Source organism: Lynx rufus, unplaced genomic scaffold (genome assembly GCF_022079265.1).
Source record: "Lynx rufus isolate CCGP_SWC_20201006 ecotype Redwood Valley unplaced genomic scaffold, mLynRuf1.p SCAF_6, whole genome shotgun sequence".
NCBI lineage: Eukaryota > Metazoa > Chordata > Mammalia > Carnivora > Felidae > Lynx > Lynx rufus.
In genome coordinates this window covers 88,772,552-88,844,640 of record NW_025814878.1, presented here as the reverse complement: position 1 = coordinate 88,844,640, position 72,089 = coordinate 88,772,552, and the positions used below count along the sequence as shown (strand labels likewise).

Genomic DNA, 72,089 nt, shown 5'->3' with positions numbered 1-72,089 from the left:
CCATTTCTGCTGTCCTATGATAGTCAACACCATCATTTCCCCCCATTCAACAAGATAGGAAACCTCAAGTCTTTGACCACATGACACTAATTCCACTCTAGGACTCCCTCCAATCCACACTCCACAGAATAAGAAAAATTATGTTCTTAAAACATATATTTCCTGTTCTACAGCTGTTGCTCATTGTCCTTAAAATAAAAATCCAAATTCTTACCAAGGCTGGCATGATTTGGTCTCTGCCAGATCTCCAGGCCGACACCTGTCTTTCTTCCCTTATTGTGCTGAAGTTCCTCAGGTCTTTCATCTTTTTGAGCACCACCAACCTTTTCCCACCTCAGTTATTTGTTTTGTCATTTTTCTCCACCAAGAATATCTCTCCTCCTCTCCCTCTTACCGTGACTCATTCTTGTCATTTAGGTCTGGGTCTCCTGGGAGATACCGCCCCTGACTTCCCTGCCTAAAGTAAGTCACCCCACCAGCTATTCTGCTTACCTCCTTCGCAACACATATTACAACTTATACTTCTATTCTTTGCTTAGTTGCTTGCTATTTTCTCTTTCCTCATCTGTATATAAGTTATATTGGAGGCAAAAACAACATTTACATTGTTCTTCATAAGAGAGCAGAGTGCCGGAAGTGTTGAGGAGGGAGGGAAGATCAAGAACCAAAGCTATGGTAGGTGAAAACCCCAGGGAGCATACAGAATGGGGCCTAGAGACCGAAGGACAAAACGCCAGCAAACACCATTGTTAAAGGCGCCTGCAAAGAAAATTTAGGACTGAGAAAACTAGGACTGGGATGCCCCAAAAGGATTTTAAGTGAAAAAGTAACCTGATCATATCCAAAAAAATATTAGTTGAGTGTCTACTATGTATATTAATATGTGTGAGGATTCAAGGGCTATATAATATGACAACTGTCCTTAAATAGAAAAAAATCTCAAAATGCTACTATACCAATTTTCCTCCTTTTTTAAAATTGAAGTACAGTTGACACACAATGTTACATTAGTTTCAGGTGCACAACAAAATTATTATACAACTCTATACATTATGCTGTGCTCACCAAACACTGCTATCACAATACCACTGACTATATTACCTATGCTTTAGCTTTTGTTCCCTTGACTTATTAATTCCATAACTGGAAGCCTATAACTCCCATTCCTCGATACCTATTTTGCCCACCCCCCAAGACCCCCTCCCCTCTGGCAACCACTAGTTTGTTCTTTGTATTTATGGGTCTGCTTCTGCTTTTGTTTGTTCATTTGTTTTTTAGATTCCACATATAAGTGAAATTATATGATGCTCATTCTTCTCTGCTGGCTTATTTTACTTATTTCACTCGTACTCAGTATCTTACAATGAGAAATGCACGAAGATAGCAATGTTTGTTCAAAATGCCTGGTTATTAAAAAAAAAAAATTGTGTTAGAGTAGGAAAAAAAAAGTATGGCTACTGTAGCTTTTAGTTAAATAAAGGTTATTATGTTTGTCAGAAACTGTTCAAGAACATTTCTCCTTATGTAAGGCTTACCCCAGTAATGCTGCTTAGGTCAGTGTCTGTCTGGATTATCTGCAGCCTAAATGCCAACTCTGTAAATTAAACCTGTCAAGTGACAGCTTTGCCATAGCATGCATAACCAACATTTAAAATTTATTTATACTCCATTCCCTTTCTCTGTCCAGATTAAATTCTCCTTTCCTAAGCAATTTTTTACTCACTCCAGACTGTGGCATAATTCAATATGTTCTAAACCGTTCTATGGAAAGTATGGCCCTCCTGATTTCCAATTCCCAAGGGATTTTCATTCAGACTTTAGAACAGCAAAAGAAATTTTTCAAAGTTCACTAAATAAGAAGAGTTTTCTCAAGCTAAATTCTTCCAGGTAACAGTATGTGAATCAGTCATAATAATGGCATGCTATGAAAATGCTATGAATTATTATAGGTCCATAATAAGTCCTTTATTCACTGTCTCAAGGAAGCAGTTCTTTCCAACATGCAAATGTAAATATTATTTTGACTAATCTGTCCATCACATTGTAATATGCATGCTGAACCTCCACAGAAGTAAATACTATATTAAGTGGCAAGATCTCTAAGGTGAAAACACATTTTCATCTGATTTGAATTTACCTAAGCAATTTCCAGGTTTGTATTTAAGTTGATTAAAATTAGTTATGAAAAGTAGAGGGATGGGGCTTCTGGGTGGCTCAGTCTGTTAACCATCCAACTCTTGATTTTGGCTCAGGTCATGATCTCAAGGTTCATGAGATTGAGCCCCACTTTGGGTTCTGAACTGGCAGCACAGAGCCTGCTTGGGATTCTCTCTCAGTCTCTCTCTCTGCCCCTCCTCCTCCTCCTCTCTCTTAATCTCTCAATTTCTCTCTCAAATAAATAATTCTTTTTTTTAAAAAGGTACAGACGATGGACAAAATAGAGATTAACTGAAGAGAATTATTTCTTAAAGTGGACAATTTTCTTTAAGTTGTTTGAAAATTCCTTAATTTTACTGAGAAAATATTACTTCTAATGATTGGGTTTGATGACTTAATAAAATGTTTATTTTTGATCCAGCAGGACTTACTTACCTAAAGATATTTACATCTTTAGCATCCACCTAGGTCTCTGACAGTTTCTATGTCTGACATATACAAAACACAATAGCCCAAGTACAGTGATTAGCCAATGGACTTTGACCTTGAAAGGTTTGTTGTGACAAGCTTAAGTGCTTGTTTGGAGATTTCTGTGTCTAAAATTCCCACAGAAATGATGTGGTACTATTGTTTGGTTTTATTATTCATCAAACTTATTAAAAAGACTTGATACCCTCATCACAAAAAAAAAAAAATTGTAACTATGCATGGCCATGGATGCTAGCTAGACTTACTGTGGGGATTATTTCACAATATATATATAAATATTGAGTCATTAGATTGGACACCTAAAACTAATATGATATTGTATGTCAATTATATCTCAGTAAAATAAATACACAAAAATACATACAAATACATAAAAAAAAGACTTGATAAAACTTTAAATCAGTGTCTTAAGGAAAGAAAACTTTTTAACATAGAGCATGCTTCAGTTTTAAACATTCATGCTGACAATTACATGTTCACAGAAATTTAAGTGTACTCTACATTTTTTAACATTTTTTTTACAATCACATAGGAAGATTAATTTTAGATATAAAGTATAATAGGCTTTTCTATAACAGCAAAAGGAAACAAAACTTTTACAGTGGTGTAATTACGGTTGTGTCCCTAAATTTTTAGGACACTTCTTAAGTATGGGAATATACTTAAGATTGACCTCTGTACTGGTATCCAGACACCCACTGTAGTATTTGCCTCTACTAAGTATACTCAGCACATTATTATATATTGAAGTCTAGTGTTTGTTTCTGGGTTGGTATTGTCACATTTGACCTTTCTATCATTGCGATGGTAATAAACATACCATATTAAATGTGAAAGTTTTTTGTTTTGTTTTTTGTTTTTAATTTTTTTTAATGTTTATTCAGTTTTGAGAGACAGAGAGCAAGCAGGGGTGGGGCAGAGAGAGAGAGGGAGACACAGAATCTGAAGCAGGCTCCAGGCTCTGAGCCGTCAGCACAGAGCCTGATATGGGGCTCGAACCCACGAACCGTGAGATCATGACCTGAGCTGAAGTCAGACACCCAACTGACTGAGCCACCCAGGCGCCCCTGTTTTGTTTTTAAAGTAGGCTCCACCCAATGTGGGGCTTGAACTCATGACCCTGAAATTGAGAGTCAAGTGCTCTACTTCCTGAGCCAGCCAGGTGCCCCTATTAAATGTTTTTAATCAGACTTCCTCACAGCCCCAAATCACCATTCTATTGTCTCAACTGACCTAAGGAGATTGAAAGGGATGAAATCCTCCATTCCTTTTATATGTCTGGTATAACTGAAATCATCCCATGTTTACTATGAGATCTGCCACACTTGTAAGGATTTCTCTGTTCGTCAACATCGGGATTTGCTGATTTGTTGTCTTCTGCGGTATTTCCTCTTCCATAAGGATCTTCCTCATAATGGTCTTAGAGACATTTTTATCTCCCAACTGTCGGATTTTGCATTTTGAATATGTTGATAAAAAGTCCTACCTACCTTGATGAGCTCAAGGACATGTTTTGCTGAGTAAAGTAACTTATAGCTGGGCATCTTGTTTAGTGGCAGAAGAAGTCTTTCATTTCAGGGCTTCTTCTGGAGCTTAGCAAAAGCACTGGCTTTCAGCATTGGGTTTTCTTACCTGTAGATGTCTGGACCACTATTTGCAAGCACGTTGGCTCAGTCTGGAGACCTTTTGCTAATAAGTGCAGGTGCTGATGCTCCAAATGCAAATCAATAGAGGTTAGTGAGTCTTCAGACCACAGGAGTCTCTGACCGATGCGGGGATGGACTACTGCTCTGTGAGAGTCAACACCTTTAAACTATTGGGCTGACTAGAGCAGACACCCTCAGCACAGCAGTGAACCACAATGGCACAGGACACTTGTAAACATGACAGCTGCCAGAGTGACAGGCCCATGACTACCCTGAGCAAGACCATATTTATATCTCGTTTAAAGTGTGTCCTTTCTCTCAACAGCAAAAGCTTTCTCTAGTTTTTCATCCTTGACCTATGTCCTTTTCAAAATAGAAGAAGGTGGTACCTCATCTGAGAGGCTAAGACGTCTGGAAGCTGATTAATCCACTTGTGAGTTTGGGCCCGGCTTTTAGAGGTTGATGAACGTAACTGACTGGATATTTCATGTCAGTACTACTTTCGGCAATTACAAGATGTGTGCCTTACGAGGCTCACAACTTGTATCACAAGTTTTGCAAGAAAACTGGCTAAGGCTGATTTGTCTCTGCTTACTATTTGTTGAATTTATATCTTGTCCAGCACATTCATTTTTTGAAAAGTCATTACATGAAAAACTTTCCACCATTCCAATTAGCATCACTGTGTTGACCACCTTTGGAGTGAGAATAGCTGATTGTTTTTCAACTACACTATTGTACATGTTGGTCAAGTTTTGCATTTATTATGAAGTTAATTCTGCCCATGACATGTTAATATTTTCTCGTAGTGTGCATTAATATTTAAACTTTATTAAAAGTTTTTGCCATATAGAAGTTTTTAATTTTTATATAATGAAAATCCTTTTCTGTGTGACTGAGTTCCCTGACCTACTTAGGAAGGTCCCTCACACCCCAAGATTTTTTTTAATACTCCTTTTTTTTTAAAATAACACTTTAAAATATTTACTTCTGTTACAGTGTATTTGTAAAAGGACATTATATATTTCTCAGCTCTGTAGTTTTCCTTGATTTAGATGGATTCAAAGTTTCCTAGGAGAGGAATTTCTTTAAAATGATTTTATTTTTGCTTCAGTAAGAGCCTGGTCCAATTCCTTTTTTCAAAAGTGCTTACTTACTTTGTTTACAGAGTATATGTTTATAAGAATGTTGAATAACTACGCAAGCACCGTCTCTGAATAGAAGTACTAATAAATCCTAAAATGGTGCACTACACTGACCAAGAACACAGTTTGATCCCTAAAGCCGTTTTCAATCTACTGCTCTGTGAAAACAGCAAACAAAAGGCCTCAGTGTTAGTAGAAAACCGAGTTCTTCAAAGCAGGTAAAAGTCCTGTTTAGTCCCTCCATAAAGTAGAGGAGAAAGGGTTTCCAGATTGTGACAAAGTTGCCCTTGTGTAACACAGAACAATTATAAAGCTTTACTTCTTAAGGGCCTAAATTATGAAAACAGTGGAACAACAGAACTGAAAATGAACAAAACAAGAAAGAAAGAAAGAAAGAAAGAAAGAAAGAAAGAAAGCAAGCAAGCTTTAGCTTTGACGCAAAGAATTACAGCAGTCCTTGACATAACCAAAGATTCTTAATTTTTAAAACGCTTCCTTCTAGCAGTGACTAACCTTTCATTATCTGTGACAACACATCAAGTGAGCAGCAGTACAAAGGATGCATGTGATTTCGAAATGCCACAACTGAGCCAACTGCAGTCGCCCGCGTGTGTAGTATGGAGGCGTGACCAAAAAAGACTATAGGAAGCATGGGGCTTTATCTGCCTCACAAGGTACTCTCCCAGTCTCCCCTAGCAGAAGTTTGCGAAGTTTCTCCCCGCTTGAAAGTGCCCCCGGCGACAAGTATCCACCTTGTCCGAGCCTAGGGCCGTGGCATTCAAGGTGTTGAGTCACCGGGTACAGCGGCCGTGCGACATAAATATTATTTGATGACGGAGATCGTAGTGGCGCAGGTGCCAAAGTAAACCGCTGACAAAGATGACTGTGGTTTGACTTATGGCAGAAGAAAGTAGGGTCGGGGCTAAGGCACGGTTCCAGCCCTAAAGGGATTGCATTTTAAGTTTGAGGCAACTTCAAAGCTCCCCCTGTGACATCTGCGCACTCCTCGGCGGTTTTAACTATGACAACCAGGGCTTCCGGCGTGATTCCTTACAGTCGATCGAAATCTTCTCCCGCTCCCATTCCTTCCCCACCCCAGACTTCGTCCACCCCTGAGTCCCTCCACTGCCCCTTCCCTCCCCCGCCCTAGAGATGCTACGACTCCAGCGCTTCGCCATTCATCAACCGGTTCACACCGGCAGCGGCCGCCGCGCGGTGACGTCCGCAAGGGGCGGGTCTCCGCCCCCGCTCGTCGGCGCTCGGCCTGGGGCCCCCGGCGGTGATTGGTGGCCGGGAGTTCACACGTCGTGCCGGCTATAAAACAGAGGGTTTGTGACGCAAGGGCGCCTCGGCGCGCGTATTGGCTCCCTGTACTGCGGGCCGGCTGGGCTACGCGCTCTCCTCGGAGCCGCTCACTGCATGGTAGAGTCTGGTGCCCCCGCCGCCGCCTGCAAAGCCGCCGCCGCCCCGCGAAGACCACCGCTACCCCCTGCCCTGCAGCCGCCGCCACCGCCTGTGTCGCCGCCGCCTCGGGACCGGCTGTATGATTAGGCCACAATCTTCAATGAGTAAACATATTCCTGTGAGTATCCGTCGCACAGCCGCCTCTGGGGCCGGGGATCCACGGCCGGCCCCCCCATCCCCACCGTCGCCTTTGTTCGGAGCCCGGCGTCCGCTCCCCACCGCCCCAGCACGCAGTTCCGGTGGGTCCCTGGCAGGAGGGGTCCGGACTACGGGCCTGTGACCGGCCGGTGGGGCTGGCTGCGGGGAGGCGAACGCTGGGGTCCACGGGGCTGCGGAGTGGCGGTTGGCTGCCAGAGGCACCGGCTTCCTCATCCCCGCCGAGCCGGGGACGGTGGGGGCGGTGCGGCCGGGCCTGCGCGGCGGGCGGGGGCGGTTTCGGCCACCGCAGCAGGCCGGGCGGGGCGGCACAAAAGCCGCTTTGTGACCGCCGCCTCCGCCCTTGGCCCTCGGGTCTGGCGCGCCTGGCCGGGGCCCGGCGGGCTCCGCGGCGTCCCGAGTCCCCTTTGTTTGGCCGAAAGAGAGCGGCCCGCCTGGGAAGCGGGAGACGTGGCCCGGGGTGGGGCAAGGGCTGCGCGTGTCACTGCGGAGCCGGATACGGGGAGGGCGCGGCGGCGGGGTCGCCACCAGACCCGGGCCGGCGTGGAGTAGGCGGGGCAGCGGGCGAGGCTGATAACGGTCTCGACCGGGAGGTCTCCGGGCTCGCGGCCCGGAGCGGGACAGGAGCCTGGTGCCGCCACCCCTGTGCTCCGCGGCCCGACCGGCGCCTCAGACAAAATGGCCTCGGCGTCCGCGCCTGACTGAAGGCGCGGCGCGAACCCGTGATTGCGGCGCGGAGAGGGAGCGCCGCGGGCGGGCCCCGGCGCGCACGGCCGCGTGTGCTGAGCTGCGGCCATCGGGGGCTTTCCCCGAGCTGCAGCCTTACGGGGGCCAGTACGAGGCTCTGCTAGGTGAGGACACCCACTCCCTGCCCCGCCCTGCTCCCTCAGTCTCCACCTGGTAATTCGAGCTGTTCCGGATTTAACGCCCCACTTCGGGCTCTGGATAATGGGAACAAGTCGAGTCTTGTCCTTTCTCTGGGACAAGTCGGTGGAGAAATGGTCTGGGTCTGAGCGCCTTGGAAACTGCCAGGACTACTGTTGCACTGAAGCGAAGGAGTCCACGGCCGGGCACCAGTATGCACTTTCCCTGCCAATCTTTGGGGCCCTGGATGGCGCCTTTTAATAGGGGACTATTTAGAACTGTTCCTGAAATCCTTGGTGTAATGTGTTGTTGCCTGCTTTTGGCTTGTGGCAACGGCAGGCAACCAGAGCCAGAATTCTGAGGTTTATCTTCTGTCGGTGGAAGCCTTCTGCCATTCCAAGAGTATTAAGTTGTTATTTGCACTGTAGTTGGAACCGTCGACCTGCTTGGGATCCAGATTCTGAGGCAATGCTTCCTGTTATTCTTTTTATACGAATTTTGTTTGATGGCAGTAAATCGGTTGAAAACCAAAAAGCTAGATCATTCCCATGCATTTCACATATGCTCTGTACCAGGTGCGTTACCTAAGATACAAGTAGATCTGAAACAAACTTTCCAACGAACTACTGGACAAAGTGGTCCTGCAGATTAATTGCGTTGACTGCAGTCTGACAGACCAACTTAAGCTTCTGCACAGAAACTGCTTTCTTCCCTCTGTGTATATTATTGTGATTATATGCACTGCTAGGTGGAAGGGGAGAGACATTCCTTGGTATTTCTGAGCAGCCTATTGTGGATAGTTTCTCCTGTGGAAAGGAAATTGGTAATGAGGAAATGTCTTAGGCAGTAAGGAAAGGTGTTAGGTAGCTGTGGTGCCTGCTATTTTGGTGGAAGTTCCCCCCCAGCCACTGGATGGCTCCACTAAGTGAATTATTTCTGTTGCTTTCTTTGCTCCCTGATGAAAGTTGCTTATATGAAGAGATGTGTCCAGACTCAGCTGTGACGAGAATTTTAGCTGTTAAATGTGGAAATCGTGATGTGAAATACTGTCTTACATATTTGCTTTCAGTTGACAAAAGAGTATCTGGAAATCAGAATACCGAACTACACGGGTCATTGCACTTAACACTTTACAAAGATTCTTAAATTCCTTGTATGTCATGGAAAAGCTGCCAGAATCACTTTTTTTTTTTCAATTCTAAGGAAATAATATTTAGGATTTGAGGAAAACATATAATTGAAATTATTTTCCAGATTACTGCAGTCTGTGTTTGCTGTAGTAGAGCAAAGTCCTTAATGGTAGTCACTAATGTTTTAACCCAGCTAGCAAATAGGTGAAGGAATAACCTCTGAGGGCTCATTTAAACAAATTTGGAATAATGAAAGTCCTCTTTCTTCTGGGACAGTCTTGTAAGAAATGACTCCTGAGGCTAGTTCCTTTGTTTTGACAGAAAAAATGAACTGGGTTTTTGACTTGATGTTTCAATGATTTGCCATATGTGAATTCTTCAAAATGTAGCAAAGTTATTCTGGAGCCTATAACTGGCATGGTGCAAAATGCTATTTAAAGTTGCAAAATGAAAATAGCAGATAGATTGAATTTAACTTTAAGCCTTTTAAATGTTTAAATTTAGGGGAATCTTTTATTCTTAAAAGAATACATTTTATTGGGTAATTTGCCTTTGGAAATACATATAAAGTGTTTGAGGCAGTGCCTGGTACTTGGTGCTTTTATTAACCTATGAATTTTTCTTATTCCTGGCTTTACTCCTAAGCACACATGCAAACACAAGTCTTTTTTTTTTAATAAATGTATATCCTTATGATACTTCATATAATAAGTTGATTGACTTTCAAAGACTCAGATAAGGAAAATCTGTTGAAAGGGAATTATTAGGTTGCTAAGAATCAAATGAGATAGTGTATCTGGAAGAATTTGAAAACTAGTTTCTGTTTTTCCTCTTAAGAACATATTGGTTGAGGGGAGCCGGGCTGGCTATGTCAGTTGAACATGTGACTCTTGATCCTTAGGATTGTAAGTTTGAGCCCCATGTTGGTTGCAGAGAGTACTTTAAAAATAAAGGTTAAAAAAAAAAAAAAAATATATATATATATATATACACACACACATAGGTTGAGTCTTTAGAGGAGTAAGTAAACTATGCAAGAACTAACAGCTTCCAAACTTTTCATGAAGTTTACAATATGTAAAAATATTTTATTAGTTGGAAAACTCTACATAGAAAGCTGTTCGTAGGTAGAGCTTATAACAATGTAAAGCCAATAACTATTTAAAATGAATAATTAATTGAAAAATACATGTAAGTGATACTGACCAAAGGTAACAATGGTATTTGAGGGTTTTCTGTTTGAGGGCAGTAATTTCAATTTAAAGTAATCTACTTGTGAATGCTTGTTTTATGGTTATTGCTTTAATCTGTAATCACTCTTATATTTTTGTATATTCAGTAAAAGTTGAAGAGGTGGGTTGGGCCCATATTTGAAGATAGTTGTGCACTTAAATACTACAAAAGTGTAACATATTCCTTTGAATTAGAAAACAATTTTTTTCCCTCTCTCTTTTTTTCTTTTAAACAGCAGTTCTGTGGTGTTCTTGGTCACACATTTATGGAGTTTCTGAAGGGCAGTGGAGATTACTGCCAGGCACAGCACGACCTCTATGCAGACAAGTGAACTGTAGAAATTCATTACTACTCCACCAAGAAGCCCCCATAAGAGTGGTTAACCTGGACACAGAGTGTTGAATTGAAATCCACAGAGCATTTTACAAGAGTTCTGACCTGGATGGGGTAAACCTCAGTGCACTTCCTTTCTATTGCCTCAGTATTACTGGATTGAAGAATTGCTGCTTCTTGTTAGGAGGTTCATTTCATTTCCCATTACTCCCAACTTCATACTCAAAGCACTGAGAATTTCAAGTGGAGTATATCGAAGTAGACTCAGTTTCTTTGCATCATTTCTGTTTCAATTTTTAAAATTCTTTCATAACCTTATTGAGTGTTTTTAACAAAATTAACATGGCTCGAATGAACCGCCCAGCTCCTGTGGAAGTCACATACAAGAACATGAGATTTCTCATTACACACAACCCAACCAATGCGACCTTAAACAAATTTATAGAGGTAAGGTTTGATACTCTTATTGATTACAGTTTGGTGGTGGGGCTTTTTATCTAACAAAATATTAGTTTAGAAAATTTTTGTTTGAAGCGGGGCGCCTGGGTGACTCAATCGGTTAAGTGTCCGACTTCCACTTAGGTCATGATCTCACAATTTGTGAGTTCGAGGCCCCTGTCAGGCTCTGTGCTGACAGCTCAGAGCCTGGAACCTACTTCGGATTCTGTGCCTCCCTCTCTCTGTGCCCCTCCCCCACTTGCACTCTGTCTCTCTCTCTCTCTCTCTCTCTCTCTCTCTCTCTCTCTCTCTCTCTTAAAAATAAATAAATGTTAAAAAGAAAGAAAATTTGTGTTGGTATAACTGCAGTTCAATTCCCAGAAATGAAATACCAGGTTTTTCCCTTTAGGTTATTTTTTACATCTAAAGAAGGACATGTACTTGAATTAGTTTGGATTTATAATAAGATAATTTAGTTGTTCATGCCTCACAGTTTGCTTATTTAAATTTCTGTGAGGGCGGTATAACAGTATGGTTTTCACAAGAAATTTATAGGAGGAAGGCTACCACGTAGACATTTTTCATGTATCTGCTTAGCCTAATGACTAATATCATAACCAAAGTTAGCTTATGTTTTGGACCCTATTTGATGCTTAGAAGCCAATTTTTAGCTACCAATTATAATTAGTAATAATGGATTATGAGTCTTATACCCTGTAGTTTTAAATGATGTTGGTTTTTTTACACTGTAGTTTTGGGATTTTAGAGTCTTTGAATTTACTTCTAAGGTTCTAAATTACAGTATGTACTGCAAATGAGCAAAAGTTTAAGGAACTAATGTAATCATGTCAGGTCAGATTACTTATAGTCATGAGTGATTCCTTTGGGTTCTATTTTATTTATCTTTGTCCCTGAATTGCTTCTAATCCTCTTTTGGTAGTACTTGATCTCCATCCAGCTTGTGTTACCATGACTATAAACAACTTCCATGTATGAAGGGCCATGGGATTTTTTTTAACGTCTCATTTGTTAAAAATATGTGATGTTTAGTATTTCCCCTTTTTTATGCTGCTCTGGTATTGTCACTTAAAACAAGATTTCACTTCCCTATTAAACATACCTAGGTTATATCAGTGATTCCATGAATGAATTTCTGTTAACTAGCAATACCTGTTGGACAGTTGGTGAGCAATAGTAACATTGTTGTAAAGACTTATTAAGTGTGTTTTATGTATGTTTTATCCAGGAACTTAAGAAGTATGGTGTTACCACAATAGTAAGAGTATGTGAAGCAACTTATGACACTACTCTTGTAGAGAAAGAAGGCATCCATGTTCTCGTAAGTATATAATAGTTTCTATGTGTTTATGATACTGTGCTACAAAAAAAATGACCAACTTCAAAATGCCTAATTTTTTTAAGTTATTACAAGAGAATGCATTATCTTAATTTCTAAGTAAAGGTGAAAGTTAAGTAAAGCTTTGAAGTAATGAGATCTTTATAAAGATTCAGCATTTATTTGCATTTCATTGACAGTAGGGTTTCATAAAACACATGTTTAGACATATTAAAATGCTTCTGAAGACATTGGAGTGTTAGAAACTTAGAATTACTAGTTTGGTATTTTATTAAAAAATTAAACTGTTTAAATATTCTTTTGACTTAGGATTGGCCTTTTGATGATGGTGCACCACCATCCAACCAGATTGTTGATGACTGGTTAAGTCTTGTAAAAATTAAGTTTCGTGAAGAACCTGGTTGTTGTATTGCTGTTCATTGTGTTGCAGGTCTTGGGAGGTAAGAGAATTTCTTAAATCTGTTTGATGGTATTGGTCTTAATTCTAGTAAAAACTTGATTTTGATTCCAGTAAAGACTCCGTTATCATTTTTTGAGTCATTTTGCTTTGTTACGTTACATATTAAAACTAAAAAGTAGGTGGGGGTGTCTGGGTGACTCAGTTGGTTAACCACCCAACGTCAGCTCAAGTTTGTGGGTTCAAGTCCCGCATTGGGCTCTGTACTGACAGCTCGGAGCCTAGAGCCTGCTTCGGATTCTGTGTCTCCCTCTTTTCTCTGCCCCTCCCCTGCTCATGCTCTGTCTCTCTCTGTCTTAAATAAATAAACATTTTTTTAAAAATTTTTTAAAAAAGATAAATGAATGTAACTATAATGTATTCCAGTACATTATTCCAGTCTGGAACTAACAGACACTATAGTTGTAATTTACACTTGTCTCTGTGGGCACAATTATTTACAGAGTTAATCGTGTGTGCTAGGTTATATCAATGGTATTAGAGTCATGGTCCAAACTCATTGCGAAAAAGAACTATGAATCATTTCTAAGGTAATTTGCATTGCATATGGTGTGCTTTTGATAGAGTGCTTGATCCTGAATTCTGATTCAATGAGAACTCCTTACTCAGTAATACCAAAATATTCATGTCCAGATTTGTGCATCACTACCACTGCCCTCCATGCCCTCCACCAAAAAAAAAGTTCTATTCTAGTGGAGGGAAGTAAAATGAACACTGATGGCCCAGTGATTGGGGGGCAGGGGGGTTAAAGCAAACATTTGCAGAAGGTCTTTAGGAGAGGAGTTCGTGACCTTTAAAAACAATTTTTTTTTTTATAATGGAATATACTTTTCACTGCTTGGAATTCAGGAAAAAAATTGTCTGCATTTATCAAGATTTACCCTCCTAAATTTTTTCAAAATTGCCCTCCAATAATACAAATCTTAATTTCTAGACTTATTTGCAACAGTTCAAGGCATATTTCCTTTTTGGTTCCAGGTAAAAATCTGGGTTTGGTAGGAAAATGCTGATACTTTATTAATTTTTTAACATGAAGTCAAGATTTATTATAAGGTATTACATAGGAAGGGTAGTAAATTATAGTACTTTTGGATTGGGGAATGTTTGGAGTATTGAATTTCCTAGGATTTTTTTTTTTTTTTAAGTGATTTACCAAAATTCTTACCTTACCAGAGCTCCAGTGCTTGTTGCCCTAGCATTAATTGAAGGTGGAATGAAATATGAAGATGCAGTACAGTTCATAAGACAGTAAGTGTGTAATGAATTTTTTTTCATCATTGTTAGTGAGTTTAATTATATTACAATTTTTCCCCCACGGTCCACCTAACCATTAAGTTCATTTTTAAGACAGTATTAAAGCCAGGAAATAAAGATCTTACCTTTTTTGAATTTCATGTAATTCTAATCCAATAAATTTGTCTTTTCTTACACCTCATGTAAATGGATATATAAATTTTGACTATTGTAACTAAACACCCAAGATTTTGAACTTTTTACTACCCTTTTTTCATTTACACATGTATGCCTATCCATATTTCTGCATTAAGTCACAGCCTACTAATCAAAAGATTAATTGCCACAAGAGAGATAATAATTAATTGCCTATAACATGGTAAATGGAAATACAGAGGGATTTTGCTTTAGTTGCTTCATCTTTTGTTTTTCTCCATCCAGAAAGCGGCGTGGAGCTTTTAACAGCAAGCAGCTTTTGTATTTGGAGAAATATCGTCCTAAAATGCGGCTGCGCTTCAAAGACTCCAATGGTCATAGAAACAACTGTTGCATTCAATAAAACTGGGGTGCCTGATGTCATTGCCTTGGAAGTGGAACTTGAAACAGGACCTAATTTGTCATACATAGTAGCCAATATGTTGGCTTAGTGAATAAGTCTAATGAAGCTTCCATAGGAGTATTGGAAAGCAGTTTTATCAGGCCACAAGTTTGATGGAATTGCAACCTCTATGCTTGGGTTACGATCAACCTGTTTTGGACACTTAGCAAAAGATTCTTGCTGTTCAACATTTAAAATGTGCTTATCCCTTGTACCAATTGACCTTTCCTGAAATCATGCAGTATTGAGTTATGTCTTTAAATCTATTCCCATGCCAGAATCTTATCAATATATATGAAATTTAGAAAGATTAGGTGCCAAAATACCCAGCACAATACTTGTATATTTTTAGTGTTATACAGAACTAAAATCCCAGGAACTATGAACACTCTGGACCTTATGTGGTTTATTCCTTCAGTCATTTCAAACATAGAAATTAGGGCCTATATGGTTATTTGCCTGCTCACTTTATGTTTACATCTCCCACATTTGTACCAGTATACATCAGGTTTGCTCAACCTTTTTTTTTTTTTTTTGGATTTTTACCAAGTCTTAACAATGATTGTTTCATGTCTTTCTACAAATTTTATTTTGTGCTGTTAAGGAAAACCTCCATTTTGAAAATCTACATTGTACAGAAGCACATGTCTTTAATGTCTCCAGACAAAAAAAGCCTTACAGTTAATTTTAATGTTTGCACTTTGGGGTGCAACTTACAGGGAGGGCCTGAAAAAAAGAATGGGAGGGGGCTATTAAGTATTTTTAGTAAAATGTTGCCTTTGTCTTGTGCAGAACATGTAGAATATGCTCTTTAATTTAGTAAATATTTTTTTAAAAGGTAGAGATGCTTTGTTATTGTAGCTAAAACAATTCTTAATCATAAAATTTCTGAAATTCTTGTATTTTTTTTCTTATCTGAAGTTGTTTACCAACTTATTTTTGTTTGAAGTGTGATTTTTTTTCCTTCTCTTCCCAACCTCTCTTGCAAAAAAAAAAAAAAAAGTGGGTTTCTGCTAATGAATTGAGCAGACATCTAATATTTTATATGCCTTTTGAGCTGTGTAACTTAATATTTGGATACTTGATAATTTGTTTTATTATGTAATTGATAAAATGGTGATGTGTATTAATGTTAGTTCAACCATATATTTATACTGTCTGGGAATGTGTGGTTATAGTTCTGTGGGAGAAATAATTTGTCAGTGTTCACCAGCTTGTAAAAATCTAGTGCGAGAGCTTAAACATCTAAATAAATAATGAAATGCATTTATCATCATTGAAATTGTTTGGCTTAAAGTTAACTTATTTTGTAGAATATGATATAAATGAAGTATGCTTCACTTAGTGCCATTTGAAGTATGTCCTCTTTTTTTTTTCCTTTAACAAATGAAGGATTAAATGAAGTTGACATTTAGTAAGCTCTTTATAGATACAATTTGTTAAGGTCGTGAGAACTGCTTAATATTAAAAAATACTTTCCATTATAGACTTTCTTTTTTACAGGCTTAGTACACTGCCAACCAGTGTGCTATCCTGAATTAAACTAGAGGAAGGCCTTAATTTGAAGCTCAGTTCCAACAATTAATAACTGGTTTTGAGCAACTTCTGAGCCGGTTTATCATTTACAAATAATAGATCCCTTTGTAGGTTTTGATATTTGAACATGAGTATCTGGCACATGAGGGATTAATAAATGTTAAATTTCTTTCAGTAATCTAAAATGCTTCTTTTGTATAGCTCATGTTAATCTAAAAAAGGACAGATGTCCTTATCTGAACTTTTTTTTTTAATAGTTACAACTGAGTAAGATTCAAAAAGGTACTCCACATTGTGTTTTAAAGATTTTGCTTCCATCTCTTCATGCCAGTTTAGCACCATTCTTGAAACTTAGAGCCAAGGCAAAAGGAATGAGGGCGTCTCTGGGGGCCCTTAGTTCTTTATATCTTTGATCTTTTGTAATTGGGGCTAGTTATTTAGCCTGGCTTTTTTGGTTGTTTTGTTCTTTTTTAAATACAGTCTACCCTTCAAGATAATTCTGTGTAATTGATAACTAAATGATGATTGCTTTCTCACATAGCCCATAAAACAACGTTTGTTTATTGAGACGAGGTGGCATCATGGTTAATGAAACATCTTGAGTTTGAAACATTGTTGGTTTGTAGTATTGGATTGTATATATATGGTGCTTAAAATCAATTTATAAACCTCATCTGTAAGTATACAAATGATGAAATTTGCTTTTTACCCAAATACTTTGTGTCTTGTAAATATGACTAATTATAGGAATACCCACAATACATTCTGGAAGATTCCTTATATCTAATAAGAAATAAAATAGAAATAATGAGGTCTTGAATATAAAAAGTTTTCAGATGGTGTTCAAGAATTGGGTTACTTGGTTTTGGATAACAGTTTCCCTCAATAGGATGATGTAAATCATAACGTTGACTAGGCCTGTCTAGGAACCATAATGCTGAGGAGTAATATGATTACTGAATCATAGGAGACCGTGCAATCTTCTGGTTGAAAGCAAAACCTAGAAAATGAGCTTGGTCATTTCACAATTTACTGTAACCTTCATTTATTATTGCTCCTAATGCCCCCCTTTTTCTAGAACAGTGCACTTATTCCCACACCTTCACACAGCTCTATGCCTAGAAGTATCCAGCCCAGGCATGTGATTACATTTGGTCACATCCCCTCTTTAGCCAGAGCACTTCAAAATGATATTGTGATCCCCCAACTAGGCTTCAGAACCTTTATCTCTGGGATTTGTTTTTAAATGTCATTCTATTTATCTGACAAATACCTACTGTTTCTAGGCATTTGAGAGTACAGCAGAGAACATAAAAGATGGTATCACCAGATTTTGGTCTCCAGTGAATATCCCAGCCCTTTCCATAGTTAAGAACACTTTCTATTAGAATTTAAGACAATGGAATTTCAAAGGGAAGTGGCAGAATAAGTAATTCTTTCTACGTTTTCTAATTCTTTTAAAAGAACTTCACTTTAAAAGTATGTTTTAAAAAGAATGCATGAAGGTAGGATATGCTATACATGTTTATACTGTATATTCCCTGACTTTCTTGAGAGAGAGAGAGAGAGAGTGTGTGTGTGTGTGTGTGTGTTATAATACCTGAATTGGAAATTAAAGACTGGTTTAAAAATGTCCAACACAATGTTTCTGCATTATGTTTGGTGTAACTAGCCTAAACAGAATCTTGGAAAGAAAAGGAAAATAAATGTTTGCCTTCAATGAATTAAGCCAGTTATGTGCATTAAGTTATGAATGGAAGGATTAACAGTAACTCTACAATTAGATCTATATTGCCAGACTAACCGATTAATATAGCTGTTATAATAGCTACCATTTATTAAAGATCTTACTGTCAGGTAATTTTCATAATTCAATTATTTTAAAATCCTGTTTTCCCAATATTATACATAAGGGATATAAGCCTCCAGTTAGGTAACTGATAAATAGAATGCAGAGATTCAAACGTGACTGTACAACACCACACAGCTATGGCTACGTATGCCTGACTGCAAAAGGTTTTATGAGTTCTTGAACTGCCTATGGAACTCATTTTCCTTAACAAAGTGTTCTCTGTAAAAGCCATGTGATTTTTGTAAAGTTCTTCATTTAGATTGAATATTTTACTTTTTTTGCACTTTTTTTGAAGTAAGTCAAGATAGGCTAAAATAATGCTGCAGAAACAACCCTGAAAATTAGATTTATTCCTTGAACTTCATATGCATCACAGGGACCCAAACTGATAGAGCATCTTCTCTCTAGAACAATGCTAGTGGTGACAAAAGGCCAAAAGGGCTTTGATAATTAAGTTCTTGACTAAGAAATCCTACATAACACTTCTATCAAATTCACTGCACAGAACTGGTCACATAGCCACCCAGCAACCAAATGCAATTCTATTGTGCTTAAAAGGCAGAAATACACAGCAGCAACCACTACCTCTCAAAGTTTAAACAGTAGAAAAAATTAAGCCCAGTGCCCAATGAGGGGCTTTAGTCAACGTCCTTGAGATCAAGATTCTCATGCTCTACAGGCTGAGCCAGCCAGGCTCCCCTAAAGAGTATATCCACAGTACTGTCTCACATAGCTGAAATATCAAGCATAGGAGATAAAGTTCCAAGCAACCAAAATAGATGTCAGGAAGTGTAGGCATTAAAGTGTGTGCTCATTGAATCAAAGGTGCTTAAATAAAGCCTATTTAATCTTACTATCAAGTAACTAGCCAGCATTGATAATTTGGCTTCCTGCCAGACTAGATATAGATAAGATGCAGAGCATGGGGAGAGAAGCACACGGATAAAATCTACTTGTCAAGCTGATGTTGACAGATTTGGACTGTAAAAACTAAGCTGAATTCAGGGCGCCTGGGTGGCTCAGTCGGTTGTGCATCCGACTTTAGCTCAGGTCATGATCTCAAAGTCCGTGGGTTCGAGCCCCACTTCAGGCTCTGCTGACAGCTCAGAGCCTGGAGCCTGCTTCGGATTCTGTGTCTCCCTCTCTGCCCCTCCCTGCTCATGCTCTGTCTCTCTGTCTCAAAAAAATTAAAAAAACATTAAATAAAAAAAAAAAAAAGCTGAATTCAAAGAGTAGCCATTTAGGACACATCAGTGCTACAGAACACAGAACAAGTACATGTATTTATAATTACCCTTAATCATCAAAACTATGAACCATTACATTTGGCTTTGTATGTTTCAAGGCCAGAAATTTCATAATCCAGATGAGTTGGCTAAGATGGCAGAGTAGCATGGAAGTTCTCTGTTTCTCTAGTCCCTGAAATACAGCTAGATCAACCCCAAACCATTTTGCACACTTAGAAAATTGATCTGACGGTTAACATAACAATCTGCATAATGAGCCACAGAATTCAGCAGGTACACGGCGTGGAGAGGTGAACTGGAGGTGAGAGAAACGGCAGAGAGTAGGGAGCTGTTTTAGTGGAGAGAGGACAGAGAATGGGGGAGAGTACAGGAAAGGCACCTCCCCCCCCCCCCCCCGCAAAAGTAGCTGAGAGAGAAAGAATGGAAACACCCACAAGTGACTGAACAAGAAGGGGAGAAAGGAGAGGGTTTCATTACCACTAGGACTCTATATACAGGGGAAACCAGACTCGCAAATTCCACAGCTCAATATTCTAGTGGTGCTCTGATGGGAAGGTCGAATCCCCAGGAACAGGCAGTGAGGTCCAAGGTGTTTGTGGGCCACACAGGGAGAAGCTGTTCCCCTGCTAGAAGGTCATTTGGTAGAGGCTGTATAACCTCCCTACAGGCAAAGCCTCAGCAGACCCTGGAGAAAAGCCACAATTGCTGGTATTGGAACAAAGACACCAGCCTGCTCTGAAACCTGGCACTGGTTGTGTGTTGTCATTTACCATAATTCCTGAACCGCTGCCGCTACATGATCACATGAACTCTTTCTGGGGCAAGCTGGCACCTGGCCACAATCTCTGAGCCTCCGTAGCAGTGTGATCACAGGAACGTTCCTGGGGGCAAGCTGGCACCAGGCCATTGCTCAGCGAGATTCTCCCCCAGAGGGTCAGAGCAGGTCTAAGCTGCAGGGACCTCAGAAGTGAGGGGTTTGGAAACAGCCCCATCTGAGATAAAATTTTGGAAGGGGGTGCTGCCTGGCAGGCTGAAGGCTTGGACACAGACAATGTAGAAGCAGGAAGTGGATGGAAGCTGGAGACAAAGGAGGGGTGCTTGATTGCCCGGGCGTGAGAGCACAGAGTTCTGGAGCTAGAGACTGGGAAGGCGAGTGATGCCATTTTCACCTCTCCCGTGCATATGCATACACACCACCAACACCACACTGATTCACCCCAGTAAGCTAAGTAGCACCACCTAGTGTGGGACGGAGCCATTACACCAAGCCCCATCCAACTGTGCCAACCACGCCCTAGAGACCACCACAAGTCTCTGCCTGCTTAGTGTACAGACTATAAAGTGCTTCATAGTGTGATTTCTAGGGGAAACTGGATGTAATTTCATTCTGTTCACTGGTCCATCTATTCAGGGTTTTTTTGTTTGTTTTCTTGCATACAGAAAGAGAAAAAAAATTATTTTTATTTTCCATTTTATCAAAAAGTTTTCATCTTTTTACTACATTTTTTTTGTAAATTTTTAAATTCTATTTTACTCTCTTCATTTCATTTTATTCTATTTTATTGTATACATTTTTTTTAATTTTTAAACGTTTTCTTACTTTTTTTCTTTTCTATTCTTTCCCTTTTTTCTCTATTCCATCAAGCTTCTTTCAACAACCAGACCACAACACACCTAGGATCTAGCTTCCTTTATTTGATTTTTTGTGTTGTTTTTATTTTTTTAATTATAACTTTTTATCTTATTCTTTTTTTTTAATTTCTTTTAACATTTATTTATTTTTGAGAGACAGAGATAGAGCGTGAGCGGAGGAGGGGCAGAGAGAGAGGAAGACACAGAATCTGAAGCAGGCTCCAGGCTCTGAGCTGTCAGCACAGAGCCCCATGTGGGGCTTGAACTCACAAACTGTGAGATCATGAACTGAGCTGAAGTCAGTTACTTAACCAACTGAGCCATCAAGGCACCGCAATCTTATTAATTCTTTTATTTCCTCCAAAACCACAAAACGAAGGAATTGACTCCAAAAGAAAGAACAGGAAGAAATGACAACCAGGGACTTAATCAACACAGATATAAGCAAGATGTCTGAAATAGAATTTAAAATCCCAATAATAAGAATACTAGCTGGAGTTGAAAAAAGCATAGAATTCCTTTCTGTGGAGATTAAAGAAGTGAAATCTAGTCAGGATGAAATAAAAAATGCTATACCTGAGATGCAATATCAAATGAATGCCACAGTGGCAAGGATGGATGAAACAGAGCAGCGAATCAGTGATATAGAACACAAAATTATGGAGAATAAGGAAGCAAAAAAAAAAAAAAAAAAAAACAAGGGAAACTAAGGCAAAAGAGCACAACATAAGAATTTGAGAACTCAATGGCTCATTAAAAAGGAATAACACCTGAAATATAGGAGTCCCAGAAGATAGAGAGAGAAAAGGGTAGAAGTCTTATGTGAGCAAATCATAGCAGAAAACTTTCCTAACCTGTGGGAAAGACAGACATAAAAATCCAAGAAGCACCAAGAACTCCCATTAGATTCAACAAAAACCGACCATCAACAAAGCATATCATAGTCAAATTCACAAAATACACAAAGAAATAATTATGAAAGCAGCAAGGGAAAAAAAAGGTCCATAACTTATAAGGGAAGACAGATCAGGTTCACAGCAGACCTATCCACAGAAATTTGGCAGGCCAGAAAGAAGTGGCAGGCTATATTCAATGTGCTGAATTGGAAAAATATGCCAAGCCAAGAATTCTTTATCCAGCAAGGCTATCATTGAAAATACAAGAAGAGATAGTTTCCCAGACAAATAAAAACTAAAGGAGTTCATGACCACTAAACCAGTCCTGCAAGAAATTTTAAGGGGGACTCTCTGAGGGGAGAAAAGATGAAAGAAAACAAAAAAAGACCAAAAGTAACAAAGACTAGAAAGGACCAGAGAACACCAGCAGAAACTCCAACTCTACAGGCAACACAATGGCAATAAATCCATAACTTTCAGTACTCACTCTAAATGTCAATAGACTAAATTCTCCAATCAAAAGACATAGGGTAACAGAATGGATAGGAAAACAAGATCTGTCTATATGCTGTTTACAAGAGACCCATTACAGACCTAAAGACACCTTCAGATGGAAAGTAAAGGGATGAAGAACCATCTATCATGCTAATGGTTACAAACAAAACCTGGAATAGCCATACTTATATCAGACAAGCTAAATTTTGAAATAAAGACTGTAACAAGAGATGAAGAAGGGCATTATATCATAATTAAGGGGTCTATCCACTAAGATCTAACAATTGTAAACATTTATGCCCCCAACGTGATGAACCCAAATATATAAACCAATCAATCACAAACATAAGGAAACTCATTGATAATAATACCATAACAGTAGGATAGTTTAAAACCCCACTTACAGAAATGGACAGATTATTTAAACAGAAAATCAACAAGGAAACAATGGCTTTGAATGATACACTGGACCAGATGGACTTAACAGATATATTTAGAACATTTCATCCTAAAGCAGTGGAATACACATTCTTCTCGAGTGCATATGGACCATTCTCCAGAATAGATTACATATTGGGACACAAATCACCCCTCAACAAGTACAAAAAGCTCGAGATCATACTGTGCGTATTTTCAAATCACAATACTATGAAACTTGAAATCAACCACAAGACAAAATTTGGAAAGACAATGAATACTTGGACATTAAAGAACATCCTACTAAAGAATGAATGGGTTAACCAAGAAGTTAAAGAGGAAACTAAAAAGTACATGGAAGCCAATGAAAATGATAACATGACAGCCCCAAACCTCTGGTATGCAGCAAAGGTGCTCATAAGAGGGTAGTATATAGCAATCCTAAAGAAGGAAGAAAGGTCTCAGATACACAATGTAACCTTACACCTTAAAGATCTGGAAAAAGAACAGCAAATGAAACCCACACCAGCAGAAGACAGGAAATAATAAAGATTAAAGCCGAAATCAATGCTATTGAAATAAAAAAAAACCAAACAAACAGTAGAGCAGACCAATGAAACCAGGAGATGGTTCTTTGAAAGAATTAACAAAATTGATAAACCCCTGGCCAGTTTGATCAAAAAGAAAAAGGAAAGGACCCAAATAAATAAAATCAAGAATGAAAGAGGAGAGATCACAACCAACACTGCAGAAATACAAACAATAACAAGAGAATATTATAAGCAGTTATACGCCAATAAAATGGGCAATCTGGAAGAAATGGATAAATTCCTAGAAATATATACACTACCAAAACTTACACAGGAAGAAACAGAAAATTTGAACAGACCCGTAACCAGTAAAGAAATCAAGTTAGTAATCAAAAATCTGCCAAAAAAACAAGAGTCCAGGGCCAGATGGCTTTACAGGGGAATTTTACCAAACATTTAAAGGAGAGTTAACACCTATTCTCTTGAAGCTGTTCCAAAAATAGAAATAGAAGGAAAACTTCCAAACTCATTTTATGAGGCCAGCATTACCTTCATTCCAAAACCAGACAAAGACCCCACTAAAAAGGAGAACTATAGACAAATTTCACTGATGAACATGTATGCAAAAATTCTCAACAAGATACTAGCCAACCGGTTCCAACAATACATTAAAAGGATTATTCACCACGACCAAGTGGGATTTATACCTGGGATGCAGGGCTGGTTCAATATCTGCAAATCAATCAATGTGTGCATCACATCAATAAAAGAAAGGACAAGAACGATGATTCTCTCAACAGATAGCATCCTTTTTTGATAAAAACCCTCAAGAAAGTAGGGATAGAAGGATCATACCTCAAGATCATAAAAGCCATATACAAAAGACCCACTGCTAATATCATCCTCAATGGGGAAAAATTGAGAGCTTTCCCCCAAAGGTCAGGAACACGACAAGGATGTCCACTCTCACCACTATTATTCATATTGTATTGGAAGTCCTAGCCTCAGCAATCACAAAGAAATAAAAGGCATCCAAATAGGCAAAGAGGAAGTTAAACTTTCACTGTGTGAAGACAACATGATACTCTGTATGGAAAACCCAAAACAGAAATCGGTTGCATTTCAATATACCAATAATGAAGTAGAAGAAAGAGAAATCAAGGAATCAATCCCATTTACAGTTGCACCAAAACCATAAAATAAACCTAACCAAAGAGATGAAAATTCTATACACTGAAAACTATGGAAAGCTTATGAAAGAAATTGAAGAAGACACAAAACAATGGAAAAATATTCTATGCTCATGGATTAGAAGAACAAATAATGTTAAAATGTCAATACTACCCAAAGCAATCTACATATTCAATCCAATCCTTATCAAAATAACACTAGCATTCTTCACAGAGCCAGAACAAGCAATCCTAAAATTTGTATGGAACCAGAAAAGACCCTTAATGACCAAAGCAATCCTGAAAAAGAAAACAGAAGCTGGAGGCATCACAATTCCGAACTTCAAGATATATTACAAAGCTGTAATCATCAAGACAGTATGGTACTGACACAAAAACAGACACTTAGATCAATGGAACAGAATAGAGAACCCAGAAATGGACCCACAGACATATGGCCAACTAACCTTTGACAAAGCAGGAAAGAATATCCAATGGAATAACGACAGTCTCTTCAGCAAATGGTGCTGAGAAAACTGGACATAGAATGCAGAAGAATGAACCTGGACCACTTTCTTACACCGTACACAAAAATAAACTCAAAATGGATGAAAGACCTAAACATAAGACAGGAAGCCATCAAAATCCTAGAGGAGAAAGCAAGCAAAACCTCTTTGACCTCAGCTGCAGCAACTTCTTACTCAACATGTCTCCAGGGGCGAGGGAAACATAAGCAAAAATGAACTATTGGTACCTCATCAATATGAAAAGCTCCTGCATGGCTAAGGAAACAATCAGCAAAACTAAAAGGTAACTGATGTAATGGGATATGTCATTTGCAAATGACATTTGTCTATATTACTGATTTGAACCTTTAAATTTAGACTTTCCAGAAGGATTACAGCTTGTTTATCCCATTTCTTGGCTAAGACTGGGAAGTGTATTTCCCAGAATCCCTTTTCCCACATGGTTCCAGGTTAGAATTGGACAAAAGCAGAGTTTGTATCAAAGTGCATGGAATTGAAACCATTAAGCTCAGAAGGTCATTGCTGTCAGAATCGGTGATGGTAGAGGTACCTAGTGAGTCCTACCTTGCCTTTTTTTTTTTTTTTTTTTTTTTAATCCCCAATCAGTGTCTTGCCTCTTTTGCCACCTACTGGTCCTACTAACCAATAGCAGCCCCTGACCCACCACTGGACACAGCTGCAGACCCAGAGGTGATAGTTACACAAACGCTACTATTTCCTATAGGGTGACAAGTTGAAGAGACTTCTCTGTGAGTTCTCCCTGTGCAGTCTCACCTTGGCAAGCAATTGAACTTGCTTTGTTGGATTTCTCCAATCTGTCCACTCACACCTTATCTCTTTTTCTGATTCTCTGACTCCCTTACCAAACCTTTACTTTTGAAACTCTTCTATTTGTGTAAGGTCGGGTTTATTATAATTAATACCCAATCCTCATTATATTCACACTGCGTCTGTTTTCCTACTGATACACTTGGAATCTTTTGATCTTTCTGCTCTGTTGTCTTTATTGTTTCAATAATATCTTTCCTCATGGCTGCAAATGGCCACCAACCAACCATTATGCTCTCACATGACATTGCCACAAGCAAGTAGCAGGAGTATTGGCACGTAAAAATCTTTCTTTTTATATTCTTATCCTATTTCAGGGAAAAATTTTACCAGAAGCCCTTAGCAGAATCTTCCTTAAGTCTCTTCGGACAAAACAGCGTTTACACATCTTCCTCTGGCCACTGAAAAAGAGACTGGATTGCCAAAATTGGTTTGGCCCTGTGGCCCTACTTCCTGTCTGCATATAAGGATAACCTGGGAAGCTTTTAGAACATATCTTCACCTGTGCCCAACTTGCACAGATTTTGATTTAATTGCTCTGGGTTTGTGCCCTGGTATTTGTAAAATTCTCCCATGGCTTAGATCAAACATGATTCATTCTCTGGAGCTGTTGCACAACAAACAAAAAAAGAGTTCTGTACAAGGAAGTTCACAGAAGTGGCTGTAGGATAGGCAATCAAGAGTGTCTTAGGATTTTTAAAAATATTATTTATTGTAAGTAATCTTTACACCCACATGGAGCTTGAACTCACAACCCCAAGTTCAAGAGTTGTATGCTCAGCCAGGCACTCCAGGTTTTGTTTTTTATTTTTTGTGAGGTTTTTTTTTTTGTATTTTTTTTACTATCTAAATTATTTCACTTAACGATATCTATAGAATAGACAGAAATATGACTAAAATCTCTATCATTTGCATCACATAAAAATTTTAAGCACTACCATATTTTATATGTTATTTAATGCATATGTTCCATTTTGATTAACTCTAGGAAAGACAATAAATAGGGCAGCTATTCTTCCATTCCTTAGTTACTTGAGGTAAATCCATCTTGAATTCACTACCAAACTATATTTCACAGGGCTCAAGAAATAACTGTTCCTTTGAGGGGCACATAACATTTTAAAAAATCTAAATAAACATACACATCCCTTATCAGGAAAAATATTCAGTGATTTCTAGAAATTTCATTTAGTCTTGTCAAAGATTTGACAAGATATTCCAGTTAAATAAACCATAGAATGCTAAAGGCGTTCTGAGGTTGATATTGATCTCAGACCAGCTATATCTTTGCCACATATACTTTTGTTAAGACTCACAGAAAGAAAAAAAGTATAACTTTGTAAGAAATTGTGTGTTCTGATATGCAGGTGACTTGAAGAAAAGAAAACACATAGGGCCTTTCACTTTAGGATCAAATCCAGCTACTAAGAATATTAGTTCCTGAGGAGTGCCTGGGTGGCTCAGTCGGTTGAACATCTGACTTCAGCTCAGGTCATGATCTCACAGTTTGTGGTTTCAAGCTCTGAGTTGGGCTTGCTGCTGTCAGGGGAGCCCACTTCGGAACCTCTGTTCCCCTCTTTCTCTGCCCCTCTCCCACTTACCCTCTTTCTTTTACAAATCTATAAACACTTATAAAAAATAAAAAAAGGGGGGGAGAGTAAGAATATTTGTCCTGAAAGGCTCACTCCAGAAATCTATCAAATCTAAAGTATTGGCTTATTTACCGTATCACTCATTAGCATCATAGCTTTCTTTTTTTTCAAGTTTCTTTCCTTTTTTTAGTAACCTCTACACTCAACATGGGCCCCAAACTCACAACCCTAAGATCTAGAGTTACATGCCTTCCCAACTGAGCCAACCAGGCACCCCTAGCATCATAACTTTCAATAGACCAGCTCTCTAAGGATTGGCAAGCAAATCTCACCTTTTTTAAATGAAATCATGCTTAATCAGTGTCTGCAAATAAATTGGAGAAGTTTCAGGCTATGCTTTACTTGAGCAATGTGATTGCTTTTCTTTCTTAAGGATTTAAAAAAATTTTTTTTTATTTTTATTTATTTATTTTTTAGAAAGAGCACGTGTCCACGAACAAGCCAGGGTCATGGGATGGAGAAAGAGATAGAGAGGGAATTTTAAGCAGGTTCCATGCTCAGCAAGGAACCCGACACAGGGCTCAATCCCAGCACCCTGGGATTGTGACCTGAGCTGAAATCAAGAGTCAGACACTCAACCGACTGAGCCACCCAGGTGCCCCGAGCACCATGATTGTTTTTTTTTCACAGAAAGAAAACTGGTTTTAAAATTGTATATGTTTATTTTTAAATATATTGACATGGTTCAGAATTTAAAAGGAGTACCTATGATGACATCTTACCAAAGTAAATAAATGAATAAACAAATCTTGATCTGAACAAATCTTTATCACTAACACTTTACACAAAACACAAAACACAAAAAACAAAACAGATACGCATGTTAAATGATACCATGTGAATGCAGTAGGCAGCATTCAGAGTAAGGAAAATTCAAATAAGGGCAAATAATTCAATTTCTTCGACAGATAAATTACAAAGGAAAAGAAAGTAATTGAGAGAGAATCTATAAATTAAAAAAAAAAAAAGCCAACCAATTGCAATGCATGGAATTTATGCGAATCTTTAACAATTTTAAAAAATACTCATGAGATTGGGGTCCCTGGGTGGCTCAGTTGGTTGAGCGTCTTGATTTCTGTGCAGGTCATGATCCCAGGGTCGTGGGATCGAGCCTTGAGTTGGGATCCATGCTGGGCTTGGAACCTGCTTAAAATAATTCTCTTCCTTGGCCTCTCTCCCTAACCCTCTCTCTAAAGTACTAAAGAAAAAATTCAGGAGACAATCAGAAAAATTTGAACAGTGATTGAATGGATAACATTAGGCAATTATTGCCAATTTTTAGGTATGGTAATAATATTGTGGTACGTTTCAAAAAGATAAATTATCATTTAGCAATGCATGTCAAAATATATTTGGATATAATGACGTTTTATCAGGCAGTTGCTTCAAATAACCCAGTAGGGTATTGTTGTTTTAAGTATATCTATTGCTGTATAACAAATTACCTCAAAATTTAGCAACTTAAGACAACAAACATTTATCTCACTATTTCTGTGGGTCAGGAATCCAGAAGTAGCTTAGCTACTTGGCTTGGTGGCTCTGGCTCAGGATGTCTATAGTCATCAGAACACTGGAGGATCTGTTTCCAAGTTTACTCAGTGGTTGTTGGCTGACCTCAATTTCTCTGGCTTTAGGTAAACACCTCATTTTCCTTCCTTTCTATAGGCTACTTGGGTGTCCTCGAGATGTGGCAGCTGGTTTCCCAAAGAGCAGAGCCCAAGATGGTAGCTGCAGTCTTTTTTTATTATCTAATCTCAAAAGTGATATATCATCACTTCTGCCATATTTTATTAGTCATGGAGACCAACCCTGACACAATATAAAAAGGGATCACTAATGGGAATAAATAATAAGAGATAAGGATCATTAGGGCCATCTTAGAAACTGGCTACCACTTTGACCCAATGTTTTATGGGATTAGGCTTACCTTCCATCCATTCTCTGGCCTTCATAAACCCAAACCCTGACTGGAGGACCATAGTGGTATTTCTGGTTTCTGGTTTCAGTGTAAGTTCAGAGTGATTATCTAATATAATTCCCAGAATTTGGGGGTATTTCCCTTTCCTCAGTGCAGAGTCAACTGTTAAACTGACTCTTGGGAAGGTTTGAAGGAAAATTCACCATAAACACTGATAGAAGAGTGGCAAGGTCCTTTCTTAAAGAGACCAGGACTCCCTCAGACTCTGAACTGGCTTAGATTTGGGAACTGAAAGAGATCATGAATCCCACTACAGGGAATTGAATTATGTCTTCTGGCCAGAAGACCTATATCTATATGTCAGGTGGCACCTAGGTAAGCTGCCCATCCATTTTGTTTCTGGGAATTCCATGACGAATTAGTCACCACCATAGAACCCAGAAACAAAATATTAATTACCATTTCATCTCTGTGGCTTATTGTAGTAATTTCACCTATTTTATCTCTATCTATCCAGCACTGTCACCTGACCTCTAACTCTCCAAGATCTCATTGTTCCCCTGGAGTTGGCCAATCCAATTCCTTTGTGGTATCCCACAAAGGAATAAATAAATATTTATTTATAAAATATTTATTAAAAAATTATTTATAAAATATTTATTAAAATTTTTATTTATAAAATATTTATAAAAAAATAAAAAATATTTATTTTTGAGAGAGAGAAAGAGACAGAGTGTGAGCCAGGGAGGGGCAGAGAGAGAGGGAGACACAGAATCTGAAGCAGGCTCCAGGCTCTGAGCTGTCAGCACAGAGCTTGACGTGGGGCTTGAACCCAAGAACTGTGGATCATGACTTGAGCCGAAGTAGGATGCTCAACCGACTGATAATATTGTGCCCCCCACAATATTATTTCTTGTATACAGAAGACACCTACCACAGGGCTCATTACAGAAAGTTATGTCATCATCCCTATCCTATTTCTTCATTTTTAAAAAGTATTAACTTATTTTAAGAGAGAGCACTCGGGGCGCCTGGGTGGCGCAGTCGGTTGAGCGTCCGACTTCAGCCAGGTCACGATCTCGCGGTCCGGGAGTTCGAGCCCCGCGTCAGGCTCTGGGCTGATGGCTCGGAGCCTGGAGCCTGTTTCCGATTCTGTGTCTCCTTCTCTCTCTGCCCCTCCCCCGTTCATGCTCTGTCTCTCTCTGTCCCAAAAATAAATAAACGTTGAAAAAAAAAAAAAAAAGAGAGAGCACTCACGGCAGAGAGAGAGGGGGAGAGAGCATGGGCAGGGAAAGGGCAGAGAGAAAGGGAGAGAGAGAATCCCAAGCAGGCTCCGTGCTGCCAGTGCAGAGCCCAACAGGAGGCTTAATCCCATGACCCATGAGATCAGCTGAAATCAGCCCCTCCCCAACCTATTTCTTAATGCCTTGGTAAATGGCAGGTCCTCTGGGTTACCATAGGAGCTATGGTTCAGGTTGCATATAATAGATCCATGTCAACATTCCCATCTCCTTACACATTCAAATAGCTTTTCCTAAGGCAGTGGTTCTGAAAGGGATTTCCTAGGATCAGCAGCTGCACCTGAGAACTCCTCAGAAATTCGAATACTCAGACACCACTCTAGATCTACTAAATTAGAAATACTGGAGATAGGGCCTAGCAACCTGTGTTTTTAACAAGCTTTCCAGTGATTCTGATGCACGCTTGTTTGAGAATCCTCATCTTAGTGAATACAGGTAAGGTAGAAAAGCCACTTGATTACTGCAGTTTCAACATGTCTAAAGATTTCTTGTATCATTATTTGCTTTCAAAAATTATTTGCTTTCACTTATTTTGGGTAAAACCTAAAAACATAAGAAAACTGTACAAAGAGGTGAAAGAAACAAAATGTTGAGAGGGCTAGAAAAATTATTTTACTTTCTTTTTAAAAAATATTTTATTTTGGGTTCCCCTGGGTGACTCAGTCAGTTGAGTGTCTGACTCTTGGTTTTGACTCAGGTCATGATCTCATGGTTTTGTGAGTTTGAGCCCTGCATTGGGCTCCACATGGACAGTGTGGAGCTTGCTTGAGATTCTCTCTCTCCCTCTCTCTCTGCCCCTTCCTCACTTGTGCTATCTCTGTCTCTCTTAAAATAAATACACTTTTTAAAAAATATTTTATTTTTAAGTAATCCCTACACCCAACATGGGGCTTGAACTCACAACCCTGAGATCAAGATCACATGTGCTACCTACCTAGCCCATCAGACACCCCTATTTTATTTTCTGTTGAGTCTGGGAATTTTTTTTTGCATATTTCAGATAGGATAATAAGACCACCCCAAGAAGGCCTGATTTCAAAAGAACAGCATATTATTTAGTTTTGTGAACCCTGTTAACTGTACCTTCCATACTATCATGGAAATTAGTTCTCTCAGGTGAGTGCAAAGCAATAAGTGAGGCAAATTGCTTCTCTTTAACTTATCAAAACCTAAAAAGTACTAAGAAGCAACCTGTATGAAAACTGAGAATAGTGAGAAGGATTTCAATAAAGTAAGTCACCAAACAAATAATATTTTTCTCTTGTGGTAAATTTGTAATATTCACATCTAATATGTCACAAATGCTTGGGATTGATGATACCACTTATTGTCAACAAATGAAAAGTTACTAGTAATAGCTTTGCCTATGTTGTGCAGGCATAAAAGAAATTTTCAAAGGAAGAAAACATAGTCAGAAAAACGATCTGCATTGATTACACTGTCAGAATGAACTGTTTTTATCTATCAAGAGGTAGCATTGGTGGGCAGAATCATTTTCCAAATAGAAACCATTGGTAATTTTAGATTCTCCATAAAGAGCAACTTGATTTGTATGTGCAACTTGTTAAGCAACTCAATGCCAAGTTGGAAGTTCATCCGATCAAGTTCTTGCTGTTTAAGCTGCACTTCTGTGATGGATTTGAGTATTTAGATGCACCAAAAAGTCCTATCAAACAAGCATGGCAGTATTAATTTTCATGCACAGCATATGTATCAGTCATAACTACAACTATCACTAATGTTTAAATATATTGCTTTCTTTGACTCTGTGTTTTAATGACATTCAGCTGATAGATACCCATGAAAATTATTTGAATATACTTTTGCAACAGAAGCAGTCTAATATACTTCTTTTGCAACACAGAATCTTTAGGGAGGGGTTGTTCTTGCTTAGAAACACTTTTTATTATGCTATACCCAGAAGTTCAGGTTTAAATTTTGATCTGCTAGCCTAAATTCCATGAAGGCAGGGACCAAGCTGGTCCTCACTACTTCATCTTCAGTGCCAAACACATGGTACATAATGCTCACTCCATGAATGTCTATGGAGTTAACACACAATTTCTTGATTCTAGTCAATTGAAAGACTCAATAGCTCTCTCAAGGCTAGGAGAATTTTGCTTTCTTGCCTCTAGCCCTGCCAACAAACTAGAAGAATCTCTATTTAAAAACAAACAAACAAACAAACAAACCGCTTCTTTCTTAAAAGAATATATATGTATTAAATTGACAAAAAGCACCTAGTAATCATATTTGGCATTTAATACTTGAATAAATCCCAGCAAACATAATAAGTCATAAAATACTAACTAGTAAAACAGAACAATTTGTCTTACAAGACTGTTTTTCTTAGTATGCTAACTTTTTTAATGACTGACTTCAAATTAGGAAAATAGCCTGGCAGATATTGCCCTGAAACACTGTCCTTTGCAAAAGAAATAGGTATTTAAATATGTTAAAAAGGGGGTGGGGGGGGAGGATAGGTTTTGCGCTGTCACAATTAGAGAAACCAACTGATGGGTTGTTTCCCTCAGACTGAATTCTTGGCTGACAAGAAATGGGAGTTATTGGTGAAGTTCTCTGTCTTATCAACAGTATGGTTGGGCTTCTAGTGTGAACAGAATTATAGTGAGTCACACCTATCTAGATCTCATGAGATCAGATAGAAGCTGAACTCTTACTCATTCCTTTGGACTAAGGGCTCTAAAGATGTATATTCATTATTTGATCCCTTATATAAATTAAGTTCTAGGGAAGCAAAATGCAGTATTTTCATTAATGAACATCCATGTATAAAATTAGTCTATGAGTATTTCTCCCTAAATAACATTAGCGTTGTGTATTAGAACCAAACCCATTTGTTGGTTATTTTCTTGCCAGTGTAGCCAGTGACACAATGTAAACATATGCAAGTGAAATTTAAGTTTCAGGATTGCCTGAAGTCAGTGAAAGTGCTGTTGAAGAACTGCTCAAATCACCATAAGAGTTATTATCAGATGAGTTTCTGGTAGAGTTAAATCAATTAAAAACTGGAAAAAAGAAAATTTATATGGATGCCATAGTAGATGCTTCAAGACAAATTATCCGAATAACCAGATCTTAATAAAGATCTCTGGGAAAATTAAAGCCCTGGAATATTTCTGCAAAAATGACCAACTCTGTGATCCTAGTTCATAAGTCAAAAGAAAATGGACATTATGTTGTTTATCTTACCATTTTGTTGGAGAAATTATACTCTGCTCCTTCCAAAATCAACACTTGATTCATTAAAGTGAAATTAAATGAATATTTCATATTAGCGTAGATTCTTCCATTGTCACTTTTTCTATATGAGTGTTTTTTAAATGTTTGTTTGCAGCCTTTTGTTTTTTAAGTTCTAGGTCAATATTTTTGAAATTTATTTTTGAAAAAGAAAGAGAATATGTGTGTGTGTACACGTGCACATGAGTGGGGGAGGGGCAGAGAGAGAGGGAGAGAGAATCGCAAGCAAGCTCTGCACTGACAGTGCAAAGCCTGATGCCGGGCTTTGACTTGCGAACTGTGAGATCATGACCTAAGCCTAAATCAAGACAGTCGGACCCTTAACTGACGGAGCTACAACTGGCAGAGCCACCCAGGCACCCCAACAGCCTTTTTAAAAATGTTTATTTATTTATTTTGAAAGACACAGAGAGAGCACTAGTGGGAGAGGGACAGAGGGAGAGGGAGAGAGAATCCCAAGCTGGGATTCTCCCACTGTGAGTGTGGAGCCCCTTGCAGGGCTTGAACTAGCGAACTGTGAGATCACAACCTGAGCCAAAATCAAGAGTCAGATGCTTAACCAACTGAGCCACCCAGGTGCCCCTAACTATTTATTTTGAGAGAGAGAGAGAGAGAGAGAGAGAGAGAGAGTGCTTGTGAGCAGGAGACAGGCAGAGAGAAAGGGAGAGAATCCCAAAGAAGCTACACGCACAGTGCCTTCCTAACAGGGAGCAAGCCTTGCAGGGCTCCATCCCCTGACCCTGGGATCATGACCTGAGGTGAAACCAAGAGTCAGACACTTAATGGACTGAGCCACCCAGGCACCTTCCGTCATCGCTTTTTAAAACATGTGTTCATATGTATCAGTTTGGATATCTTTATAAATGGATAATGTCAAGTTTTCTGAAAATGTGTTCTGCAGAATACTGTAGTCCCAAACAGTCATCTGTGAAAAAAAGGAATCCACAGTTGTACAGAATATTTTGCTTCCCACTCTTTACCAGTCTCCCTTTCTGCTCTGTGCCCAAAGAGCTGATCTGTATGGACTATAGGTTCCTTTGCCCTCTCTGCCTTCTTCTTGGATTTGGCTAAAGGGGAGGAGGGCTGAGGGAGAATGGGGAGATAAGCTGGACATTAAAGGAGATGGGGAAATGAAGATAGCCAGTTATTCCTGACTCTCTTATTTCCCTTCTGCTGGATTGCCACTAGTTAGTTGGCTGTCTTCCTACCAGAGTCACAGCTTCTGTGAGACAGTCATCTCCATTTAGTTGCCTCTTTAGGCCTGGAGATGGTAACAGTACTCTATTCTCCCATGTTGGCTTCCTTCTATTAAATGTTTCTCAGTTACCCACTGTGAATGTACCACCTATTTCCTTCCAGGAACTGACTTATTCAATAGTTACATATTATATTGTACTCTTGGAAAGATTCAAAATTCACATTAGGATGTTAAAGGCACTAAATGATATAGCAGTAAATAATATCTAGGTTTCAGTCATTGTTTGCCAAACTTATTTATTCATGGCACCATTTTCCTAAGAAAATCCCTTGAACACACTGGATTGTAGAATTTCTTTCTTTTCTTTTTTTGTAAGTTTAAATGTTTTATTTATTTATTTATGTATTATATTTTTAATTTACATCCAAGTTAGTTAGCATATAGTGCAATAATGATTTCGGGAGTAGAATATAGTGATTCATCCCCTATACCACCCAGTACTCATCCCTACAAGTGTCTTCCTTAATGCCCCTTAACCATTTAGCCCATCCCCCCACCCACAATCCCTCCAGCAACCCTCAGTTTGTTCTCTATATTTAAGAGTCTCTTATGTTTTGTCCCCCTTCCTGTTTTTATATTATTTTTGCTTCCCTTCCCTTATGTTCATCTGTTTTGTATCTTAAATTCCACACATGAGTGACGCCATATATTTGTCTTTCTCTGACTGGCTAATTTCGCTTAGCATAATACCCTCTAGTTCTAGCCACTTTGTTGCAAACAGCAAGGTTTCATTCTTATTGATTGCTGAGTAATATTCCATTGTGTGTGTGTGTGTGTGTGTGTGTGTGGGTGTGGGTGTGTGTGTGTGTATACCACGTCTTCTTTATCCATTCATCAGTTGATGGACAATGGGCTCTTTCCATAATTTGGCTATTGTTGGTAGCACTGATATAAACATTGGGATGCATGTGCCCCTAAGAATCAGCACTCCTGTATCCTTTGGATAAATTCCTAGTAGTGTTATTACCGGGTTGTGGGGTAATTCTATTTTTAATTTTTTGAGGAACCTCCATACTTTTTTCCAGAGTGTCTGCACTGGTTTGCATTCCCACCAACAGTGCAAGAGGGTTCCTCTTTCTCCACATCCTCGCCAGCATCTGTTGTTGCCTGTGTTGTTAATATTAGCCATTCTGACTGGTGTGAGGTGGTATCTCATTGTGGTTTTGATTTGTATTTCCCTGATGATGAGGATGCTGAACATTTTTTCATGCGTTTGTTGGCCATCTGGATGTTTTCTTTGGAAACGTGTCTATCATGTAGAGAAGAATTTTTTTAGTGAAATAAATTAAAATTTAAAGAAGCAGATTGATATTAAAAATATTGATTAAAAATTAAAAGCACTCAATAAGTGGGCAAATTAGAATGGGTGGGAAATTAAAACAGGAGGCTCCTAATATTAAAGCTAGATGGTAGGAGCACCTGGGTGGCGCAGTCGGTTAAGCGTCCGACTTCAGCCAGGTCACGATCTCGCGGTCCGTGAGTTCGAGCCCCGCGTCAGGCTCTGGGCTGATGGCTCAGAGCCTGGAGCCTGTTTCCGATTCTGTGTCTCCCTCTCTCTCTGCTCCTCCCCCGTTCATGCTCTGTCTCTCTCTGTCCCAAAAATAAATAAACGTTGAAAAAAAAAAAAAAAAAGCTAGATGGTAAAACAGAAGAATACAAAAGAGGAACAAAAAACAGCATTAATTTAGGTAAGGATATTAATTAAAACATTGGGAGGGTAACTTGAGCAGGATTAAGTCATCAATAGAATAAATTATAATTAATTCAGGTTTTCCTAGGCAACTAACACTAAGAAAAAGTTAAATGGACCCCACTCTATTGTAGACAACAGTTATAGAAGTTTTAAGAAGTTTTATTGTGCCAACATATCTCCATTGAGTATCTTTTTAATGTTTATTTATTTTGAGAGAGAGAGAGAAAGAGAGAGCATGCATAGAGGGGGAGAGGCAGAGAGATAGGGAGAGAGAGAATCCCAAGCAGGTTCTGTGGTGTCAGTGCAGAGCCCAGTGTGGAGCTCTATCTCACCAACCGGAAGATCATGACCTGAGTTGAAATCAAGAGTTGGACACTTAACCAACTGAGCCACTCAGGCATCAGTTGGTCAAATACCATTGAGTATTTTTGCAAGACCCACACGCAATGCCTATCAAGGCTCTCACAAATTTATGTTGTTTGGAAAATTCATAAAAGAAAACAGGAGACAGAAGAAAACTACAAAACTTACAGAAAGTATTCTACAAATTTTTTTTGGAGCATTGGCTAAGTTACAAATGGAAATAAATAAGTGGATTAGTGTCTACATACAATATTTACTTTGAAATGAGTTTCCCCTCAATATATTTTACACAAATATCTAAGAATATTGGTTGAAGGTGACTAACCTGAGCAATAGCTCTATCTGAGTAGTAAACTGGCTTCAAACAGATACTGACGGATCTGCCATGCCACTCGTTGGAAATATATATAGCACTTTTTACTATAAGAATAATCTAATTTTCAGATACACAAGGATATACCGTGCATAATCCTGGTTGCCTTGTGGAAAGGGAAATAGTACCTAAAGAAGAGGAATGAAAAGGAAACTATCACTATTCTCCATGTATACTGTAAATGTTGTACTTTATGAATATGTTACCTTTTCAAAAATAATTTTAAAACCAAACTTTTCACATTTTCAGCTTCTGCTTCTGAAATTGACAACCACCTTAAGGAAGAAAGCAGTCTCCAGTGCCAGGCACCGCTCTTGGTTTCCCTCCTCTCCTCAATCTTGGTCCATAAATTTTTACTTCTTTGGTTGCTCTCCAATGACTTCAAACTGACTATCTGTCAACCTCAGCTTTTAAAAACAATTTTAGTCAGAAGGATGGACCATAATGGTCTCATCTATCAGTACCTGAAGCAGAACTTCCCCCAGGACCACTCCTCATGTACTAGAAGTGGAAATATCGTTGCAGTTTCCAAGTTACCAAGAATTTAGTAAATATAGTATGTTAACCAACAAGTGTTAAAATTTATTATCTCCAAAAATAAGATAAAAACAAGGACAATTGTTAAATTCCATAGACAGTTATTTGTAGCTGGCATTCACATCATCTACTGTAAGACAGGTCCTGTATCAATGGTATTAACATAGCATTTTATTTCACCTTCATAACCACCAGATATTTAGCATCAGTTCTATTTTTCAGATAAAGAATCCCACGTCAGAGACATGAAATAATATTTTCTGTGTCACGTGACCAATGATTGATAGAACTTAATTCAAGTTAAGCTTCAATCATTGAAGGTGGTACTATGTGACACATTTTACCAGCCTCTGCAAAGCACTGTAGTAAACCCTGAATCAAAAAAAGCAATAAGAACATTAAATAACCCCCCAAAAAAAAACCTGCCAATGGTGTCATTTAGTTTGATATTTTCTATTAAGAATTTGTCAACATATCGCACCTACATGGCTCAGTTGGTTAAGCGTCTGACTCTTGATTTTGGCTAAGGTCACGATCTCAGGTTGGTTAGTGGCTCCATGCTGACAGTGAGGAGCCTGCTTGACATTGTCTGTCTCTCCCTCTCTCTCTGCCTCTCCCCCACTCGTGTGAGTGCTCTCTCTCTCTCTCTATCAAAATAAATAAAAAACAAAAAAAAGAATATGTCAAGTGCCTTGGTGGCTCAGTCTGTTGAGCATTCAACTTTGACTTCAACTCAGGTCATGATCTCACGTGAGTTCGAGCCCCGCATTGGGCTATCTGCTGTCGGCACAGAGCCTGCTTCAGATTCTCTGTCCCCTCTTTCTCTGCCCCTCCCCCACTTTCTCTCTCTCTCTCTCTCTCTCTCTCAAAAACAAATAAACATTAAAAGAATTTGTCAATATATTGAAGATAAATTTTCACAAGATGGAGTTTGTGATTAGGAGAAAAAATTATCCTGAAGAATAAAAACAACTCAAGATAGAAGTATCATTTGTTCCCCTTTTATTTCACCACACATGATGTTTCCATACTCACAATAAAAGGTAAATTCCTGAAGGTGTAATAGAGGGGAATGAGAGGTGGCATCTGTGTTCACCCATTTGTTTCTCAAACATGTTTCTGGATATTGCCTCTACACTATATTCGTAGGGCCCAAGCTTGTTTCTGTCTTTTTTACATAGGTGAAGTCCCTTGGTCCCTAGCTTCAAACTCAATCCTTCCTCTGGTTCACAGGACCACCAGTCACTGTATTCTAGCATTGTCAGCTCTAATATCTGGCAAATCCTCTTTGATGATTTTCTGCTAGAGTATTTTACCAGTTTAGGTCATCCTTGGCTATCTCTCTGGCATCTTCATTCTTTCTTAGGTCATTTTTTTCATTGTCAGTCCCTTTCCAAGATCTGTATTGATGCTTCTGGGTCTCAGTGACTTTTTTTTTTAATTTTTTTTTTACGTTTATTTATTTTTTGAGAGACAGAGAGAGACAGGCACAATTTGGGGAGGGACAGGGAGAGAAGGAGACACAGAATCCGAAGCAGGTTCCAGCCTCTGAGCTGTCAGCACAGAGTCCGACATGGGGCTCGAACTCACAAACTGTGAGATCATGACCCGAGCCGAAGTAGGACACTTAACCAACTGAGCCACCCAGGTGCTCTGGTCTCAGTGACTTCTACCACTATACCAAATGTCTGCCTGCTGGAACCTCTTATATCACTAACTATAGACTCGTGGTGTTCTTGCCCTATTAACTACATGTGTCCCTCCCCACCAACATTCCCATCCCTCACATAGTGGTGAATTGTTACTCTGCTGTACTCTTCCCTGAAGTGAGATACTCAATGGGCTGCGTGTACCTTACCCTATGCTGCTGAATAAAGTTGCTGCATCACAAAACTATGTGAAGAATGTTTATCTTCTGGATGAATAGATTGAACTCTGAATACTGCCTTAGAAATAAACGTTCATTTGAAATATTCTTAAGCCTCTTAACTACTGTTAGTGTTATAGATTATAATAACTAGAAACAAAACAAAGCAAAGAACAAGACCTAATCATAATCACCATCCTCTTGGAATTTACAGTCTACTAAGAAAGATAAGCTCTCTAGGGAGGCAGTAGAGGGCAGAATGATAAAGTGTCTTAGAAGAACAGATGAAGTACTATAGAAGTAAAGAGAACGAAAACTATTTCTTCCAAAAGGAAGAATCTGGTATGACCTAATGAGAGAGAAACAACTTCTGGAATTGGAGCTATTCAAAGAGAATCCCTTTATCTCTGAGGACATGAGCCTAAGAGCTAAGAACTATTTTCCCGGCCCTTAGAAGAAAGTCAATCTTTGGGATGGTGTGGAGATCAAAAACAAGGGAAAAACAAATGAATTAGGGAGAGAAAAAAAAGGAAGAAAGGGTAGGAAGGAGACCCTAATGTCAGCTGAGTCTCTGGTTCCAGATACCTCTGATGCTAGTTGTATTGCTGATATTGTTAGGGTCTGTTTACAAAAGCCGACAAGTACCCCTTTTTGCCTAAATTAATCCCCTAAACTGGGATTTTCTTTTTTTAATTTTTTAAATGTTTATTTATTTTTGAGAGAGAGGAGAGAGACTGAGAATGAGCAGGGAAGGGGCATAAAGAGAGGGAAACAGAGGATCCAAAGCAGGCTCTACGCTGACAGCAGAGAGCCTGACACGGGGCTCGAACTCTGGAACCGCGAGACCATGACCTAGGCCAAAATCAGAGTTTAACCGACCGAGCCACCCAGGTGCCCCTAAACTGGGATTCTTCTATTTATAAACAAGGCAAATACTCTGGAAATTTACCGGTTACTAATTACATCTTAGTTAACTAATCTCAGTTAAACTAATGTTTCAATTTTTTTTTAATGTGCGATTTGATTATTTTAAAGTTAATTTTTAATCCTTGGAAATCCTGCTTCCTAACCTTTCTTTAGCCATTATTCCACTGTTTGAAGGATGAAAAATAACCATACACAGAAAGAAGTCCCAGGGCCGTAATATATACAATCCCTCTAAACTAAACTTGTTCTTCAAGTATACAGTGGCTAAAATATTCAGATAAATATGCTAGCATTCCTTTTCCATATTCACCATCTATTCCATCTGAATTTGCTTTTTGGGGGTGGAGTTAGCCAAATATTCTTTTATACCCCTGTATGGAGGGTCAATTGTTCCAGCATCATTTATTGAGTAGTCCACCTTTCCCCCACGGATTAATAATACCTCCTCTGTCATAAATCAAAATCCATGTATGCACAGGTCTGTTTTTAGATTCTTATTTCTTTTTTATTGGTCTTTTGCTTATCTAATTGATTTTAACAAGGACATGTTTTAATTATTATAGATTTCTTTTTTTTTTAATGTTTATTTATTTTTGAGAGAGAAACAGAGCATGAGCAGGGGAGGGGCAGAGAGAGGAGGAGACACAAAATCCAAAGTAGGCTCCAGGCTTTGAACTGTCAACACAGAGTCTGATGCGGGGCTCTAACTCACAAACTGCAAGATCAGGACCTGAGCCAAAGTTGGATGCTTAACCCAGGCACCTCGTAATTATTATAGATATCTTATAAGACTCAATAAATGGTAAGGGTAATCCTCCATATTCTTCAAAATTGTCCTGGTTCTTCTTGGCTTTTTCCATTTGAGTTTTAGACTGGGTTTTTCAGGTTCCATTGGAAGTACAATAAGAATTGCAATAACTTCACAGACTGATTTTAAAAAATCATCACCTCTATGATAAGAGGATTTTGGTATTGGTTAAGTATCTTTCTCATTTAAGTTTTTCTTAATTTTATTTATTTATTTTGAAAGAGAGAGTGCAAGCACAAGTGGGGAGAGGGGCAGAGAGAGAGGGACAGAGAGAGAGAGAATAGAGAATCCCAAGCAGGATCTGCACTGTCAGCACAGAGCCCAACATGGGGCTTAATCTCGTCATGACTTGAGCCGAAATCAAGAGTCAGACACTTAACTGAATGAGCCACCAAGGCGCTGCCAGGATTTTTCTAACCTCTGAATCTACCTGGGCTTGGGACCCAACCTTCCTTAATTTGGTCTGCCAAGACCCTGACTGAACCTAGGCTCTGATAGAAGAATGAATTTTGAAAAGTCTCAAGTCCCAATAAATCTACCCAGACCCATCACCATTAGCAGTTAGTATTCTTGGTTGATGAAGTCCTTTCCTATCAAGAAGAATACACTTCATGGATTATATCACTCTTAAGAAATTAACATCCTCCTCCACAGGGAAGCCAAGGCTTGACAACCACACTTCTGTTTCCCTAATCAAGCTACTCATTTTCCACAAATATGTTGCCACCAAATACCAATAATACTGCCCAGAATAGCAAGTATTCCAATCTTCAGTCACCTGAAAATTAACTCAATATTTTTTTTAAGATGTTTTTTATTTTTAAGTAATCTCTACACCCCGTGCCTTGCTCAAACTCATGGATTTGAGGTCAAGAGTTATATGTTCTATTGACTGAGCCAGCCAGGCATCCCATGAGCTCAATATTTTTTTTTAAGTTTATTTATTTATTTTGAGAGAGAGCACAAGTGGGGTAGTGACACAGAGAGAGAGAGAGAGAGAGAGAGAGAGAGAGAGAGAGAATCCCAAGCAGGCTCCACTCTCTGCCACCACTTACCACTATTAGATCATGACGTCAGCTGAAATCAATGGTTGGTCACTTAACTAACTGAGCCACCCAGGCACCCTGAGCTTGATATTTTTTAACTTGGGAGTCAAGTATAAAGCAAATTTTCCAACTAGCCCTCCTTTAACTGAGTTACGATTTGTGTGATTAAATCATACTTATTTGTTTGGTCTCAACTATTTGGTCTCATACTATTTGTTATGGTCTCAGTAGATAAAAACTATTGGAAAAATCCTAACTCCAGTTTGCTATTATTAAGTGATTTTGAAAATTTAAGAAAATTTAATAATGAAAATTTAAGATGAAAATCATTTAAAAAGAAGTTGAAGAAAAAAAAATTGAAGTAAAGCAGATTGGATGTCATCTTGAGGCCAATGCCCACAAAGGTATCCCAACAATACTGAAAAGAATCTGATGGTAAGCATAAATTAAATACATGAAATATTTTTTTATTTTGTTTTACTAAAAATAATTTTATGTTTATTTATTTTGGAGGGAGAGAGAGAGAATTTGAAGCAGGATCCAGGCTCTGAGCTGTCAGCAGAGTCCGACGTGGGGCTCAAACTCACAAATTGTGAGACCATGACGTAAGCCAAAGTTGGACACTTAACCAACTGAGCCATCTAGGAGCCCCGAAATATTTTTTGTTTTAATATTAATAGCCATAATGTGCTAAGTTCTCCTTACCTAATAGGTTAACTTTTATACTGCAATATAAGTTTATACAAAAAATCAATCCAATTGTAAAAGGAGTACACGATAACTGTGTTATTACTTTTGATTTGATTTATCTTAATCACATAAAACATAGGCATTATAAGGAGAAAATGCATTTGTATATATACATAGATGTATATACATACATGTAACATAAGACATAGTATAAAAAATAATATGTACATATAATTTATTAGGAATAATATATATTATATTCTTATATTGCAATTAGCAGCGTGGTTCAAATATTTGCTTACTTGTTTTAAGAAGTAAACAAACAAAAAACTAATACCTGAACATGAGTTTGCTGTCTTAACATTTTTTTTGGAAATGTTGGTTAAAGATTCCTACTCTCCTGATACACTGCTTTCAAATATGATTTTATAAATCTGGTAAGAATGCTTATTTAGGGGCACCTGGCTGGCTCAATCAGAAGAACATTCGACTCTTAATCTAGGAGTCGTGAGTTCAGACCTCATGTTGGGTGTAGAGATGACTTAAAAAAAAAAAAAAGAGGCAGTTTCTCTTACACTGATTGCCTGAGTTGCACTGTAAGAAGCAACAACCTCTCCTTCCTCTCTGCTATCTGCTCAGCAGCTGCAAAGCAGCAACTATGCATGAATGCATCTCCATCCACACTGGCCAGGCTGGCATCGAGATTGGCAATGCCTGCTGGGAGCTCTATTGCTTGTAACATGGCATCCAGCCCAATGGTCAGATGCCAAGTGACAGGACCATTGGGAGAGGAGATGACTCCTTCAACACCTTCTTCAGTGAGACAGGTGCTAGCAAGCATGTGTCCATGGCAGTGTTTGTAGACCTGGAACCCACAGCCATTGATGAAGTTTGCACTGGCACCTACTGCCAGCTCTTCCATTCTGAGCAGCTCATCACAGGCAAGGAAGATGCTGCTGATAACTATGCCTGAGGGCCCTGCACCATTGCCAAGGAGATCATTGACCTTGTCTTGGATCGAGTTCAGAAACTGGGCAACCAGTGCACAGGTCCTAGAGCTTCTGGGTTTTCCACAGCTTTGGAGGGGGAACTGGTTCTAGGTTCACCTCCCTGCTGATGGAACATCTCTTTGTCAATTATGGCAAGAAGTCCAAGCTGGGGTTCTCCATTTACCCAGCCCCCCCATGTTTCCACTGTTGTTGTTGAGCCCTACAACTCCATCCTCACTACCCACACCACCTTGGAGCACTCTGATTCATGTTAGACAATGGGGCCACATCTATGACGTCTGTCGAATAAACCTTGGTATTGAATGCCCAAAATACACTAACCTGAATAGGCTGATAAGCCAAATTGTGTCCTCCATCACTGCTTCCCTCAGATTTGATGGAGCCCTGAATGTTGATCTGACAGAATTCCAGACCAACCTAGTGCCCTATCCCCGCATCTACTTCCCTCTGGCCACATATGCCCCTGTCATCTCGACTGAGAAAGCCTACCATGAACAGCTTTCTGTAGCAGAGATCACCACCACCAAGGCATGCTTTGAACCAGCCAACCAAATGGTGAAACGTGACCCTTGCTATGGTAAATACGTGGCTTGCTGCCTGTGGTACTGTGGTGATGTGGTTCCCAAAGATGTCAATGCTGACATTGCCACTATCAAGACCAAGAGTACCACCCAGTTTGTGGACTGGTGACCCATTGACTTCCAAGTTGGCATTAATTACCAACCGCCCACTGTGGTACCTGATAGAGACCTGGCCAAAGTAAAGTGAGTTGTGCACATGCTGAACAACACCACAGCCCTTGCTGAGGCCTGGACTCCCCCGGACCAGAAGTTTGACCTAATATATGCCAAGCATGCCTTTGTTCACTGGTATGTGGGTGAGGGCATGGAGGAAGGAGAGTTTTCTGAGGCCCGTGAGGACATGGCTGCCCTCGAGAAGGATTATGAGGAGGTTGGTGTGGATTCTGTTGAAGGAAAGGGTGTAGAAGAAGGAGAGGAATACTAAAATTAACAATGTCACAAGGTGCTGCTTTTACAGGGAAGCTTATTCTGTTTTGAATATTGGGAAGTTGTGCTCTGAACAGTTAATTTTTATGTAGCAGTGTATATTCTCATATACAATTACTGACCTATGCTTTAAAACACAACGCTTTGTTATAGATCCAAGCTGTCCATTTCTCTGATGAATTTGAATAAAGTATTCCCTGTCTTAAATGAAAAATAAAGAATGCTTATTTATTTTGAATTCATAAAATTATCTGCCCCAAATAGTGGTGTTAACTACATGAAGCATAAGATGACTTTGACTTGGTAAACATTTTGTCTTATTGCATATGTCTTATTGCATTGTCTTATTGCATACGCATTACTTTTAAAAATTGTAACTATTTCCCTGTGCTATCACTAAACTGAAATTTTAGAGTGACAAATGTAAGGGGAATTAGGTAGAATAATTCCCCTTATAGGGATTGGAGCAGTTATTAGTTGTTACACAATATTATAGTATTTTTTAGTAACATTAACTTATAAAATTTTTGTCTTATAGCCTTCTACTTAAAATTCATTTGGAATCACAGAAAATGAAAACAATGATGCAACGAATACAAAATGAAGGCTTGTGTTTAATTAAGGGATCTTCCTATTGTGCTTTTTTGGTCTTTGAGGAACATTGTATTACATTCTTTTAAAAAAAGAAAGCAAGAAGAAATGGAAGGGGAAGGAAAGAAAAGAAAAGAAATCTGGTATAGCACAAACTAATAATATTAGAAAAATAAGTAAGACCTGAATCTAACCTTGTCAGAACCCATCGTCTGCTGGGAGAGTAGGATAGCTAAAGCTTCACAATGAAAAGTGGTGAACGTGTTTTCCACTGCCATGGTAACCACAGATTTGGAGCCCAACCTCCAGAGAAAGTTCAGGAGGACATCCTTAACTTCTGATGCCAAAATTTTGGAATTTTTTTTTCTGAGTGAGCATGAGGAGAGCACTTTAAGAAGCTTCAGCTATGCTCTCAATTTGTATGCTTTTGAACATTTAGGTTCCACTCGGTATTTTGTAATTATAGGTATAAAACCTTTTCATGTCCACTAAAACAGGTACTAGATTGAATGCAATTGAGAGTTAAGTGTTTTAAGCCAATTAACAAAGGGTTTTTTTTTAAAGATTCTTTAACTGTTCTTTTGGTTTAATTATCTCAAGCTGACATTGCAAAATAATTCCTGTAGTTATAACTTACCAAATCTCAAATAGGACATTGATGCAATTAATAATGTTGCAATATCTTTTCTCTTCTAAATATATGGCATGTACCTGGATTTTAGAGTTACAAAGTCTTGCATTTGGAGCCTTGCTTCATTACTAATAAGCTATTTAAACTGGAAGTTTATTTCATTTTAATTTTTTAAAGTTTATTTATTTATTTTGAGAAAGAGATACAGAGAGAGACAGAGGAGAGGGAGAGAATCCCAAGTAGGGTCCCTCCACACTGTCAGTGCAGAGCCTGATGCAGGGCTCAAACTCACAAACTGTGAAATCATGACCTGAACTGAAACGGGAGAGTCAGATGCTTAACCAACTGAGCTACCCAGGTGCCCCTGATCTGGAAGGTTATTAACCTCTATGAGTCTTAGTTTTTTCATCTCTAAAATAGGGATAATAGCAACTGTTTGTGCTTATTTCAGCACCTCAAACGTAGAAGGCACTGAATAAATCATTACCACTTGGTTGCCCTTTCCTTAAAGCTCATCCATAATTGAGTAGTCCAAGCAATGGTGTCTGTGTTTTGAGGACCTAGAAGGTGATTTGCAAAATTTGTTTTTACTCTTCTTACAAACTAATAAGTTAGTATGTTACTGTTTTGTGGATCCTGGCCCCAAACTCAAGACTAATGGATTAGAAAGAAAGGACTTTGTTCTTTACAGCACAGTAAGCTGCTGGGATGAGCTCTGGGTGGCTGCTATGCATGCAGTGAGTTTCCACTGAGGCTGAGGAATACTGAGCATAAGGAATTCATCACTTTTATAGTAAGCAGTAAGCAAACCTACTCTTTGTCTGGGGGAGACATTACCTCATCCTTCAGGGTTACTCACTGCAAACACAACCCTGAGAAATGTCCCAGGGAAGGAACAGAAAGAGCCTTGCATTTCTGGCATACCCAGCAAGAATGTACATGGATGCTCAAGGCTCGTGGTGAATTGCCTGTCCACTCCTACCTACCTCATAGGTGAGATTGTTATTTTTTTAAATATTTTTTTAATGTTTATTTTTGAAAGAGGGAGAGTGAGAGAGAGAGAGAGAGAGAAAGAACAAGTGGGGGAAGGACAGAGAGAGAGAGGGAGACACAGAATCGGAAGCAGGCTCCCGGCTCTGAGCTGTCAACACAGAGCCCAATGCAGGGCTCAAATCCACGAACCGCGAGATCATGACCTGACCTGAAGTTGGACTCTCAACCGACTGAGCCACCCAGACGCCCTGAGATTGTTATTAAAATACAGATTGAGAGGGGCTTTGAGCTAATTTTTAAAAATTAGCAAATGTGACAACTTATAGAATTTAGCATGATACCTGACACAGCGCTTAAATGAATAAATTAATGAATAAGTGAGAAATATGCCCACGAAAATGTAGTAAGTATATGTATTAAGTTGGCTTTTGTTGTAATTTTATTTTAAAACTAAAATAAATGTTAAATGGATACAAACTTGTAAATTAAAGTAAAACTATGTATCTTGATTATGGCTGTATTTTATAAAACCATGAGATAGCCAGAGTCCTACTAGGAAATGTAGAAATCTATCTGTGAGAGATAATAACAGAAATAAAAGGGGACTTGGCTGTTTGAACAGATAAATGGCCAGAATTGACAACATCAAAGTAAATATATTCATAATTATTGAATTTGGTAATTATTGTTAACTGTCTTCAGCTATTTAAATTGTAATTTAGAGAAAGGAGTAAATACAATGAGTAACTGACCGAATATACGACATTAGAAAGTCCATAGGGCTACTCAAAACCCATAGGGCTACTCTACTAATCAGTTTTAACTCAGCGGAGCTACCTTACCTAGATATGCTTTTTGGCTTTCACACCACACCACTTCTTTTTATTGTTCCAAAGCCAACCTTCTATATCATAAGACAGCTGCTTAATTGAAACTCAAAATATCTTTGCACAACAATTTCTTAACATGCTCTGATGAATTTTAGTTCTGCCTTTCTATAAAGTGCAAAATGTGGAGGGTATGCTCAATAGCTTTTGTCACCCTAAGAACAGCAGGGTATAAATTAAACAATCCATGCAGTGAGAGCAGATACTGCCCTCCTCACTTAAAGTCCACACTTAATTTCCAAAATCCTCTGAAATATTGAATGCAACTAATTGCACCATAAAATATGAAAGCTTTAACCATGTTTGAAAGGTAAAGAAAGTTGAGCCATTACCAGAAAGGAAATCTTACAGATAAGTGAGCAAAAACCTGCAAGGAGTCGAGTTCTTACTAGTCAGATCATCCTGAGTCTATTGCAGATGGGCACTAAGGCTACCTTCTCATGGTCTCTCTCTCTCTTCCTCTCCTCCCTTAAGATCCTTATACAGTCTTTCACCCCTTCCCACCTTCTCCCTCCCCAGTCCCACCATCCTACGTCCTTTTCCTCATTCTCTGACTCAAAGTCCTTCTGAATCTGACAAACTAACTGTCTGAGCTAGAGAATGAGAAAAGAAAGTGAGGGTGGGAGGTTTGTGAGCACTACAGGCTATCAAACCCTACACACAATGGAGAAGAGGGAAAATTGAATACCTTGAGATGAAAATCATGAAAACAACAAATCTTTCCCTTAATACAGAATCTAGTATGTAATTTTGCCAAAGAGTAGTATTTTTTTCTCCTACCTTATTCTTTTTATAGTATCCCTGCTTTGGGTAAGCCACGTCTCCAGCAGAGTTGTGGGTAACTATCCTGTCCTAGAAAAAGAATGGGAGGAAATAGAGTCTTTTGCCAAGAATACATGTTACTTTTTCATGTGGTTGGTTTATTAGCAGCATCGCATATTTTCTTATCTCGTAACTCATATTTGTCCACCCCAGTGATAGACCTTACCTTGATTTCTGGGTGTCATGGAGCACATAATGCAAACACAGTTGCTAAATTGCTCTCTTTATTATCTCCTGGATCATCTTTCCCTTACTTTTGATATCATACCCAATTTTACCACCTGATGGTACTTATCAATTTCCCTCATATAAAAAAGGTGTGTATACACACATCCTTCATATTCTCTGCTAGACTGTAAGCTAAGAACAAGTTGTATTTTTAATTTTTTATAAGCCCACCACTTGACTTCTGATCAATATTAAGAACATATAAATAAAGAAATATTGGTTGAAAAAGAGGGTGAATAAACATTCTCTTCCTTTCTACAACTCTGTGATGACTGCTTTGGTTTCTCTTTCATTTGGCATCTTTAACTCTTTAGTAGTTTTACTGTATGGCTCTTGCTATAATGCCTCCATCATCTTAACTTTCTAAGGCTATGAGATCTTCTCTATGCTACCTTTATAACTGCTGTGATATGATGAAACACTTTCATAGCTTTGTAATATATTTTTAATGTTATCTCTTATGAACATAAAACAAATTCTATGCAGACACATGGCAGAAGAGGCCACTTACAAAAGAGCTCTATTTTGTTATTTGCAGTCTTCCCAAGTATGACCATAATTTAATACTTAAGATTGAGAGGAAGCTGTCTTTCAGTTACGAGACATTTTATTAAATGTGACTGAGTGGGAAGTTTGGGAGGAAGCGATGAGTTTAAATTTAAAGAAAAACTTATTATGTACATATTAAGTAAATGTTTAAAACGGAAAATACTCTGCTGCTCTGCCCCCAGTCCTTCTAATAATTGCCTTTATAGCTCCATAACTCTAAATAGTTCATTACTTCTAGATTTATCATCTTTGTTTAATATGCACTACATCTTGACCCCTAATACAAATTACTTATCATACTAATTTTCCCATCCACACCTTCTGCCAAATTAAGTTGTTGCTTTATTTCCATTATTGATCCACCATTACTAGGTAAACATGGGTAAGTTACTTAACCCTCTGTTGCCTCTGTTTTACTGACTCCCAAATAAAATCTGAGTACTTCATATAATTGCTGTGGAAATTAAATGAGTTAATACATATGTAAAGAACTGTGTTTAGCACACAGTAAATATTATATAAGTAATGACTTCTTGTTGCTGTTTTCCTTCAAATGGTTACATTTATAATTAACATTATATTCTGAAATATTGACTTCTCATTCCATCAGTTTGGAAAATATATACTGGCTCCCTACTCAATGAGCTATTCTTGCATTTTCCTCCATCTGGCCTCTGATTTTGCCCTTCCAAGTGTATAGGAATTAAAATAATTAATTTAATTAAATGTGTTAATTTAATCCAATAATTAATTCTGCTTTGTAACCAATTGAGGTTTCTGTGTTTTGTAAGGAATGATCTTAAAAATTGAACCCCTCCCCGCAAAAGACAGCATTTACATTATGGTAATGATGTGAACATTGTTTACTAAACAGTAAACTAGATGATATACATCTTTATAAGTCCAAAATCATTACCATGCACCAATCAAAAAATGATATTCCAAACATTGATAAAATATTTCCTCTTCTCACATTCAATCATATATTCAAATCATTCCGTATTTTAGTTTACTATATTTAACCTTGTTTTATTTTGTTTGGGGGTGGATTGTGATTTGTTTTGTTTTGTTTTGTTTTGGTTTGTTTTAGTGAGTGAGAGAGAAGGAGAGAATCTTTTTTTTTTTTAATGTTTATTTCTTAATTTTGAGAGATAGCATGCGTGCCTGAGCAGGGGAGGGTCAGAGAGAGAGAGGAAGAGAGAGAATCCCAAGCAGGCTCCACTGTCAGTGCAGAGCCCCACAGAGGGCTCAATTCCACAACCCTGGGATCATGCCCTGGGCAGAAACCAAGAATCAGCACTCAACTGACTGAGCCACCCAGGCGCCCCTAAACCATTGTTTCTAATAAGGCTCTTATTTTTCACTGTTATTTCTAATTGCTTTCCTTTTGCCTTGCTGGTAAAAGAAACATAACCTTCCACCATATGCTGTAGATTACCCACCTTGTACGTACTACTATCTGTTGTATTACTATCCCAGGAATCTTCTGATTTCCTGCTTCCATCTGGACAAACTTTGTCTTGATTTTCCTATGGCTTAGTTTCATTGTTTTAATGCTTTCCACATCTTTCACTTTATTCCTTGTTTTGCTAAAGTACCTATTCAAATAACGTCCTCAAAAAAAGATGATTGGGAGGTAAACTTTCTGAGGTCTTGCATGTCTGAAAATGTATTCTTTGCCCTCATAATTGTCTGATAATTTAACTGGACATGAAATACTGAAATTTAACTGGACATAAAATACTGAGTCCAAAATCATTTCCCCCTGAAGTTTATAAACGTATTTCTTTATTATTTGCTCATATCCAGTGCTGCTAATTAGAAGACAGATCCCAGTTGGATACTCATTACTCTGTTAGTGAACCTGGATTTTCTTTGTGGAGGCTTTTAGAATTTTATCTTTATTCTTGGTAATTTGAAATATAAAGAGGACATATGTGTACGTAATTATATATGTAACTTTGTATTATATACATATTATATATTCTATACATAATATAGATTATATATAATATATATATTATATACATGTAGCTTACTCAATTCTTCATAGGTATTTTCTATTTAAAACTTTGTTTTCAGGGGCACCTGGGTGGCTTATTCGGTTGAGTATCCAAATTTTGATTTCGGCTCAGGTCATGATCTCAGTTTGTTAGATGGAGCTCTGAGTCCTGAGTGTTTGGTGCTGACAGCATGGAGCCTGATTGGAATTCTGTCTCTCCTCTCTTTCTCTCCTCTCTTTCTGTATGCCTCTCACCCTACTCACACACACTCTCTCTCTCTCAAAGTAAATTAGCATTTAAATAAATAAATAAATAAGTAAATAAATAAATAAATAAAATAAAAACTTTGTTTTCAGTCCCCAAACATTTCTTTTCTTTTATAATTTCCTCCACCCTAATTCTTCAATTTTCTTTTTCTGAAATATAGGTTTGTCAAATGTTGGAGTTCTTGGAATGAGCCTCTAAATACCACCTTTCCATCTTTATCTTTTTCCTTCTCATTCTGGGAGACTTTCTTGCAGTCCTTCTACTGATTTTTTAAAAATAATTTTTTTTTCAAAAGTTTTTGTGTCTTCTGATTATTTTTCATAGTTTCTGGCATAGTCCATAGTAGTTTTATGAATAAAATATCATTTTGAACTTTTCAGAGAGTACAGACCCAATTTTTTTTTTTTTAATTTTTTTTTTCCAACGTTTATTTATTTTTGGGACAGAGGGAGACAGAGCATGAACGGGGGAGGGGCAGAGAGAGAGGGAGACACAGAATCGGAAACAGGCTCCAGGCTCCGAGCCGTCAGCCCAGAGCCTGACGCGGGGCTCGAACTCGCGGACCGCGACATCGTGACCTGGCTGAAGTCGGATGCTTAACCGACTGCGCCACCCAGGCGCCCCCAGACCCAATTTTTAAAATGTTTATTTGTTTGTTTATTTTGAGAAAGAGAGAGCACGCTCTCAAGTGGATGGAGGGGGAAAGAGAGGAAGAGAGAGAGAGAGAGAGAGAGAGAGAGAAAGAGAGAATCCCAAGCAGGCTCCGAATGAGCCACCAGGAGCCCCCATACCCAAGTTTTATTAGTGTTATAGGTTCTCTATCACAAACTGGCTCTGTTTTTGCCAGCTTTTCTGTTTGTTTGTTCATCTTGCTCTTTTGCATTTAGACTGTTAATTTTCTTCATATTTCTGGGATATATATTTGTCCTTTTATATTTATAAAAGAGTAGATTGATTTATACATGCTTGCATGGGTTTCTACTGCTGTGTGCTGTTTCTCCAGTAGGCCTGACTAGTATATGCAGATGAGTTAAAGGTATTTGTTGGGCAACTTTATTTAGGCTTTTCACATAGAGAGCAAGAAGACAGTTTGGAGAACCACTAAAGAGTCGAGAGTGGGGAGGGGGTTACTTTGCTCTGGGATAGAACTCTTATACTAGAAGCCTTGGACCTCCCTAGGAAGTTCTTTAAATTTCTTTAGAAAACTGCCTCCACTCAGCCCTACTGGTAAATTCAGGGCTTTTAATTACTCTGTTCCTACAGGGAGAGTAAAGTCAGGACAAACTGAACAGCTATTTCAGAAGTGAACTTACAACTATCCTGATAGAACATGCCAATTCCACAACTAGAGCCTCTCTAGTTTCCACTGGAAAGTTCAGATTCCATCACACTATAGTTTTCTACTCTTTGTAAAGCTTCTCCAAGTATCATTTGTCAAGAAACTACCAAACATTTTCCATCTTTCAGAAGTTCATTGAAAACTCTGGTTAAGTAATCAACCACTTTCCCATTTTATTTACTGTTATGCATTTCTTTACTGTCATTTAGTTGATGATAATGGAGGGGGGGGAAGGAGCATTAAATAAGTGTAATCAGTCTATTAGCTTTATTTACTCATTTTGCAAATATTTACTGAGTGTATATCAGGTGTCAGTATTAACATAAGATTGGTTTGTTGGGCTGTAGATTTTCTCACTCTTGGAAGGCCATTTTTGGGGGAGCAAATCATTTTTAATTTTTTAAAAGAAATGTACCAAAGAGTCATGCAATGCTGTCAGTATTGGATACAATCCTGGGCCACAAGTCCACACACTCCTTTGAAACTGGTCTTAGGGGCGCCTGGGTGGCGCAGTCGGTTAAGCGTCCGACTTCAGCCAGGTCACTATCTCGCGGTCCGTGAGTTCGAGCCCCGCGTCGGGCTCTGGGCTGACAGCTCAGAGCCTGGAGCCCGTTTCCGATTCTGTGTCTCCCTCTCTCTCTGCCCCTCCCCCGTTCATGCTCTGTCTCTCTCTGTCCCAAAAATAAATAAACGTTGAAAAAAAAAATTAAAAAAAAAAAAAAAAGAAACTGGTCTTGTGACAGCAGAACCTTTCATTTTGTCTTTATTGTTTGCTATGAACTCCACATCCTTTTCAAAAAAAAAAGAAACACACCATCTTTTCTCTGGTATGACTTTCATTGTTGAACTACCACTGTAGGATGTACCTTCTTTCTGAGGTCTAGTTTGCCTTTCTTCACTGTGGCTATCGCCATGTCACCCACACCAGCAGCAGGAAGTCTATCGAGTCATCCTTTGATCCCCTTCACAAAGATGATACACAGATTTTTGGCTCCTTTGTTGTCAGCACAGCTGATCACAGCTCCTACCAGAAGACCCAGGGAAATCTGGAACTTTGCACCCAAAGACCCATCATGTCCTTGCTTTGACATCTTGAATGCAGCCCAGGGGCAATTTTTCTTCTTATTTCATGTATGTGAGACACAAAGAGCCCTGTAGCCTACCTCCTAACCACAGCTCCCCTGAAGAAAAACTCAATGGAGCTGATTAACTCTCTGTCTGAACCAGTTGCCAAACTCTCTCTCTCCCTTCTACCTTTCCTTTAGGTGTTTGTTACCTTTCTAGAACCCTGACCTTCCTTTCCAGTCTGGCTTCCACATATTCTTAAAAATATGGAATAAATAGCAAGCTATTGAAAATAATTATTAGGCCAAATTTGAAGGAAAAAGTAAAAATCTACAGAGTTACTCTAAAAAGGAAGCTGCTTTTGGCCAAAAACATTTTCCCAAGATCAAGAGTGAGAGTAGAATTTGACATTTTTATGGACTGCATGGCAGATAAATCCACCAGCTCTGGAACAAGGGTTTGGAGGTTGTGCTGTGCTCTAAAGGATCATCCTGCAATAAACAGGGACTTCTTTCAAACTGAGAAAGAGCCCATGTAGAATTATAGCCCAGTCAGATTCCCTGGTAAGTCCAGAAAAAGTCAAGACATGAACTTGAGCAGGACTTATAACATGCCTGCACACAAATACTAATTTTTCTGGAAGAACATAACTTCAAAGTATTTTATTTTCAAACATAATGCCCAGGAACCATACATAACCAAGCACCTCAAAAAATTAACTACCATGAGCAAGAAGCAGATCCTCAGAGAATTCAGATATTGGAATTACCACATGGAGACTCTAAAAACATGATACTGACCATTTAAAGGAATGAATACAGAATCAAAGATATCTTCAGAGAGTAGAAAACTGTAAAAAGTGATACCTGGGGTTAGGTCAGTATGGAAAATAGGGCAGCCTTTTAGGACGAGACAAGTTCAGGGTCCCCATACTACTTCGTCATCTTAATTCCATCCTAGAGCAGCCTTTTAACCTTGAGAACCTAACAAGAGAGGTACTAGACCCCTAAGGGGCTTAGAAAATAATAGATATTAGCAAGAGCTGGCAGAATCTGAACACTTACTATACGTCAGATATTTTAGTCTTTTAGGGCTGCCAAAGCAAAATACCACAGATGGGGTGACTTAAACAACAGCAATTAATTTCCCACAGTCTGGAAGATGGAAATCCAGGATTAAGGTGTCAGCTGGATTGGTTTCTCCTAAGACCTCACTCCTTGGCTTGCAGATGTTTGCCTTCTGTCTGTGCCTTCACATGGCCTTTTCTTTGTGCTCTCGCATTTCTGGGGATTCTTCCTCTTCTTATAAAGACTCGTCATAGTGGATTAGGGTCCCATCCTTATTACTTCATTTAACCTTAATTCTCTCTTTAAAGACCTTAATCAAATACAGTCCCATTGAAAGTTTGGGCTTCAACGTCTGAATTTTGTTAAGAGAAAATATTTGCTAACTTTAAGAAGAATGTTATATCAATTTTTAGCTAACAAATGTTAATTAAAAAGTGAATAATATGGGGTGTCTGGGTGGCTCAGCCAGTTCAGCGTCCAACTCTTTGTTTCGGTTTAGGTCAAGATCTCATGGTTTGTGAGTTCGAGTCCCTCATTGGGCTCCACACTGACAGAACAGAGCCTGCTTTAGATTCTTCCTCTCTCTTCTCTCTCTGTCCCTCACCCAATCGTGCTTTCTCTCTTACTCAAAATAAATAAACTTTTAAAAATGTGAATAATAATAAATAATAGAGATTGCATTTTATCATCATGATAGTTGTAATCTTTGTAGAACTTTGGTAGAACCATTTGACATATTAGAATTCACAGCATCAAACAAAATAATCTTCAAGAATTGAATTTTACTTTTAGCTATTTAATTTGATTTATATTTAAAAAATCTTTGAAGAAAAAGAACCCTTTGGAGAATTTTTTATTTCTGTGAGGCAGAATTAAACAGAATATTAATTTTGTCAACTCAGATTTGGAGTTGCTTGTTTACAAACTATTCAAGCAAGATGGAATATCTGGTAGTACATATATAAAAGGCTGATGGAACCAAATAAAGCCTTTTCCCATACTTTCAGATTAAAATACAAGCATAGCAGGGTTTACTAACACCCATTAATTGCCTGTAGAAGAAGTTCATTTGCTGCTGAAGAAATAAAATGATGTTCCTGGAGAAGGCAAGCCTTTCTCACATGATACCTAGTGTAAAGATCCTCTTGTCATTTAACTCCAAGAAGATTCTGGAATTGGTATGCTTGTCATGAATGCTGAGAAGGAAATGGAAATTCAATGGTGATTCTGTTTTCCTTAAAACCAAATCCATTTCCATTGCCACAGTTTTAAATCCAAAGCATACAGACTAAATTTTTGTGGAAAGGAAGTAGTTCACAAAAATATATTTTTTAAATGTGTATCTGTAAAAGAAAGCTTTTTTAAATTCACTTTTTATCCTAAAACTTTTCAAATACACATAAGAAAAAACAGAAGAAACCATTTAGGACTGGTCACCTAAAGTCTACAATTACTAGCATGTTACTACTCTTATCTAATCTCCATTCACTAACTTTTAATCTATTTATATTTTCTAGAGTCTTTTGAATAAAATTCCAGGGGCTCCTGGCTAGCTCAGGAAGTAGAGCATGCGACTCTTTATCTCAAAGTCATGAGTTCAAGCCCCACACTGAGTGTGGAGCCCACTTAAAATAAATAAATAAATAAATAAATAAATAAATAAATAAATAAATAAATTTCTAGATATCATATGGTTTCACCCATATGAATTTCCACATGTATCTCTAAAAAATAAGGATTCTTTAAAAATACCAGTATCAGGGGTGCCTAGGTGGCTCAGTCAGTTGAGTGTCCAACTTCAGTTCAGGTCATGATCTCATGGTTTGTGGGTTCAAGCCCTGTATTGGGCTCTATGCTGACAGCTCAGAGCCTGGACCCTGCCTCAGATTCTGTGTCTTCCTCTCTCTGCCCCTCCCCTGCTTGAATTCTCTTTTTCTAAAAAAGAAAAAAAAATTATCATACTTATATTTTTAAATTTCATGAACACCCAGTATGTGTTCAATTTTCACCAATTACCTTAAAAGTCTTTTTTGTGGCTCAGTTATTAGTTTGTTCAACCATTTATTAGCTTGTTCAAATCAGAATCTAAATAAGGGGAAGCCTGGGTGACTCTGTTGGTTAAGCGTCCAACTCTTGATTTCTGCTCAGGTCATGATCTCATGGGTTCATGAGTTTGAACCCTTCATCGGGCTCTGCACTGACAGTGTGGAAGCTGCTTGGGATTCTCTGTCTCCCTCTCTGCCCTTCCCCTGCTCTCTGTGTCTCTAAATAAACAAACAAATAAAAAAAATACAAACCTGTGACACTTAAGGTACCAACAAAAAAACCACATTACCTGAAGATAGGTGCCAAAACTGTTTATGTTCTACTCCAGGCATGGAGGAATACTCTTCTCCCCCTTCTACACCACACTTAGTCTTATGGATACCAAAGAAGCAGTGCTTTGTATCTTCACATTTTATGAACTCCTTCACTGAAAACAACTCCTTTGGCTTCTGCCTGCAGAAGCATTGGGACAGAATTATACTCTCCTTGGCTCATGAAACAATATACTGTTCAGACTCCACTCTTTTTGACCCCTGGCCTGGGGGATGTTGGAGTGGGGTGATTGTGGCACTGATGGGATAAAGACAGAGGAAAGCATGACTGTGGGACACAACAAAAATCCTTTTGTAGAGGCTAAAGTCTTTCTGCAAATCCATTCCTGGCATATTTAAGTCATCAAGTCATGGAATGTTTATTTTTTTTTAAGTTTATTTGCTTATTTTGAGAGAGAGAGAGAGAGAGAGAGAGAGAGAGAACGAGTGGGAGAGGGGCAGAGAAAGAAGGAGAAGGAGAATCCCAAGCAGCCTCTGCACCATCAGCATGGAGCCCAACGTGGGGCTCGGACTCACAGACCGTGAGTTCATGACCTGAGCCTAAACCAAGAGTCAGACACTTAACTGAGCCACCAGGTGCCGCCATAGAAAATCTATTGAATTACTACTATGAGCCAAATATTGTGCTGAGGGCTAGGGATAAAGATTTGAGCAGTATATAGTCTCTGCTCTTTTGAAACCTACAATCCAGGATAGAGAAGGAACATTAAACAATTAGTAAACACATGCTTAATAAAATAATTACAAGTGGGCACAGTTAGAAAAAAGTTGAGGGGTGCCCAAGAGAAAATAATGGGGGGTCTGTGGTATAGGGAGTTAGAGGAGGTTTCCTGAAGTGATGTTTGAGCTATAACCAAAAAATTGTGTAGTTTCATGATTCCATTTACATGAAATGTCCAGAATAGACAAATCTAGAGACAGAAAAATTAGATTAATGAAAGTGATTACTGGTTGCTTAGGACTGTGGGAGGATGGGAGTTCAGCGGTGATGGCTAAAAGATATGAGATGACTCTTTGAAATGATCTAAATCTTCTAAAACTGATTGTGGTATGGTATGCAACTGTGAATGTGCTAAAAACTATTGAATTTTGTATACTTTAAATGGGCTAATTGTGTGATATGTGAATTACATCTCAATAAACCTGTTACCGAAAAAAACAAAACAAAACAAAACAAAACAAAACAAAACAGGTCATGTCATTCCTTGCTTAACAAATTCCCCAGTGGCATCTACTTTTGTTTGTAATACGTTCTAAATTCCCTGATTTAGCCTACCAGGTTCTTGCCAATCTGTTGGCTTTCTGTCGTGCACCGTATGCTCTATTCACACTAGCCTTTTCTGTTTCTAGAGCATCCCAAATTCATTACTATCACAGTCTTCAATTAACATTTTTGTTCCCTAGAGCTCCTTAGTTGTGACCTCCTTAGTTGTCTATTGTCACACAGTCTTATCCCCTTACTTTCTCTAGTCTCGTGAAATCGGTTTCCCTGGTCCCCCCTTCCAACTTTCCAATATGAGCTCTAAATTCCAACTTGGGATCAGTAAAGTTTTCGACATATTTCTTTTTTAATTTAAACAAATTATGTTTCTTAAGTAATCTGTACACCCAGCATGGGGCTTCGACTCACAACTCCGAGATCAAGAGTTGCACGGTCTAACAACTAAGCCAGCCAGGAGCTCCCCTCCCCTTTTTAAAAGTTTCCTACATATTTCCATTGATGGGACTACATGAGAGAAGTTTTCTCATAAAGCCTGGATGCTTCTAGCAAATGCTACACTTTCTTGAGGTTCTGTCTCTGTACACATTAAGTTGTTTATAATATTTTGTAACTCTGTTCTTCAGCAATAATTTTAATTCAAACATAAATTATAAACAAGTTATTAGCTTTTGGTGCTATAATTTGAAAAAGTTATAAATGGGCAACCTAGCCTAGGAATGTTAGGACTGGTCCCTTTTGAGTAAAGCCATGACTACATTTAGTCCCATAAGAAAGGTCTCTCAGACCTCATTCCAAGGCAGTCTTGCCTCATGGACCTATGTTCTGTTGTTGCTGTAATTTGCTGAGCTTCCTTTTGAAGTTGCTTCTCCACTGATGGAGTGAGTGACATAGACTTAGTGCATCTTGGGAAACTGCAAGGTACAGAAATGACTACCACCCCCTTCTTTATCTTGTGCTTGGTGTGTAGAGAGCTGTAAACCTTCCTGTGCTTTTGGGCTATGTACTTACCCTTTTGCCTTCCCACTGTGACCAGGCCTAGTGTAGGCAGCATAAAACTTAATCTTATCTTAATCGCACCTGATGAATCTGGTTCTGTATGTACTCAGAGTACAAATAACAACTCTAGCTACTGGGAGATCAGTTTCTAACTAGTTGAAAGTTATAGTTAACTGCCTCTTAGCAGATACCTTTCACTGTCATTGACTTAACTGAAATTTGATATTCCCTGAGAACCTTATTTGCTCTGCAACCCTCCCAAGTAGAGGCTATATATTTTTCACACCCCTCTTACCTTAAGCTAGGCTTTCCTTTTCTCAACTGCAGCTTCTTCTAGATCATTCATCACTCTCCCTTCTAGGGAAACAAACAACAACAACAGACTGCTACCATTCTATCCCCCTCCTTGTTGTCATCATCTATCTCTTCCTAGTCTTTTCATGGTGGCTTTAGCTTCTAGCTCAGCCTTCTGCACTCATACCATCATATAATTTTCATGATGTCAGTTTTCATGTGAAGGACTTGTTTAATACACTGAAGTCTCAAATCCTTGACAATCACTTTCACTTCACCTTAACTATTCATTTCTGTAGTCATATCTGAAAACTTGTCATCACCTAAAATTATACCACTTCCAAGAGTCTTGATTTCAGAAATCCTCAATCTAGACACCAGCCTTGCTTTCCAAAACTTTACTTTACTATCCATAGTAACATAATTTTTCTATCTCACTCAGATGCCAAACTATTGAACCCCACTAGTTTTTCATTATCTATCATCTTCTTCTTGTCTTTATTTCCTGTGTCCCTGGTTTATAGTCCAAGGTCTGTCATTGTTATTATTCCCTAAAAATGATCTACAACTCATTGGTTCTCTCTTCTTCCACTGCACTTGTCTGGCAAAATCTCAACTCTAATTGAATCCAATTGTCCATATTTTCAACGTGTATTGCTAAACAGTAGACTGTTGCTGAGGGAAATCGCACAACTGGGCTAACTGGCTTCATTTTATCATCACAAACTTTAAATGACACCCAACACTACCCAAAACATCTCTTCCATTTTCCTTGGTAAGCTTGCTTTTCTACTCTTATAGACATCAACTTCATTGCTTCTTCTTTCTCCTCAAATATTCCAATATGCCTCCTTTGCTTCCAATCCGTCCTCCATCCTCTCATAACAGCAAACCAACACTTTTTTTAAGTTTATTTATTTATTTTGAGAGAGAGACAGAGAGCGCATGCACCTCGGAGGGCAGAGAGAGGGAGAGAGAGAGAATCTCAAGCAGGCTCTGCACTGACAGTGGGGGTGGGAGGGTGGGTTGGAGGTGGGGTGGGGGTGGGGGCTTGAACTCACAAACCTAGAGATCGTGACCTGAGCTGAAACCAAGAGTCGGTGTCTTAACCGAATGAGCCACCCAGGAGCTCCACCAACCAACACTTTCAACTGTAGCTTTACCCACTCTTCCTTTCTTTAAAATGGGGAGCGTATCCTTATGCCTATATAAGGCCAATCTCCAGAGGTTCAGTGTTAGCACTCAAACCAGCAAACTAACTAAACCCTCATATACACAACTCTCCTTTGAGCAGATCTCTGTTGCCTCCTGCTCTTGCTCCGTTTCTAACTTAACAACAAAGCTTCTCAAATCAGCTGCTATACACTTATCACTGCTTCAATGTCTATTTAGTGATCACTATTGTTTCTTCTTCTATTTCTATGGAGAGAGCTTTAGGGGAAAATCAGCTAGTTTTTAAATATCAGCTTGATACTATTCCTTTGTTTCTTATGTGGCATAGCCATCACGATGAATTATGCATCTTTTATTAGACACTGTGAGTCAAAACTGTTCTCAATTAACCTAAAATAAATTACAGAAAGAAATTTCCAGCAAAGCACACCCTTTGTAGAACATAGTTATGAGAAGAGCAGCAGAAACTGTAGTGCTCAAGAGTGTTCAGTATGATTTGTGCTAATGCACATTGATGAAAGGTTTACATTTCAGTCTACCCAATGTTAGCTCTCAATGTCTTAGTGTGTGCAACAGCACTCAGAACATATGTAAATACATAAATATATCAATATCTATTAATGGGATGCTTTAAATATACTTTAAATATCTTTAAATATGCTTTAAATATCTCTAAAGAAAAACATTTCAGAATCAAGTAACATAAAAATCAGGGCTGTGTGGAACAACATTAACCAGAGAAGACAGACAATAAATGCGCTTACTGCTAGTGATACAGAAATGAAATGGTGTCTTGGTCCTCCAAGAGCTCAAATTCTAGGGGTGTCTGAGTAGCTTAGTGGGTTAAGTGTTGGATTCTTGATTTCAGCTCGGGTCATGATTTCATGGTTCATGAGATGGAACCCTGTATTGGGCTCTATGCTGGCAGTGTAGAGCCTGCTTGGGATTCATTCTCTCTCTCTCTCTCTCTCTCTCTCTCTCTCTCTCTCTCTTCTCTCTGTCTCTCTCTGCCCCCTCCCCCTAAATAAATAAATAAACATTTTTAAAAAGCTCAAATTCTAATGGGAAAGACAGCAGCCTCGTAAGTCCTATAGCAGGAGTGTGTATAGGATACAAAGAGGAGAGTGAAATATTCTGCTTTGGGAGGGAGATAATTAGGAAAGATTTTATGGAGGAGATATCTGAATAAGAGTTTGCCAGATAAGACTTTCCAGTAGAGGAAGCAGCATGTACAAAGGAATGGAAGCATGAGATTGCACCACAGAATTATGAGGAATTTGGTAGCTGGACTATAAGAAGCAAGAAAAAGATATTGGTGAGTTGAGATGAGATCATGAATGATCTTATAAATCATGCTAAGAAGTTAAACATAGGATTGTATTTATTCAGGGTGGAACTTTGAAAGGTCACAAGCAGAGGAATAATGTTATTGAATTAGCCTTTACCTTTGAGAAAGATTACGTCCTGGCTTGTGGTCAACAGATTGAAGGGAGACAAGATGGGAGATTATTTCCACAATTAAGTACAGAGGAGGGGAGATTCTGGAGATCTCTAGGGGGAAGAATGGATAGGATTTAGCACCAATCTATTCATGTGGTCATTCAAATAACTTAGTCACAACTTCAGAGGAAGTGTTCTAAATATCCAGAAGTTGTAAATAAAGTTTTACATATCCTTTAAAATGCTGCTATAGAGCTACATGATTAACTGGGAGGAATTTTTACTGTATATTGTTGATTTTTTAAAAGCAAACTTAAAGCAGTACGTATATTAAAATCCCATTTGGTATACAAATCTTTGCATATTCAAACTTTTTTCTTTCTTTCCTTTTCTTTCCTTTTCTTTCCTTTCCTTTTCTTTTCTTTTCTTTTCTTTTCTTTTCTTTTCTTTTCTTTATTTTTGAGAGAGAGAGAGAGAGAGAGAGAGAGGCAGAGATAGAGGGAAGCAGAATATCTGAAGCAGGTTCTGTGCTGAGACCCTGATGGGGAGCTGGAAATCAAGAACTATGAGATCATGACCTGAGCCAAAGTCAGTCACTTAACTGACTAAGACACCCAGGCACCCTCAACTTTTTATTTTCTTAAGATAAATTTCCAGAGGTTGAATTCTAGAGTCAGAGGATTAAAAGGTTAAAATATATATGGGATGAGGTGCAGGTATGTGTGCGCATATATATTATTATATAGAACAAAAGTCTGTAAGATATATACTTAATATGATTATTGAACTTGTAGATTGTTTTCAGTTTTATATTATGAGCATCCTTGTACATAAAATTTTAGAGTCCTGCTCTATTATTTCTTTAGATACAGTCCTAAGAACAGAAATTCTGCATCAAAAAATGTGCATATTTAAAGGCTTTTGATACACCTTACCAATTTTCCTCTAGAAAACTATCAATTTGTATTCTATTCTTAGTGTATGACAGTTTATCCATGCCCACGTCAACACTGAATGATGACTTTTAAAATATTTTACCTATCTGCCTAATGATACATGATATGAAGTTGATAATTTTCTTATACATTTATTAAAGATTTATTTTCTGCTGAAGTCTTTTTTTTTTTTTTTTTTTGAGAGAGAGAGTATGTGAGTGCACATGAGCAGGGGAGAAGCAGAGAGAGAGGGAGACAGAGGATCAGAAGCAGGTTCTGTGCTGATAGGAGACAGCCCACTGTGGGGCTCAAACTCACAAACAGTGAGATCATGACCTGAGCTGAAGTTGGACACATCAAAAAAATTTTTTTTAATGTTTATTTATTTGCCATGTAGCAAATAATCCTCTTCTTATAGACTTGAGATGGCATCTTTACTACAGACAAAAATTTTATTTTTGTTTATTTTTCTGCTTCTTGACTTTTTTAACAGCTTTGTTGAGATGTAAATTCACATACCACACAATTAACCCATCTAAACTGTGCAATGTAATGGTTTTTGGTATACTCTATTATTAATTTTTTTAAACCATGGTAAAGCATCTATAAAAACAGCCATTTTAACCATGTTTCAATCTACAATTCAGTGACATTAATTACATCCAGAATGTTGCATTATTTCTAAAACCTTTTCATCATCCAAATAGAAATTCTGTAACCATTAAACAGCAAATCCTCATTCCCCCTGTTCCTGGCCTTTCTATCTTGTTAATTTTTCTTTGTCTATTTTTCCTATTTTGTTAATTTTTGTGTATTTTTATTATGATAAATTTATATATTCTTATGCTTAAATTGAATGTCCACATCCCACTCCCGCACATTACTTTTTTTTTTAACTTTGCCGACTATATTAGCTTTTCCATTCTCTTAAATTAATTTAATTTAAAAAATTTTTTTAATGTTTATTTATTTTTGAGAGAGAGATAGAGCACCAGTGGAGGAGGGACAGAGAGACAGAGAGGGAGAGAGGGAGACACAGAATCTGAAGCAGGCTCCAGGCTCTGAGCTGCTAGCACAGAGTCCCATGCGGGGCTTGAACTCACGAACCACAAGATCATGACGTGAGTCGGAGTCGGATGCTTAACTAGCTGAGCCACCCAGGTGTCCCCTCTTAGATTAACTTTAATTTGCCAAATTATAAAAGGAACGGCAATACATTCATGGTTATTTTGAGGAGAATCGACATCTTCATTACATTGTTTTTCGCTACCTAGAACATACAATCTTTATTCAAGATTCTGTTTAAAAAAATAATAGTTTTACTGACATAAAATTTATATACCATACAATTCATCCATTCAAAGTGTACAATTTGATTGTTTTTAGGAGATTCACAGATAGGTGTGACCATTATGACAGTCAATTTTGGGACATTTTCATCACTTTGAAAAGAAACTCTACACCTTTACACATCATCCGTCTATCATCCATCCCTTCACCCCAGTTCTAAGTCCTAATCTACTTTCTGACTATAGATTTGCCTCATCTGAAAATAGGCAAATTTTACTTCATAAAATATATTTTGGGACTTGTTTGCCTATTCTGAAAATAAGGCAAATTTTATTTCATAAAATATATATTTTGGGACTGTATCTTTCAGGTAGCATAACGTTTTCAAGGTCTACCCATGCTACAGAACATTGGTACTTTATTCTTTTCTATTGCCATATCATATACCGTTGTACACCTATACCACATTTTATCTATTAATCAGTTGATGTACATTTATTTTGTTTCCACCTTTTGCTGTTACGAATTACGCTGCTTTGAACATTCATGTACAATGTTTTGCATGGACATATGTTTTCATATCTCTTCGGTATACGTATAGGAGTGGAGTTACTGGATCATATGGTAGCTCTATGTTTAACAGTTTGAGGAACTGCCAGACTATTTTCTAAAGCAGCTGCATGATTTTACATTCCCACCAGCAGTATATGAGTGTTCTGATTTTCCATAGCCTCACCAATAATTGTTATTTTCTATCTTTTTTATCATAGACATCCTAGTATTTGTACAGTAGTGTCTTATTATGGTTTTGGTTTGTATTTCCCTAATGACTAATTAGGGAACTGAGCCTCTCATTTACTGGCTATTTGTATATCTGCTTTGAAGAAATGTGTATGTAGATCCTTTGCCCCCCTCCCCTGCTTTTTTTTAAAGTAAGTTCTATACTTAACGTGGGGCTTGAATTCATGACCCTGAGATCTAGAGTCACATACCCTACCGACTGAACCAGTCAGGTGCCTCATCCTTCACCCTTTTTAAATTGGGTTGTCTTTTATTGTTGAGTTTTAAGTGTTCTTTATATATGTACATTCTGGATACAAGTCCCTCATCAGATAATGTGATTCGCAAACATTTTTTTCCCACTTTCTGAGTTGTCATTTCACTTTTCTGATTGTGCCCTTTGACGCACGGAAGTTTTTAACTTCGATGAAATTCAATTTATCTATTTTTTTTCTTCTGTTGTTTTTACTTTGGTGTCATATCTAATAATCCATTGCCAATTCTGAGATCATAAAGATTTACCCTTATGGTTTCTTTTAGGGGTTCTATAATTTTTACTCTTACATTTAGGTCTTCACTCCATTTTGAGTTAACTTTTGTATATGGTTTGAGGTAAGGGTCCAACTCCATTCTTTTGCATGCATCCATCATCCAGTTGGTCCAGTACATTTGTTGAAGAGACCATTCTTTCTCGTCATTGGATGATATTGGGATCTTTGTTCAAAATTAGTGGACCATGACACATGGGTTTATTTCTGGACTCTCAACTTTATTCCATTGGTTAATAACTCTATCCTATGTCATTAGCACACTATGTTGATCACTGTTGCTTTGTGGGTAAGTTTTAAAACTGGGAAGTGTGTGTCCTCCAACTTTATTCTTCTTTTTCAAGATTATTTTGGTTATTCTAGGTCAGGTTTCCTTTTAAGTAAGGTTTTTCTTTTTCCGTATAGTGAAGAAATGCACAATTTTTTCTTGTTAGGCTGTTTAAGTGCTACATATTTTTGTTGGAATTTGTTTTCCCAACAAATTGTAACCAAGATTGCTGTTTATGGGAAACCTATTAATTTCTTTTAACTGATTTTTGAACAACTGGCCTAGTACTCAGGTAACTCCTTAATGCTAGTAGTCATTTAATTGATTCTGTTTGATATGCAGTTATAGCGTATGCAAATAATAATCATTGTATCTTTTATTTTCTTATATCTATCTTTCATTTCTTCTCTGACCTTTCTGTACCAGCTAATATTGAATAATGGTAGTCATAGTCTCAGCCTGCTCATCCCTGGATTGAGTGGGGATGCTTCTAATATTTCACCATTTAGTTTGATGGATTCAGACAGCTATCACTGAGCTGCATCTTAAAAGAATTCAGAAGTGGGGCGCCTGGGTGGCTGAGTCGGTTGAGCCTCGGGCTGGACTCTCGGTTGCAGCTCATGTCAAGATCTCGTGATTTTGTGAGTTTGAGCCCTGTATCGGGCTCTGTGCTGAAAATGAGGAGCCTGCCTGGGATTCTCTCTCTCTCCCTTTCTCTGCCCCTCCCCCACTCATGCTGTCTCTGTCTCTCTCAAAATAAATAAATAAACTTAAAAAAAAAAAGGATTCAGAAGCAATCTAAAAGTGGTGGGAGGGTCTGTAGTGGTGTTTAGGGTCAGTTCAGAAGAGAGCATTCCTGTCAGAGGTAACAGCATGAGCAAAGACTTTAGGTTAAGAGGCAGTAGGAAACAGAAGTTAGATGTTGCTATGTCATAAATTTAAAAATCAGGGAATCGTGAGAAGAGAAGCTGAAGAGCTGGATAAGGACTAATCCCAAAGTGTCTTAACAGCTATATTAAGAGGTTTGGGTTTTATTCTTTTTATTTTGGAGAACCACGGAAAAAATTCAAGTAAGGAGGGGACATTGTCACCGAGGGACCCTTTCACAAACACTTTCTTTGTTAAAAGAATTTTGAAGGGCTCCTGGGGGACTCAGTCTGTTAAGCATCCGACTCTTGATTTCTGCTTAGGTCATGATCTCATGGTTTGTGAGTTCAAGCCCTGTGTTGGGATCTGCACTGACAGTGTGGAGACTGTTTGGGACTCTCTCTCTCCTCTCTTTCTGTCCCTCCCCTGCTCGTGCTTTCTCTCAAAATAAATAAACATTAAAAAAATAAAAGAATTTTGATTATTTCATTGATGCAATATGTCCAACCAGATAATGAAAGATTTGTAGCTCCAGAACCACACAGATTCTCTAGAACTTTCTTGTCCTTGAGGGCATCCACTGTCAGAAATGCCTGGTCTCCACTCCAGGCCAGGTAAAGCATGAATACATGTCCTCTGTGCCCACCAGTGTCAAAGCACTGAATGACAGACTTGCTCCTTCCCTGTACCTTATAGTTGCTAAAGTCTGCATAGGTGCTTTTATGCCCTGTGCAGACCAGGTACATGGAAAACTTTTATTTTATTGTTTGACCCAGCCCCTCTAGGCACCCCCTGATCTCTGGTACGTTGTGCAAATTATTTACCCTGGATCAGGACATGCCCTTAGTTGGGAGCTATCTTTCTGGAGAAAGTAGGTAAAAAAACTGTGTGGGAAGGGAGCAAGCCTGACATAAGGAACAAGGTGTTCTGGGTTAAGCCTCTAAATTTCACAATGGTCTTAGTAAAATGAATTCAGAATATTTTGATTCTACTGCTTTGATGTCATGTTTAAGAATAAAACCATTTATATCTATTCAAACTAACATGAAAGTGTGTCTGTGTATATAAAAAGTGTTTTCCAGAAAAAAAGACATTAAGTATATTTGATATTTTTATTGATTTTCTATTTGCTGCAGTTAACATCCCACTTTTTTCATCTTTACTCCAGTGAACTGATACTGTAGGAACCAATGTTTCCATGATGACAAGCATTGTTCATATCATACTTAACTTCTATACCAGCACTGTGAGCTGTCTTCCATGGCCCCACTCTCTGCCAGGCTCAATTTTCTTGAGTAAAGTTTTGCAACATCCAAATTTTGTCAATTTTTAATTTTCCACATGTTTTGTTTTGTTTTGTTTTGGTTTGGTTTTGGTCAATTTACAATCCTATTGGTCAGTATTTGCCATTGTTAGTTGTCTTGTCTTGTTTTCTACCAAATTTAATTTTCCCGAGTTAATTTGGAGTTTTTAATGCTATCAATACAATCTGATTTTCCAATAGGTCTTTTAAGTAAAACAATGTCCTGCATGCTGTGAGAGCCATTCTCAGTATTATTATGATGGTTCTTTCTTCTAGTAATCTTTTTATAGACTGGATAAAAGACAGATTGTGTTTATATCTGGAAACAAAAAGAAAAGATCATTAATGAACAAATGTGAACTGGGTTCTTGCCTGGTTCAAAATAATATGGTCAAAATTCACGCTTTGTGGTAAGCTTGTTGGCTTTTTTAGGATTAGAAATCTGTTTTGTAAATGTGACAAGCTTACCATTCCTGTACTTTTTCTTTTCTTTTTAATATTTATTTATTTTTGAGAAAGTATGCATGCAAGTGGGGGAGGAGCAGAGAGCAAGAGGGGGACAGAGGATCTGAAGCCAGCTCCACGAAAACAGCAGAGAGCGCCATGCAGGGCTTGAACTTGCAAACCACAATATCATGACCTGAGCCAAAGTTGGACATTCAACCAACTGAGCCACCCAGGCGCACCTGCTATAGTTTCTTTTAACCTTCATTGTGTTTTTTTCACAAATTTACTAAAATTTCTTTAAGAAGATAAGTTTTCCCCAGGTCTTCCAAGGGAATTTTCCAGATAATGATTTTCTATTTGAGCTCTACTATATTAAATCCCTTAGGATTGGATTTTGTTTATAATCTTATTCTTTCCTAATGCCTTTTTCAAATTTCACATTGAGGTCCAGAAGAAGAGTAAAAATAAAGTTAAGGTTTATTTTAGCAATTCATCCCAGACATTTCAAGTGAGAAAAAAATTTTGATTACTCATTTCTATTTCCCTTTCTCAAAACAAAACAACAACACAAAAAAAAGAGATTACAAAACCAAGTTTTGAGGGATCAATGAGTCAAGGCAGGGGATGGAATTCTAGGATTCCAGTAGAATTGGAACAATCTAAACTTCCTTTGTGGAAGAGCATTGGGTATTGGGAGTGCTCAAAATACCGGAAGACTGGAGAGAGTAAAGAACAGCTCATCACCACATGCCTGTAAGCTATTATTCTACTCTGCACAAATCTTACAATGTGGCCTAGGTTGGCATGAAGCTTAAATCAACAAGTAAAGGTTTCTGAAGAGCACAGCAGGTGCTGGCTATCATTCTTTAGTGGGTACTGTAATGTTCCTTGCCAAGAGAAGGCACAATCCCTGTCCTCAAAGGGGCTTGTTTTGGTTGGAGTGATGACTAACAACATTACCTCACAATGTTTATTAAGGGCTGAGAGATAGAAGTCAGCACAGGCTGCTGTGGAAACATTAATCAAGACCAGTGGAGTTCAAAGGTTTTGGCCTCAGAACCTATATATATTCTTAAAAATTACTGAGGGACTTCTAAGAGCTTTTGTTTATGTGGGTTAGTTATTTACTATCGTAGGAATTAAACCTAAGAATAATAAAACACAAAATAACAAAATTCATTATATGTTATCATAAATAACTTATGAATTTTTTCCCAACAAAATTTAATGAGAAGAGTGGCATCGCTTTAAATTTTTGCACATTTCTTCAATGTCTGGCTTAATAGGTGGCTGGATTCTCATATCTCCTTCTGCATTTAATCAGCTGCTACATGTTTTGGTTGAAGGAGATGAAGAAAATTTGTTAAAGAATTGACGCTCCTCTGAAAGGTCTAGGGAACCCTTCAGAGGATCCTCTTGCCATATTTTGGAAACTGTTGACTTCGACCAGGAATGATTCTTGTAGGCAACTTGAGTCCTGAAAAAGACCATCTATTTACAGAAAAGGCGAGAACAGAGGTGGTTAATAATGGGGCTGTTGTGTATAGCCAGCCGGGATTCTTGGGCAAGGGGCTCATGTACTGCCCTGTAGCCTACCATTCTTGAAAGCACACCCAATTAATGAAACGTATTGGGGCGGGGGGGGCAGATTTGACTATCAATATTGCACTATGAAGCCTTAGTGCTCATTACAATCGAGAAAAATCGATCTGTGCCTCACCCCGCGAGCGAGGTGATAGCTCAAGGCCCTCCGGCGTGCCGCGCCCTGACAAGACTGGGAGCGGCGCGGAAGCGCAGCAGAGTGCTATAGCCCGGGCCCCGCGGAGGCGCGGCACTGGAGAGCCCACATTGCGCAGGCGCAGCGTGCAGGCCGCGGCCCCCGGAACGGTAAACAGTGGGGTCACGTGACGCGGCCCGGCTCCTGCCCCCGCGCCGCCGCCGCACGCCGATGGCTGCGGGGTCTCGCGCCGCCGCACGGTCCCCACGAGGCGAGCGACCCTCGGGCCCTGGGCGGCGGCGGCTGCTACGAGGATAAAAAGGGCGGCGCGGAAGCCAGGCTAGTGTCGTCAGCAGCAGCCGCTCGGCCCTGTGAGCAAAAGAGGCTGTGGCAGCGACGCCGACGTCCTGCGCGTACCCCCTCTCCTCGGCACCCACCGGGCCCCCTCC

General features: G+C 38.6%; 2 protein-coding genes and 2 pseudogenes across 4 annotated transcripts in view; 3 read left to right on the top strand and 1 right to left on the bottom strand.

The window, feature by feature from the left end:
- The first annotated feature begins 6,826 nt into the window (after window positions 1–6,826).
- PTP4A1 (protein tyrosine phosphatase 4A1) lies at window positions 6,827–15,982 on the top strand. 2 transcript variants are annotated; one of them, XM_047102388.1, is made up of 6 exons: window positions 6,827–7,019; window positions 10,523–11,064; window positions 12,302–12,394; window positions 12,722–12,852; window positions 14,043–14,117; window positions 14,544–15,982. In XM_047102388.1, exons 2-6 carry the CDS (start codon window positions 10,960–10,962, stop codon window positions 14,659–14,661), a joined length of 522 nt encoding a protein of 173 aa, XP_046958344.1. In that variant the 5' UTR covers window positions 6,827–7,019; window positions 10,523–10,959; the 3' UTR covers window positions 14,662–15,982. The 2 variants fall into 2 exon arrangements, with proteins under 2 accessions (XP_046958344.1, XP_046958343.1); XM_047102387.1 differs by having other exon boundaries at window positions 10,520–11,064.
- A 28,199-nt stretch (window positions 15,983–44,181) lies between these two features.
- On the top strand, window positions 44,182–45,538 carry LOC124528995 (tubulin alpha-1B chain-like; annotated as a pseudogene).
- An 8,734-nt stretch (window positions 45,539–54,272) lies between these two features.
- LOC124528892 (60S ribosomal protein L23-like) lies at window positions 54,273–54,941 on the bottom strand (annotated as a pseudogene).
- A 16,926-nt stretch (window positions 54,942–71,867) lies between these two features.
- PHF3 (PHD finger protein 3) overlaps window positions 71,868–72,089 on the top strand; it is an 82,514-nt gene continuing 82,292 nt past the window's right edge. Inside the window, exon 1 of one of the 2 annotated variants that reach the window (XM_047101203.1) lies at window positions 71,868–72,089. This exon is cut by the window's right edge and continues 78 nt beyond it. The gene's annotated coding sequence lies outside the window, so the exon portion shown is untranslated. The other variant, XM_047101204.1, reaches the window with a different exon arrangement.

What these genes read in the sequence shown, in the direction of transcription:
- PTP4A1 (XM_047102388.1), top strand. Translation starts at nt 10,960, where the DNA reads ATGGCTCGAATGAACCGCCCAGCTCCTGTGGAAGTCACATACAAGAAC. An exon ending in CCTTAAACAAATTTATAGAG is followed by an intron (nt 11,065 to 12,301) that starts GTAAGGTTTGAT and finishes TGTTTTATCCAG; the next exon opens with GAACTTAAGAAGTATGGTGT. An exon ending in TGTGTTGCAGGTCTTGGGAG is followed by an intron (nt 12,853 to 14,042) that starts GTAAGAGAATTT and finishes TTACCTTACCAG; the next exon opens with AGCTCCAGTGCTTGTTGCCC.